At 36.8% G+C, this 72,089-nt stretch overlaps 4 protein-coding genes and 3 long non-coding RNA genes across 17 annotated transcripts in view; 2 read left to right on the top strand and 5 right to left on the bottom strand.

Annotated features, from left to right (window-relative positions):
- The window catches only part of LOC113361873, a 1,766-nt gene extending 1,107 nt beyond the window's left edge, over positions 1–659 (top strand). For 2 of the 5 annotated variants that reach the window (XR_003365390.1, XR_003365391.1), the window contains exon 2: positions 1–342. This exon is cut by the window's left edge. This is a non-coding gene — a long non-coding RNA (uncharacterized LOC113361873). Of the gene's footprint in view, positions 343–531 lie in introns of those variants that run through there. The other 3 variants (XR_003365394.1, XR_003365392.1, XR_003365393.1) reach the window with 3 other exon arrangements.
- Positions 660–5,237: 4,578 nt separating this feature from the next.
- On the bottom strand, positions 5,238–5,869 carry LOC113360311 (glutathione transferase GST 23-like). The gene is made up of 2 exons (XM_026603832.1): positions 5,551–5,869; positions 5,238–5,461 (listed from the first exon to the last, which is right to left on the bottom strand). Exons 1-2 carry the CDS (start codon positions 5,867–5,869, stop codon positions 5,238–5,240), a joined length of 543 nt encoding a protein of 180 aa, XP_026459617.1.
- An 11,203-nt stretch (positions 5,870–17,072) lies between these two features.
- LOC113361872 lies at positions 17,073–19,462 on the bottom strand. 2 transcript variants are annotated; one of them, XM_026604965.1, is made up of 5 exons: positions 19,328–19,430; positions 18,814–18,947; positions 18,678–18,728; positions 18,234–18,293; positions 17,073–18,054 (listed from the first exon to the last, which is right to left on the bottom strand). In XM_026604965.1, exon 5 carries the CDS (start codon positions 18,045–18,047, stop codon positions 17,394–17,396), a length of 654 nt encoding a protein of 217 aa, XP_026460750.1. In that variant the 5' UTR covers positions 18,048–18,054; positions 18,234–18,293; positions 18,678–18,728; positions 18,814–18,947; positions 19,328–19,430; the 3' UTR covers positions 17,073–17,393. The 2 variants fall into 2 exon arrangements, with proteins under 2 accessions (XP_026460750.1, XP_026460749.1); XM_026604964.1 differs by lacking the exon at positions 18,814–18,947 and having other exon boundaries at positions 19,328–19,462.
- Positions 19,463–21,421: 1,959 nt separating this feature from the next.
- Positions 21,422–23,739, bottom strand: LOC113361871. Of its 2 annotated transcripts, none has more exons than XM_026604962.1 (5): positions 23,511–23,737; positions 23,251–23,388; positions 23,087–23,160; positions 22,847–22,990; positions 21,422–21,714 (listed from the first exon to the last, which is right to left on the bottom strand). In XM_026604962.1, exons 1-4 carry the CDS (start codon positions 23,550–23,552, stop codon positions 22,861–22,863), a joined length of 384 nt encoding a protein of 127 aa, XP_026460747.1. In that variant the 5' UTR covers positions 23,553–23,737; the 3' UTR covers positions 21,422–21,714; positions 22,847–22,860. The 2 variants fall into 2 exon arrangements, with proteins under 2 accessions (XP_026460747.1, XP_026460748.1); XM_026604963.1 differs by having other exon boundaries at positions 21,428–21,714; positions 22,844–22,990; positions 23,511–23,739.
- Positions 23,740–42,216: 18,477 nt separating this feature from the next.
- On the bottom strand, positions 42,217–43,009 carry LOC113361870. Its single transcript, XR_003365389.1, has 2 exons — positions 42,714–43,009; positions 42,217–42,615 (listed from the first exon to the last, which is right to left on the bottom strand). It is a non-coding gene; the product is annotated as an uncharacterized LOC113361870 (long non-coding RNA).
- A 2,892-nt stretch (positions 43,010–45,901) lies between these two features.
- On the top strand, positions 45,902–51,815 carry LOC113357958. 5 transcript variants are annotated; one of them, XR_003364032.1, is made up of 6 exons: positions 45,902–46,209; positions 46,671–47,034; positions 47,628–47,708; positions 49,040–49,266; positions 49,852–50,430; positions 50,524–51,815. It is a non-coding gene; the product is annotated as an uncharacterized LOC113357958 (long non-coding RNA). The 5 variants fall into 5 exon arrangements; XR_003364035.1 differs by having other exon boundaries at positions 49,852–50,946; positions 51,025–51,815; XR_003364034.1 differs by having other exon boundaries at positions 45,904–46,209; positions 49,852–49,931; positions 50,308–51,815.
- Positions 51,816–52,262: 447 nt separating this feature from the next.
- Positions 52,263–53,060, bottom strand: LOC113357957 (histone H3.2). Its single transcript, XM_026601446.1, has one exon. The coding sequence runs from the start codon at positions 52,803–52,805 to the stop codon at positions 52,395–52,397; it is 411 nt and encodes a 136-aa protein (XP_026457231.1). The 5' UTR covers positions 52,806–53,060; the 3' UTR covers positions 52,263–52,394.
- Positions 53,061–72,089: the final 19,029 nt, after the last annotated feature.

Below are 72,089 nucleotides of genomic sequence, written 5' to 3'. Positions count from 1 at the left end.
AAACTAAGTTCCTTTTGCTTAGAAGTTTTTTGAAATAAACACACAATGCCATGCTATTACTCCCATTTGTTAAATTATGTGGAATAAAATTTGCATAGTTCAATAATTTGTTGGTTGGTGCTATTTATGTTTAACTCGATACTCATTGTGTTTGTGATTATGCAGAGACGAATCAATTAGTAAGAAGAAGATGGTTAGTTTGGACGGACACAATAAATAAAAACGTAATAAGCGCTTCCATTATATCATTTTTTTTGTTCAAGTACTTTTTAGGCAATTTGTGTACTTGGTTGTATTATGCAACTTTGCCAATATATTGACTGTTGTCTCTCTTTGGATCTCTATTAGGTCTTCTTCATTTTGAACCTCACCTGCCTATAAGATTTTGATTTTTCCCTTTTCTGCATATCTGAAATCTAAACCTTTGTTGGTTGACGTTCAACTGAACATTGATCTATATTAGTTTTTGAAGGCTGGGTACAGTACACTACTTTTACCCCATTTTACGATGTTCTCCGTTTTCCTTTCCAGCATAAAAGGGCTATTGCAGGAGCAGCTTCCCATCAAAAGGGAAACGTCGAACAACATATGTAATACAAACATCGTGTCTGCCATGAAACTATTCACTCCCTTCCGGTAGAACGGAGTCATTGACAATCACAAACAATTGTAATTTGTTCAACTTTTTTTTTAAATAAATGTGAATTGAATACGTAAATTTGGTTCAAATGCTTCAAAAAGAAAAGTAAATTTGGGGCATGGAATCATCAAAATTCAAATTACACTTCACTTTGTAAGTGTTTTAATGTCGGAGGAGTATGCAACAATAACACATCATGGAATCATCAAAATTCTATATTATAGAATTAGGACGTGTTGAACCTTATAATCTACAGCATCGAAGGCGCACGAGAAATTGAGCCCAGGCCGAAGGCCTGGGTGATACCCTAGTACCATTATTGGTTACTAAATTTTCCATGTGAAAATGACAAACAAATACATAGTGTGAAAAATATTGGTTCTTATCTCCAGAACTCCCCAAAAAGCATTAAAACTATCTTTAACACATGTCGAGAAATCACCGAGGACCATGTAAATCTCTGATAAAATCATAGACCCCAAATCATACGTTGGTGCTTGCTCTAAATCTTCTAATGCTTCGAGAAACCAATTAACACCACTGAGCTAGCATTTGGAAATAGACATTGGCCTAGTGTCCACGATACAAACAGACGTTCGAGCTCCTCATAATGATCCGGGATCAAATGTTGATTACCAACTTCCCTGTTTTCATCCATTTTCCTAGCATAACGCTAAAAAAAACTTTTCAACCCAGCCATCTTTAACCCATGCGCTTTTATTTGTCTATATGTAGGATTTCCTTCTAATTCATTTGAGTATAAAGGAAGTATTTGTTTCCATCTATCTTCTGATAACCAATTTAGTTTGTTAAATGGAAGTAAGTTTCCAGGACATAGAATTCCCGTTAACATGTACAAACCTATCGGTGTAACTCCTATTAATAATAATCATTCATAATTAGAATTTGTTGATTTTTATAAAACAAAACACATAATCTAAAAATTAAATTATTAGAAAAAACTGACTTACCGCATTCAAAGTCCTTGAAAAAGAACGTGTTTGTAGTCTTTCACCGTCGTTCTAATATAACTTGAACTCCTTGAGTCACATGGTTTCTAGGTTGTATTTGATATAGATGTCGCCAAGGATATCTTCTAACTCTCTCTTGAACAACAGGGGAAAGTAATTGAAAAATCGTACGTAACTCAGTCCATCCACCTCTTAGAGTTACCGAACTAGCTCGCTCATCATGGTCAGATATGTGATTAGATAACATACCTTCACCGGCTACTTGTCTGGCATTACCAAACTCATAATTTTTATCCACGGTAAAACTTATTCCACTAGCTGGGGTACTAGTACATCCTTTGACTTTTCTATTTCTTTTTCTTCTCTCCATATTTGTTTAAGAAAATCAAAAGATAATTGTTTAAGTTTAGAACATAAGTTTAAGAAAATCAAAAGATTTTAGAAGAAGAATTGAGTTGAGAAGAGAAGAGAAGTTTAAGGTGCGGTATTTATAGGCATCAGAAACTCGAACGTTGGCGAAATTGATTATAACGCTATCGATGGAGTCAATATCGCTCGCTAGAAACTCGGTCGTTGTGGTTTTCCCATAGTAGCACAAATGGTTTGCCATGCCACCTGGTATGCCAAACAGATTTTTTTTTTCCATACCCATAGGAATAGGCCTAACCGTACTTAGTTTAGTAAATCTCATCATTAATAATAATTAATTAAAAATATTCTAGCCATTAACAAAATTAATAGGTTAAGCGGTCTGTTGATTGTTATTTTATGACTCAACTTTGTCATTTTGTGAGCGCTCGAAACCAAAATTTTGGATCCCTATAATATTTCTCTAGTTAAAAGGATTTATTCCTAAACTTGTCAAAAATCAATAGAGATATCACTGGGACCGAACGAAGTAACACCCAGCTGTGCATGGGGATGGGCCGTTGGGTATGTCAGCCACTTAAAATGGACGATAGACTGCCATCATGGTTGATTCTTTTTGAACATTAAAGGAGTGGTGCAATGGTTCAAGGTTAGTCTATCCAGGAAGTTGTAGGTCATAATTGAATCTCACACACATTATACTTTCGTTTGGTATTACTATTACCTCTTTTCTTATGATGCAACAAGTCATTATAGTTTGTGTCGGGAAAATTGGCACCCCGAGCGCTGCGGAACACGGGATCACAAAGGGCAATTGGTGATTTGAACCAAACATGGGAAAAATAATAAAAGGGACGGAAGATAAAGAAGCACACACAACCATAAACACAAGATATACGTGGTTCACCTTTACAGGATACATCCACGGTCAACACCACCAGAAAAACTTCCATTAAAACAAAGACCATTATATGCTCTTTCCGCAACCCAAGGTAATACCCAAAGAGTTAACAAGACGTACCCGAGTACACCATTGAAGAAACCATAGAAAAACCAACTCTCTAACCATTCGTCAAACCAGCCTTGTGTGTTCTCTTTTTCATAGCTGCTGGTAACAGAGGAGAAACATGGAAACACTAGAAACTAGGTTTAGGGAAAATCCCAAACTAGATCACCAATATTGACCTTCACGGTAGCACACGACCCTACCTAACAAAGAGACCAAAATCCTAGGCACAAGGATTTACCACTCTTCTACGTTAGATTATCTCTACACCTCTAATTATATTCCTTTATATAGAGAAACAAACTTGGCCCTTAAGAAAACTTTACTTTGAAAACAAGTTTTCCTAACTTGGCCCTTAAGTTCCTTAACTTTAGGAACAAGTTTGTATCAATAAGTTTTTTTGACCAAAAGTCAAACCTATATCCACCGACATAATCCCACAGTTCTCCACCTCGGATCATACTATCAAGCATGAGACGATCACAGGAAATCACCTTTGTCTTCCACCAGGGTTATTCACCATCTCTGTATACCCATAGAATTTCTTTTGAAGCTCAGATCCGAACTTCCATCTTCATAGAACCATTTCTTCGACCAAAACACCATGACATTGATAAAAGTCTTCAAACCATCTTCTTCATGAAGAACACTTATGAAACTGGCCACGCTTCACAAACACCATGAAAAACTTCAATCACTATCAATGAATCCTTGCACAGACTCCACCATTGATCACCAAGAGAACCATCCAGAAGAATCACCGCTAGCTCCACCTAACTAGTAAGCTAACAACATATTGAATTCTAACCCAAAAGGGAAGAATTAGCTTTAATATCATACTCCATCACATGTCATGATTACCGTGTATCTGAAACAAACCATCAGATATCTCCACTGTAATTAATAGGTTTAATCCTTAAAGCGATTCTGAAATCCATCACCAATACGACATACTCTTTACCACCAACACACCCAACATACTCGCTCAGAATATATACCGGGTGAATACGCATATTATCGTGGTACATGATTCCGAGATCGGGCACATTCTTGATACTACGTGCAAACCATCAAAAATACTTTAACATGGACTTAAGAACATAAATCTATAACATCTCGTGCATAACTTCGAAGAGTTGCTGGATCTGCTTGTACATGAGACCTCGTAGCCCCATCAGTTCTTCAAATTTTGTAACTCATTCTTTATAGTGTACGATTACTAACACTCTTCAAGAAGTAAATATGTGTTCCACCTCATTCAGACTTATTATGCATCACATACTACATCATAAAACTAAATGAAGAACATACACTCCTACCAAGTTGAACCTCCGATTTGTAAATCACATCACAAATCCATCTTTGTGTAAACATCGGTTGAAACATTACCTTCAAAACAATTTCTCCACCCGAACAATAAACCATCGTTCAATTCCAGGTTCAATCACACCAGCCCGTCCAATGTCTCTGATACTAATTGTCGGAAAAATTGGCACCCCGAGCACAACGGAACACATGATCACAAAGGGCAATTGGCGATTTGAACCAAACGTGGGAAAAATAATAAGAAAGACACAGAAGATAAAGAAGCACACACAACCATAACACAAGATATACGTGGTTCACCTTTACAGGCTACATCCACGGCCAACACCACCAGAAAAACTTCCATTAAAACAAAGACCATTGCATGCCCTTTCCGCAACCCAAGATAAGATCCAAAGAGTTAACAAGACATACCTGAGTACACCATTGAAGAAACCATAAAAAAAAAACTCTCTAACCATTCGTCAAACCAGCCTCGTTTCTTCTCTTTTTCACAGCTGCTAGTAAAAGAGGAGAAACATAGAAACACTAGAACCTAGGTTTAGGGCAAAGCCCAAAACCTTAAACACTAGAACACCAAAATCCTCTCTTTACAAGTTTTTATCTCACACCGATATTGACCTTCACGGTAGCACATGACCCTCCCTAACAAAGAGACCAAAATCCTAGGCACAAGGATTTACCACTCTTCTAGATTAGATTATCTCTACACCTCTAATTATATTCCTTTATATAGAGAAACAAACTTAGCTCTTAAGGAAACTTTACTTTGAAAACAAGTTTTCCTAATTTGTATCAATAAGCTTTGACCAAAAGTCAAACCTATATCTACCGACATAATCCCACAGTTTGGGAGGTTGTCTTTGATTACATCAACTTGTTTAATGCTTTCAGTCCATTCATGAAATTTAGGAAACTTTGTGCTTCAAAGATTTTCACTCATATTACTTCGTCTATTGCTCCTAACCAGTAAGATATATATAGGTGCAATTGCCAAATCCACCGATCCGATGGCATCACCTCCGAAAAACTTATTCTCGTCGAGACCACCTTTTTCTTCGATAGTTTTTAGCATTTCTGAAATTTCATTTTGGGCCTTTTCTTGTTCTGCTCCTGTTGCTGAGAAAAATATTCTAACACTTGGACCCTATGTATAATGAGGCACAAACACAAAAATGATAACTAAATTTATAAAAAGAATAATACATTTAACTTAGCAAGATGAGGTTTAATATACCTTATCCTCCGTGAATTTAATCCAAACCTAGCAACAAATTTCTCATAAGGATCCTTGGGTAGTAGTGGGCTATTCTCCTGCCACGCTTCGTCGATGTATTCACGGATAACCATGGATTCTGAAATGGGTTTTCCTCCATGGACTAGAAATGGTGTCTTTTTATAAACTGGGTTGTATTTTAACAACATTTCACTCTTGTTTTTGAGATCTTCATTTTTGTATTCATATTTGATACCTTTCAACTCTAAGGCCCAAATTGCTCTGTAAGTGAAAGGACTAGGCCAAGCCCCAATCAGTTTCACTGATGACTCGTCTCTCATTCCGTAAATGTTGTTGTTAATGACTAGACCAGTGGTTTCGCGAAATAGCCTAAATTTATAATATAACTAGGGTTCAACCCGTGCCATAATGACACGGGTGTTATATAAATTAATATAATTATGTCAGATTATTTATTTAAAATAGGTTTTCATTGTTATAAACGGGAGTTTATTAGGTAGATGCCCATTTTAGTGGCGCCCTATTACTTGGGCACCAAGTATGTAAACTTTATAAATAGAGTCTCAAACCTTTGTAAACATATATAGATTATGACTGTCAATGGGTACCCATTACCCGGGTCCGGAACCGGAATCGACGTATTCGGGTCCGGTTCCGGGTCCTTAAATTGGACCCATTAACCATTTTGGACCCGGCGGGTAATTACCCATATATACCCGTTTATGAACGGGTCCATCCGGATCCTACCCGTCGGGTACCCGCGGGTATTCGGGTATTTCATAAAGGTTAATTTTGTAAAATCCCCAGCGAAATTAGGTCATATATAAGGAAAGGATGAGAAGCTCGCCCCCATTCCGATCTACTTTCTTCTCCTGCCTCTGCCTGCAGAAGTAGTTACAGCTTTCACCACCCGTTCCGATGAATCCGATCTACTGTTAATGTTGGCGTTAATCACTTAATCCATCAAAGATTCAAAGTGTGTTATACTGTTATTACTAAGCTCAGACTTGATAAGGATAGGAAGTCGCTCTTGGATCGTAACTCGTAAGGCCAAAGGTAGAGCTACTGCTGATAAAGATAAGGGTACCAAGTTTACTACTGATGATGTTATGCAGAACGTTGATTAATTGATTGGTGGTTCATCGATCCTCTCTTCAGGTTATTATTATATTGTTTTTAGGGTTTCTTTGTTATGAGTTATGTTTTCGTTTTAGGGTTTCATGAATTTGGGGATTTTGAAAACATGGATTATTATGATGATGATTATGGTAACATTTTGTCTATGAAATTGGATATTTTAGGTTTTAATTTGTTTGTTTATGTTATTATTGAATCTGTGAATGGTGAATGGATGTTTTGAATTTACCCCTTTCGTTTCTTCTTACTCAAGAGGAAAGAATTTTTTTAATTTGCAGTATTGGGTGTTACTTTAGTGATTTTGAATTACTGGTGAATGGGCAATTTTTTATGATTCTGAAAATTTGTTATGGATTACTTTATGACACCTGATAGGCTGATACAGATGTTTGTTGGGTTTTCCTTGCAGAGGCAACATGAAAAGTCAAACAGGAAGTAGTGTTGGTGATCATTGTGTTCCTGTAAAGAAGACTAAAGTTACCGTTTCGAAATCCCCGTGTATGCCGCCTCCTAAAGCTGCTGTTTCGAAGGCTGCAAAGAAGAGTAAAGTTGTAAACTCAGCAGAGCCGAAAGAAGTAGAAACTGTAGCCAGTGAGTCAAGTGATACTGGTGATTCTGATTCTGATCATATAGAAGCGGCAACAACAGATGTGGTTCCGTCACCTACATGTAAACGCAAAAGAACCTCAAAGTATTGGGCTGAATTTCAAGAGGTATTGATAAAAGGGAAAACACACGGAGAATGCAAGCACTGCAAGAGGAATATTGGTGCGGAGAGCAAAAATGGGATAAGCAGTTTGAGGAAACATCTAAATAGTTGTATGGCGTACAAAGGAGCACAACAGCAAATTAACCAAATGTTCTTGAAAGCTAGTGAAACACAAGATGGGTCAGTAGCTGCTTACAACTTTAAGTTTAACCAAGAAGTAACTCGTGATTGTATTGCAAGAATGATTATCTTGCATGAACTCCCTTTCTCATTTGTAGAGTACATTGGTTTTAGAAGGGTGCTGACTTCATTACAACCCAATATTAAACTTGTGAAGCGGAACACTACGAAGTCAGACTGCATAAAGATTTATCAAATGGAAAAGAAGCATTTGTACGATATTTTTAGTAAGGTACAGAGTCGCATAAGCCTTACTACTGATATGTGGACTTGTACCACTCAGAATAGAGGTTATATGGCTTTGACAGCTCACTATGTTGATGAAGAATGGAAGATTCAGAAGAGAATTTTATCTTTTAACGCTGTGGATGTGCAACACACAGGAGTTAACATTGCAAAGGTACTGATGGAGCAGTTGTACAAGTGGAATATAGATAGGAAGATAGCTTCAATTACGCTGGATAATGCTTCAACTAACAAAGTCGTGGTAAGTGAACTTCTTGCTCAGCTAAAACCAGATAATGGATTACTTTTGGATGGGGAATTATTCCATGTTCGATGTTCTGCTCATGTAGTTGCCATTATTGTTGATCATGGGATGCTGCAAATTAAAGAAGAAATACAGAAAATTAGAAATTCAGTGAAATTTATTAGAGGTTCACCACAAAGACAACAAAAATTTAAAGAAGTTTGCTTGCAAGTCAATGCTCCTGATAAAAAGTTGATTCAAGACGTTGATACAAGGTGGAATTCTACCTATCTGATGCTTGAAACAGCACTTCTATTTCGGGAAGCATTTAACCGGTTCGGGAAGATTGAACCTGATTTTCTTAATGTTGCTCCAACGAGTGAAGACTGGAATAATGCAAGTAGTCTTTCAATATGCTTGAAGGTCTTTTATGAAGTCACCATTCTCTTTTCAGGTACGTCATACGTGACAGTTAATCGTTATTTTGATACTGCTTGTTCTTTGTATTTAGAACTTCGTGAGTGGTGTGATTCCGATGATGCATTAATCTCAAAAATGGCAGTGAATATGATGAAAAAGTTTGAAAGATATTGGCAACTTACTAGTAAAACATTTGCAATAGCTTCCATTTTAGATCCTCGGTTTAAAATGAAATTATTGGATTACTATTTCCCATTAATATATCCTGGTAACAGCGAGGAGAAGAAGTTAGAAGTTATGGAAGTCTTGAAAAGATTGTATAATGAATATGCAACAATTATGCTTCTTCAGCTCATGTATACTCAGCAAACATTTCGACAAATCAAGTGAACATGGAAGATTCAGTTGGTAGTAGTGGTAGTACTTTATCTTCTCAAAGTTCTTTTACTTCTAGAAGGAAAGGTTTGACGGCATTTCTGGAAGAAAGTTCACAACATGACGTTGTTCGCACAGATCTAGAGCAATACCTATCAGCTGATGTTCACCCTATTAGAAAAGGAAGTGGTATTGATCTGAATGATTCTAGTTTTGATGTTTTGGGGTGGTGGAAATTTCATGGACCAATGTATCCAATTGTAGCAGTGATAGCTCGTGATATATTAGCAATTCCTGCGTCATCGGTGGCTTCTGAATCTGTTTTCAGCACCAGTGGTAGAGTTGTAGATAAATTTCGTTCTTCAATGCTTCCAGAAACAATTGAAGCTCTGATATGCACACAAGATTGGATAAGAAGTGCGCTGAAGAGTAAGTAACATATTCAATTCATGTTTGCTATTATATCAATTTTAGTTAGTGATTCATTTACTATGGTTCTTGTACGTCAACTAACTATTTTATTGTGTTAGATGAGGGATATGGGTTAGGTAGTACTTCACTTCAGACTCTTTTGGAGGCAATGGAGGAGCTCGAGTCAGACGATGATGATGCAACATCGCACATTGTCTAACTGACTGACTATCAATTTAAGGTAAAATAACCAGCTAACCTTGGAATATGCACCCTGTACCCAGGTCTCCAATTAGATGAGATAAAGTAAATAAAGGTAGAAAAACAAAACAAGATAAAGTGCATGAAAAGAGTAGAAACAAGAAACTTGTTACTGTGTATATATGTATATTCATTTTCAATCATCCTCTTACATATTTTGCTACAATGACCCTCTGAATTACTTCAGCATTTCATAGTTTTCTTGTACGTATGATCAGATAACCCTAATAAATAATACTAATAAAGAAGATTTATGGAGCAAATTACTAAATCACAGGCAAGGTCTTTGATTGTGATATGGTTGCTTCTGTTTGGTCAATTGGGAATATGATCAACTGTTTTTGTTTCTCTTGCAGGAACAATTGGAAATATGATGGTTGGAACTTCTTTTTGGTATATATATATTATATAGGCATAGCCAAAGAACATGCGAAGTGCGCGAACTACATCCTTCTTTTTTGTATATGTACTTGTGAAGGAAAAACGCATTTATCTTTTGGGGCTTCTACAGTTTATAGAATGATATGTCTGTCAACTTTTGTGGTTATAATACGACAGACTATAGCCATTAAGGCAGGTACTGAATCTACTGATGGAGCAGTTATCGGCTAAAAACATGTCTGCCAACTTTTGTATTTAATATTTATCATATATAATGGCAGATTCTTACTTATAGCTAGGAAAGTAACTTTGATTTTCCTAATCTAAGGATTCTAAGCTCAAGTTTACTCTACTTTTGTATGTATGTTAAAGATGGTCACTTGGGAAGTCATATAACTGATAATCTGATATAAGTTTGTGTTTTTACCCGATGGGTACCCGGACCCGGTAATTACCCGTGACCTTTACCGGGTCCGGTTCTGGGCCAACACATTATGGAACCGGCCCCGGAACCGCTAGGACCCGGAACCGACGCTGATATGTCGGGTCCGGTTCTGGGCCATGTACTACCCGGGAGGACCCGGACCCGTTGACAGCCCTAATACAGATTAATAGAATTTCTTTCTCTCTTCTTCCCCTATACTTTGTGTCTCCTTATCTATTTTATCCATTCACAAGATGTTACCATGCACGTTGCTCTACCAATATACAAGCAAAAGAAGATTAACTATGATCTATAAACTCTTTCTTTTTGATTTTTTTTTCTACCTTATCAATTTCTAACTAAACTTTTATTGCCTTATTCTAGGTATACGTCGTGAACTAATTATCTCGACAAAAGGGTTGCAGTATCCTAACTGGATCACATGAATTAAAGTAATAACGATGAGTTAATGACGTTTGTGTTATCTAAAGAAGCCTATTATTGAGCGTCACATTCCATTAGAGGGGCATCACCTAATAGGACAAAAACATGTTACCTGTAAGTAATATCAAAAACCCATTATCTCAAATAATTTTGTAATGACCAAACAACCCTTATTTAGTTAATTTTAATTTAATTAGATAATAATTAAATTAGTGAATTTTGTTATATACTTGGTGAATTCTGGGACAAAGTTATATACGGTTGGGTTTGCACAATTCCAAACCGTAACTCAGTTTACGGCTGGGTTTGATTTTTTATGTTCCAACCGTGAATGTTCCTGTGATTTAAATTTTTTTCTTACGGTTGGAAAAAAAAACTTACGGCTGGGAATTCTACCTACGGTTGGGTTCGTGGCTCTTAAAACCCAACTGTAAGTGTAGTTTTACGGTTTGAATTCAACTAAACCTAACCGTAAGTTCTTCATAATCAAATTTCACGTTTAGAAACTAATACCGAACCTAGACGTAACACTAGCAGAAACGTAACTGAAACCCTAATTTTACTTCGATTTCATTCAATCTAACATATTTTAAGCATAAAAACGAGTAAACAAAGATGGGTTTGTTCAATTATTACCTAACATACACCATGAAGTTGAATTGAAGTTGAAGTTACTGTGGAGGAGAGGAAGAGAAGTAAGATGAGAAGAGGAGCAGTTGTTTTCTTGAGTTAGAATAGAAAAGATTTGGTTTTTAAGTTTTTATTTGTAGGAATTACTAGCTAGTCCAGTTCTAGCAGACCCAGTTAATGGCTAGTCCACCCGTGGAAAAGATTCACTCTCTAGTCCAAAAACATGTTTTTGGTCTAGATTATTTACTTTCCAGTACAAAAACTTTGTGGAGACTATAAAGTGTATTTTATAAATTCCTAAAACACCCTTCCAGATCTAATTAGTATCAACACATGTAAATGTTACTAGTAGTATGTTACTACATACTAGTAGTATCAATAGGGTGATACTACATATTAATATGTATTGTACTAGTAGTAACAAAAATATCTTATTGTTACTAGTAAATTATGTAACTACTTTACTATACTAAACTAGTACACTAGTATACTAGTATAGTATAGTATACTAGTACACTAGTAAACTAGTAGTAACTAGTACTAGTAGTAAAATATGTAGTATCAATACATAACAATTTTTTTTGATATGTAGTATCAATACATAACATACTACATATCAATATGTAGTATCAATATATAACATACTACATATCAAACATACTACATATCAATACATAACATACTACACGTCAATATGTAGTATCAATACATAACATATTACTAGCATACTAGTTACTACTAGTATACTACATACTACATATGTTATTACTACATACTACATACTAGTTACTACTAGTATATTACATACTACATATGTTATTACTACACACTACATACTAGTTACTACTAATTACTACTAGTATACTAGTAGTAACTAGTATACTACATATGTAATATGTAGTAATGTATTATTATACGTAATGTTATATACTAGGGTTAGTAGAGTAATTTTATCCTTTTCAAAAAAAATTTGGACTAGGGAGTAAATACTTTTTGGCGCTGGACTAGCCAGTAACCCGGATCGGGTTTTCTGGACTAAACAGTAAATCCCTCTTTTTATTTTAGTTAAAGGGTAATCTAGACATTTTATATTTGTTGGACTTCCATAGAAACATGTAGTCTGGCCGTAATTTTTTTTTTCTTTTTCTTGGAAACCTGTTTTGAGGTATACTGAATTTTTTTGAGGCATACTTATTTATTATCCCATCTAGGGTGATTTTATAAGGGGTGTCTAAAGGTAGTGCAATTACCTAAGTATCCTTAAACAATCTAATTACTAGAGTGTCCTTATCCTCAAAAACCTAAAATCAAAAATCAAAATAACCTTTAAACTTAAACATCTTGGACTCCAATTCAATCAAGCAATCAATCAATCAAAGGAAACACGAATCGAAGTGAGCGATGTTGGAGAGCGAAATCCAAATCTCAATTTCTCCTAGATGTATTTTAGAATCCATTTGTAACAAACCCATCTTGTTTTTGATTGATTTTATTTTGTTTGATAGATAAAATATGATTTCAAAGATGAAATTAGGGTTTTCAGAAGATCAGTTCGGCTGATCTTGGAATATCAATTTTGAGCCGAACCTAGTATATGATGTATAGAAACAATATGTTCGGCTAATGCGATTTTGCTAGATTTGTTTGAATCGACCGAACCTAAATTCGTCAGTTACAAAGTGAAGTTCGGCTGATAACTTGTCAGCCGAACCTCTATTTTTTGAAAATACACCTGGGTTCGGCTAACAACGATTTTGTTCGAATCATCCGAACCTAAATTCTTAAGTTACATAGTAAAGTTAGTTATCAGCCGAACCTCTGTGTTTAGAAAATATACCTAGGTTCGGCTGACAAGTTGCTAGACGAACCTAGGTATATTTTCGAAACACGGAGGTTCGGCTGACAAGTCATCAGCCGAACTGTTCATCTGGTCAGTAGATCTGGGTTTTAAAAATTCAATTTTTTGATAGATTCAACTTATGAAAAGGACATTAAACCTCGTATAGAAGTCTAGCTCTGATTGACACACATTTTGATCATTTCTAATTACTAAAATCTCAAAACCCAAGTTTTTTTTTCACTTCTTCTACTTCCTCTCAAAAATTCCAACTGTCTCACATAAATTTGGTTTATCTACTAATTTAACACTAATATAATTTTTAATCAATCCTTAAATTCCTAATTAATCAAATCATAATCATAATCATTAACACTAATTATGTAAGGGTAGTTATGCCATTATAAAAAAGGATGGATAAGGGGTGGTGATGTTTTTTATTTAGTGACCCTGTTTTGGCATTATTTAGTATGTCTCAAAAAAATCCAGTATGCCTCAACTTTTTTTGTACTCTGATCGGCGGTACACAATACAGTATCATATATATAGGGAGGGAAAAAAAGTTTTGGGGGGCCTCTTCAATCCGGGGGCCCTAGGCGGCTGCCTATCCCACCTAAACATTAGGTACGGGCCTGACCACCATAAAACCACCCATCCCCACTATTTTTTCCACCACCACTAATAGTATTGCCTCCACCACTCACGAACACCCGCTCTACCAGCCACTACTTCTTCCACTACCACCATTAATTTCTATCAATATAATTTTTACTAAGATTATTTATTGTTGAAATATATATTCATTAAATTAATTAAGAGGGCATTTGTAATGAAAATCTAATAAATTATTCATTATGAGCAATTAATGAGACGGTAATTAATAAAACACCCATAATGGTTTTAAGTTGAACAAACCAAGGCCGTTGAGTTATCTTCTCCCTAGAAAAATCTGGACCTCTCTTTATCTTGCCTAACTTGTCCAAACCTTGTTTTGTATTCTAGATACCTTGTTCTCCGGGAGCTTAAGCTTGGGACATAAGTTTTTGCTTTGAAATAATCGCCATAGGGAGTTCTGATGTCATCCCTGAGGTAACTCGGCAAGGGCCCCTCTGGAAGCTGTCATACGGGTAAAAACGAAAATGCTTTATACCCCGCTTTTTTGCCCCAAACTTTGTCCCCGCGACATGTCATCGCATTAGTGGCGCATCCAACACCAATGGATCCCCTGCTTGCTCCAGCACCAATAAAGAAAATGCCACATCGCGGGGGAGAATGGTGGGGGTACGAGTGGGGGTACGTAGCAGTGTCGGGGTAAAAAATAGCAAATTGCTATTGCACTCTGAGTTATGGGTTCTTGAGTAGAAACTTAACGTCAGTCCTACTTTACAATATAGAAATTGCTTTTGTTTTCTTCTCATTTCACCAAATAATGAAAAAAGTAACAATTATCTTAGTCCCACCAGAGTCCCAGACCCTAAACCTTTAGGATTAAATTAGGAGATAGTTCAGATTTGATGTCAAATTTTGTAGACAATTAGTTTGATCCATTTATGCAATTTGCAGTAGTTAGAATTCTCATTTTTTTGTTAGTTGACCATTTATTCCTTCCTTTCAAGGTCTAGAATTGAAGTAGTCAAGGTCTACTATCGCCCATATGCCATATATCTCTTGGTAGAGGGTTAGAAGACTGTCATTCCGGAATTGAAAGCCCCTTCCCTTTTTCGATTTGTAATCCGGGCTGTGCATTTAAGAGGGGCAACGAAAATTTTAAAGAGACTGTACCTGAGTAGTTGAAGGTGGCACTACCATATGAGATTTATAAACGTGTATGAATACAGGTGATGTGCATAAGCTGAAGTCTTTCTAGTCCATAGTGGTTGGCCCTCGAGAGATTAAAAAGAAAACTACCAAGCAGACATTTTCAAAAGAAGTAGGTTTTGATTTTGGTCTTATTAATAATAGAAAAGAGAAAGTGCTCCAAAAGATATAGTACTGTCACCCAGTATCAAGTAAGCAGCAGTTTCATAGAACTTTGCTCAACCACTGCATCCCCTTCCCAACTACTATAACTAGCTCAGCAAACATCCCATGTACACCAAGGGAATAATAGAGAGAGACAGAAAAGAAACTTGAGTTACTTTGCAATGGTGAAAACTTCACTTACTTGCATCCTGCTGGTCATTGTTCTCACAGTCTCTTTTGTTCATTCAATTTCTACAATGGAGGTTTCTGGTAGTCTTGAAATGGGTTTCGGTTGGAAATCGACTTCGACTTGTGATGGATCCATAGGTGAGTGTCAACTAGAAAATGAATTCGAAATGGATTCGGAAATCAGTAGGCGAGTTTTAGCAACAACCAAGTATGTTAGCTACGAGTCACTGAAGAAAAATACTACTCCATGTTCCAAGAGAGGTGCATCTTACTATAATTGCAAAGATGGGGCTCAAGCCAATTCGTATAGCCGTGGTTGCAGCAAGCTTTCTAAATGCAAGAGTTGATATGTTGTTCCCTTCCTTTTTCTATTTTTCCTATGGTTTATGGTAATATGGGTATGTAATATTTGCTTTTATATTTTTTTCGTTGGTAATGTTAATTATCCATTTCAAACTCCCTTGTGGAAGAAACAAACTGCAAAACTATTCCTCGTGGCCTTGGTTGCGAAATTGCTATTGTGCTCTGAGTTACGGCCCTTACGGGGTTCTTGAGTAGAAACTTAATTGTAATCCTGCTTTACAATATGAAATTGCTTTTGTTTTCTTCTCATTTCACCAAATCCTGAAAAAAAAAGTAACAATTATCTCAGACTTTTTAGGATTAATAATGAAAATTAACTTGTTATTGGAGTGACTTTCTAGTGACTGGACAGTTTTTCTCTACTTAACACGCATTAGTCCTTTACTTATTGGACCTTTATAAAAAGGTTTTCGGATTCAAAACACTTAGCAGTGGAATTGTGACAAAATTTCTTTCATTTAACAACTGTGAATAGCCACCATAAAAGTGATAATCCCCTAGCTGCAAATGGTAGTGGTTTCGTACGTCAAAATAATCATACTAAACAGGCATACAGTAGCTTGAGTCAAATTTTTCAACTCCCTGGATCCATCTCAGCTGTCTGAAATGCATCTTTTGGCTTACATTTGCTCTTCAATATTAATTTATAGAGGGAAGGAAATTCAGTGGCAGATTTACACCATGTTTGTTTACTCCTGACTCATCTGAGTCGTCTGGATCTGAATCATCTGGATCTGAGTGAAATCATCTGACTCGTCTGGATCTGAGTCGATATGTTTGTTTTGAGTCAGATCTGACTCATCTGACTCAGAAATAAGTGAGTCAGTGGTTTGGTCCCATGAGTCAGGGGTATTTTGTTACCTGACTCAAATGAGTCCGAGTCAGAGGTTATGTCTGAGTCAGAGGTCGAGTCAGATCTGACTCAAAATGGAAAACAAACGGTCTGACTGCTGACTCGGTGCGAGTCAGGGGTTGACTCAGATTCAGACGCCGAGTCAGCTGCAAACAAACAAGTTCTTACTTGCCAAATGGGGTGCAGACAATTCTGAGCGCGCTCCTTGATGTCGCATCTCCCTATTATCCTTTCCTAGTTATATCACGCAGGCAGCAATTGACACAAGGGGATTTCGGTCAATGGCAGTTCAGACGCAATATATATGTCTGCCGGGGATTCCCAGGGATATCTCCATCTCTATAACTTACACAATTCCAATTATACATTTAGGTAAAGTAGCCTTGTGCTACCACTTCCCTCTTAGATATCCGCAGTATGTTCCAAAGTTTTAATGCTTCAAAAAAAAAAAAGACTCCAAAAGAAGCCAAATAAATATTTTTCTCATTTTCTTCATTTTTCAAAATTTCCAGTTATCATCGAAATTTAGTCACAAGATAAGCATTATCTAGTTCTTTTCATGACAAGAGGAAAACATACCATTTTTATATCCGTACAAGTCAAATTAGCATGCAGAAACAGAATCCGGCCTCTGAAAAGAAGAAGAAGAATTGATTAACTGGATACAGTCTTTGATGGCGGATAAAACTCAAAGACTACTTCCTAATAAATGAGTGCTCTTCGCCATTGTTGCTGATGGTATCACCACTTCATCACTTTCCTCTTCGCTTTCGTACCGGGAGGATATTCAAACCCCTCCTTATCCAACTCCATTCTTTCCGCAGACAGGTTCTTGGAAATCCTTAGGAAGGTCTCCAATGTTGATAAACGTCTTGTCCCTGTCCAACCCCATTTTGGCCAATGTGGTCCTGTCTTTGTTCAATGCCATTTGGGACAATATCTGTGCGACTCCGTTAACCTCACTCTTGATTTGTCTAACAATGCAGGTGCCATACAGTTCCTTTACTTTCTTGACCAACTCCCTTAATTTGAACGCCTTATTTTCAAGGTCTGATGTAAAATTAAAATTTCCATTGATGCTTTCCACGACTGCTACGTTGTCACTCTCAATTATAACCCCCTCAACTCTATCAATTGAATCACATTTTTTATCCCCGAGTTTCTTTCGTAACGGACTATTAATGTTTTTCAGCTCAATGAACTTTCTAAGAGAATTTGCCATACCAGTCATTTCACTTGCTGTGCTATTAGTCTTGCTAGGATTTGGGTTAAATTCAGCGACTACCCACTCGGAATCATGGTCCCTAATTAAATAGGCAGAAGTACCAACCTGGTTCTTCACTGAACCACTTGAATTAGATTTCAAGAAGTCTCTTGGAGGTGCCAGCCACTTATAATTTTCAGCTGACATTGTGAGCATACTCCTGGCCTTAATAAGCATCGACGACCTCATTTTTTCACTACATTAAAAAAAGATGGTGACAATTTAGAAGTTTCCCTACAGACAAACAACATCTTAACATGCTAAGAAAACTATAGCACTGCAATGTATATGCTTGAAAGACACCAGTTCACGAACTAAACCAAATAACTTGCTATGGAACCAAAACAAACATTAAAAACCAAAAGCTGAAATTACCTCTTACAATAAAATTTTTGTTTCAGATGAGTTGATAGACCAGAAAATTTATTCTTCAACCTATCAAGTGAAGATATCAAAGATTAGTACGGAGAAACACTTTTAAAAATCTTCAAAAAATCTCATATAATACAGAGAAATTTTAAAATTAGTACATTGAAACTTAACTAAGATGAAAACTCAAAGTAATGTTAAATACTCATAGATTTAAAAGGTTCCTAGAATCAGTTTTTTAGGTCTCATTCGGATAGTATTCAGGGTTCACAGCATTCAGGGTCTCATTCAAATGGTTAGATAGAAAAATAATTGACTTCCAAGAATCCATAGGACCATAGATACTTCCATCACAAATAAAGCATTTTATCATGGTATATGTTATTTAGATTACCATTTGCAACAAATGAAACTTAAAACAGTGAAGAGACATGGTTATGGTGAAATTACCTTAAAATTTCTGTGTCAAATGAGTTGATTACGTCCGATATCTTATCAAACCTACAAGTAAAGATTCCAAAGATTAGATCACCTGAAAGTCTCGTACAATACCTTAAAAAAAAATTAGCACTCCAACCAAATTTACCATTAGAACCTAACTAAAACTACACAACCCAGATTCAGCACAAGCAGCTAATATGCTAATCAAAGTAGCATCATCTGGTCGCAACCCAGCTCTCTCCATGCAATCATACAAACTAAAAGCCTCTTTAGCGCATCCTATGTGAGCATACACAAATATAATTATAGTCCATGGAACAAAATTCTTAACAGGCATTGAATCAAATACTTTCTTAACAGAAACAATTCCAAGTTTAGCAATTGGAGAGTTGGGTACAAAAATATCAGAACAAGAACCAAATTTCTCAATATGGGTATGAATCATTTGAACTTGACGGAAAAGAAGACAATGAGGACCAGCCAGAACAAGCTTTCGATAGAACGGAGTATGTATAGTTATCAGGGAACAGAAGATTCTTGTAATTCAAAGAAAGCAGAGAAAGCTTGTGAATATTGGGAGTTATGAGCAAAAGCTCTCATAAGAGTACTGTAAAGATGAACATTGGGTTTTTGAAATTAAACCCAATTTCGGTACATACCTTTCCTCGTGAAAATGGATTAAACAACATCCACGAGGTTTCACTATGATCCGGAGGAGATTACAAGTGCAAATGGAACAATTCTCAACAACAACAGCAGTTAGGGTTTCCAAATATTTAGAAACCTAATTAAAACCCTTAAAACAGATTAAAAGTTTCATTTGTATAGCCTACGATGGATAATGCCCGGAAGTAACGTAAATTCGGGCAGGCCGGGCCACCGACCCAAAAACTAAGACAGGCCGGGCAGGCCAGGCTTAATAATTGTGAGCCCGTAAACAAATTCAGGCTGGACAGGTCGGGCACAAGTAGATAATTTGCTACCTAAAGACCGCCCAAAACCCGTTTTTTATACGGGCAGGCCAGATCGGGCCGCACAGGCCACTATTTTGATTTTTTTTTTTTTTTGAAGTTTAAATTTTCAAATGAACGGTATTAAATACAAATTCCTTTCCTTTCCAACATCGCATATCATAAGTGATAGTATTATTTTATATTTAAATTATACTGATAAATATTTAATTTTAGCTTATAATAAATAATTAATTAGAGTACAATAAACTTTCTAATAAGAAAATATATTACCATTAATGTTTTGAAAAGGTTAATTATAAGTAAAAAAGCAATTATACATTTTATTTTTCTTGACACAAAATTGACAATTATAAAATTGTAACTTTTAAGTCTTTTAAAAGTATATTAAATGATTAATGGCACATAGAAGGCTTTCAGGCCGGGCACCAGGCCGGGTATCAGGCCGGACATCATAATTAATCGCAAAGCCCGAGACCGCCCAATAAATTAATCCAGGCCAGGCCGGGTGGTCCATGACGGGCCATAACAGGCTTTGGGCTACTTCGGGTACAGACGGGCTCGGGTGGATACAGGCAGGCCGAGTATTTTCGAGTATTATTTACACCCCTACCGCAAACATACTGCCGCTGAAAATCTCCCCAAGTCAGGCTTGGACCGCTTGGTTATACTAATATCTAGAGGGGCAGCGGATGGTATTTTCGCAGATGCTAATTGCAGCCATAAATAACAACACGAAACACTTATAGCGTAATTAGCATGGTGTGGTAGGGGCATAATTACGACTTGTTTTGTAAACTTCCAAACTTTAGTTGGTTGGCATTTGGGTTCGGGTATGGTTTAGTTGGTTGGTGATTCTTTCTGTGTTTCTGTGTTCCATTTTGGAGTATTTTGGCTTTTCCTTGCGGGTTCAAGTAGTGGAAATGACTCGAGTGAAGTAGTACATATTAACTACTGTTGCTTCTTTCTCTATTAAAGTGGCGATCAGCTGGACTGCACAGATACCAGTATGGGTGTCTGATATCAATACGCTTCCCAGAGAGATCAATACAGCAATTTGAAAAAACCTTTACCTTTTATCTACAAGTAAGTATGGTGTCGTTGCCGTCCGTACCCGGTATAATGTCTTAACACAGGACATGCAACACAAGTATTGGTGTAACCCAGGCGATCTGGATCAGGAAAGAATAAATAAATGACCAAGATACTTAAAGAGAAAGCAAGTTGGTTCTGCTCTCCCATCGGTTATCAGAATTGAGAAAACTGTTGTTGTGATATGGGCCTAGTAGTTTTTATCCCTCCCTTTCCTTTTGTATGCTAAGCCCGTCCATGTTTGGGTGACAGATGCAAATTCACCAGCTCAAGGATAAGCCTGATCTGTGTTTGAGTCAGAGAAAAGAGAATTCACCAGCTCGAGATAGGAGATGCTCGAGGTCAAGACCAGGTGTGAGAAGATGTGACTTGACCATGCAATCTCCAATAAACATCTGATTCAATTGAATTTTCAAATGGACTGAAAATAGAATATGAGTTCAGATAAAGAGGTCTATTTTATGGAACCTTGAACAAAGCCAACTCCTCAGTCTAGGAATGAAATGGCTTTACCACGGCCTCTTATAAACATATGGTCCTTGAGTCTATGAGTTAGGACTGGTAAAGAGCACGCCAGAACATCTGGGGCAACAAGACCCTCCTGCACTGTTTTGTATCCATTGCAATTCTGCAGAACTTGAACTAATTGGGAGCATATTAATCTATTTTTTGACCACTGCAACGAACTGTACAGCATCCAATATGTGACCATGTTATTGAAATATTACTTAATACTGAGTAAATGATTGACTTACAGATCCTTCAGAAACAATACAAATAATTTCGATGTAAATGAGCAACTTACACAGCTGATTAAGGTTCAATATGTGCAAACTAGGATTGTTTGTTTGGTGTTAATACTAATGTACCTTATCATGGATCAATTCAAACCTGAACATTTTGAAACAGAGAGAGTGAAACACACCCAGTAACCTCAATTCCTTTTTTCGCCCCGCCATTTCTCAATCTAGTCTTTGTCAATTCTGCGTGAAGAAGGAAAGGAAACAAAATTGGATTCTTAAAATGAACTTTCAAATTTTAAATCATCAAAAGTTTCTCTTGAGTTTTCAAGATTCAGAACTACAGGGACATCTTGCTTATCCAAAAGTATCCAAAGCCTTTACATACATGAACATTCCAATTAAGTATATATGATAGCAATTGAACAAATAAGAGTAAACGGCAGACAGTTGATTGACCCTCTAGCCGATTCGGACCTACTAAATTAGCATGTCTTATGTGCACAGGAAAAGAAGCACAACTACTCATATAAGTTGTTACCTCAATCCAACAACCTATAAGGAACAAATGAAATTCATAATCATCAGGAATTGAGTAAAGTTTATAGATACACCCTACTTCACTTGGCCATACGGAATAGAACCAATACATAACGACTAACGAGTTCCCATACCGACAAACCCACTACATAAGGACTTCCCATACCGACAGTCTTTATTATTATGGGCAGGGACTAAGTCACTGCCAATCCAATTACATCTATTTTACTCTTGATATTCATTCTATGTAGATTTCCAGGGCAAGTACAGTGCCAAGTACTTGCTGGATTAAGTTAAACAAGTGATCCTGACTTATATGGGCTACTTGTTATGTTCAGTCGAACAAGTAACCCTGGGCTGCTTCAGCCAGTTGCAAAACTCATATACAAATGTCTATCTAGTCTCACAAGCATCTGGCGAAGTTTTCTTGCGCTCCCATATAGACACTGTGTTCCAAATTTTAACACAGTCTGCTAGCAGATATGGTTGGAACTTATTCGAATAACAACCCACTACATAACAGGTTCTCATACTGACAAACAACTACGCAAATGTAATAGGAAAAAATCACTGCATATTACAGATTACTTGGCACCAAAATTCTATGATGCTTCAATGTGAATTCCGTTAACTTAATGTGTTCTATTCTTTATCACAGTGTAACTCTCAAAGATCACATAGTCTCATACTGAGTATAAGCATGGCATGGGCCTAATAATGCTTATCAATTTCAATTAACAGAAGGGATCTACTCACTTAGTTGTTATATCGATAATCAAACGCTAAATTTCCTAATTGAACATTGCAATCATATGATGTTAACTACTACTACTACCTTATCAAGGTGGGTCAAATCTGAACATTCTGGAACAGTGAACGAGTCATATGAAGACGAGTATTTGCTTCTTCGTTCATAGCATCCAGTGATCTCAGTTCCTTAATCTCGTCCTGCCATTTCTCAATCTGTTCCTTATGAATTCTGTATGGAAAAAAAAAACAAAAAAAAATATTGAACATGGAAGCTCAGAACTCAAAATCAACAAAAAGTTTATTCCTAAATTTTCAATTATCTCACCCAATAATACGTTCTTCAAATTCATTACTGAGATCTTTAAAGAGTGTTTTCCCTGCCTCAAGCATCTCTGAAACCTAGAGATAAGAAATCGAAGAAAATCTGAGCAACAACGTGTTTAGGATACGAATATGCCTATCAGCAACGAAGTTAAGGATTATCATTACCTGTTGAGTGAATCGCTCAATTTTTTCAAGAACTCCGTTAATAAGGTTTTCCATCTCTTCAGATCCGACTGCAACAGTTTCAACATCTTCGTCCATTACTAATCCGATTTCATTTTCCTCATCATCCTCTTCTGCCATCTAAACAGTGAAAAATAAACAAGAAAATAATCAAATTATAGAAATTCTGACAATTCGGAGAAGAGGAAAGTAATAGTTAGGTCAAAAAGAAGAAGAAGGAGAAGGAGAAGCAAATGAAATACTGTTTGTTTAATTCGTTTCTCAGTTGTTTCAATCTCGTCCATAATCAGGTTTGTGATTGCTACGGTTTCACAGAGAAGCTTCCTTTTCTTGGATCTGGAAAATATAAGGCGGGATTATTTGAAATTTGAAAATTGAGAAATGAGATTTTAGGAAATCTTTATGGTTTCAACAACAAATTTGAATTTTGTTGGACCCCTTAAATGATTGTGCTGAAAAAGAGACAGACGATTGTGCTGAAAAAGAGAGAGACTGAAGTATTCCTCGTGTGGGGTCGTGGGCCTCGTGGCAGTGTTTGGAACTGTGGAGCTCTCTCTTTAGCTTTAGAGCAAGTCTGAAGGTGGAACTCATCCTATCATATTCGAAGTGTGGAAAAATTGTGAAATGTCAAGTCTACTGGTTTTCAAATTGGTGTTTTTTTATGAAACATCCAAATAGGGTTCCCAGGTTTCGTGGTACGTTGTGTGAAATCCATCTGAACGCTAATCAGAATAGCGTTTTATGCTATTCAGAATAGTGCAGTAAAAGACAAAAAACGCTATTGTGAATAGCGTAAGTCAAGCGCTATTAAGAATGGCGCAGAGCGCTATTAAGAATGGCGCAGAGCGCTATTAAGAATAGCTCAGGGTGGCGCTACTCTTATTAGCGTTCAGCGCCATTAAGAATAGCTTTTAGCGCTATTGAGAATAGCTTCGTCCAAAATTTATTTTAGTTACACCCTTCTCACGCCGCATGAATGAATTATCAGTTTTTTGATGTTAATGTTTTTTGTTTATAAATTGAGATTTAAAAACTTAAAAAATCCAAAACAAAATCTTCAAAAAAAAAATAGAATTAAATATTTAAAATTAGCTAATTTGAACCAATAAGATTACGTGAACCCAATTTCATTGATTAAAATAACTTAAAACATGGATTGGAATAACTTAAACATGGATTGAAATAACTTAAAATTACATGGATTGAAATAACTTAAACATGGACTGAAATAACTTAAAATTACATGGATTGATATAACTTAAAATAACTTTTCATTTAAAGCTTCATCATCGGTATGATCGCAGGATTTAAGCTCCGGGAAGGTTGTTCTTAAAAAATTGGTAGACATGATCATGTGGGAAATCTATGCCCTTAATTCCGAAATAGAGAGTTTTGGCCTGCGCCTCCTACAAAATAGACAAACATAAGATCAATGATTTAAAATACGTATGTAATTGAAAATAAGAGGTCTTATAGAATAATACTTGCAACTTCTTTGTAGGATCAGAATCCCGCAGTTGCAACACTTCAGCGAAATTATTAACAACATAACACAACAATGTCGGTTTCAGAAACGACGTAATAAACGACATCAGCTAAATCATGAGAAAAATATGATGGACTTGCAAAAATTAGGAAGTGTGCGAGATTAATATTTGTAAGGTTGCGAGAATGTCGCAAACCATATCCGAAAATAAAGGACATATTAGCTGTCATCCACTATGTAATTCCCTATAAATAGTCATTCAGTTGTAAAAAAAGGAGAGAGATCTTTTTAGAGAGAGAGAAAAAACAATTAGGAGAAAGAAAATCAAGAGTGGTTGTTGTTCTTAATCCCATTATCTTTTCTTGTAAGATTGTTCAAAGATTCATCAATAAAATAAAGATCGTTAATCCAAAAATGAGTTAAATGTTAATGAAATCTTGTGAGGGGTGTAGTGTAGGATTTCCTGCAACTACATAATGGCGCTAGAAACAGGGACTGAAGATTGTTCTAGAAAAATTTGAAGATTAATATTGTGATTTATTAGAATTGAAAATAATTGGTGAAAAAATTTACATAATCTCTTACAATTTGTTAGTATTGAAAGAATGGCTAGAAGGAGAAATGTATCGGAACAACCGACAACTGCTAGAAGAAGAAGTAAAAGACTTGCTGGAAGGGAGAGAAGTGAAATGGGAGAATTTACTAGAAGGAGAAATAATGGAGAAAATGAAGTTCAACCGCCAGTTCAGCAAACACCGGTACAAAATGGAACAATAGATTATGATAGAGTGAGTGTACACACTTGGCAATCAAACTCAGCAGAAGAAGTAGAAGAAGAGCAGCAAACTAGGAACCATAGACAGGTAGAGAGAAATCAAGAAGCAGATGAAGGAATAATTCATGGAGATGAGGAAATTTGAGCGTTAGAAACGTTGAGACGAAGAATACATGAAGAAAGAAGAGCTGAGGCAGAAGAACGTGCAAATCTAACAAGGCAAAATCAAGAATTGAGGATGGAAAATATGAGACTACAGAATAGAAGATCGAGAAGTACTACAAGATCATATTCAAGATCGACTAGAAGAGAGATGAGGCGAAACTCACCCACAGTTAATGCTGGAAATAATATTCGAGAAGAAATACCAAATCCTAATGAAGAACATCGCGAAGATAGAGAAAGGACTGATGATCGTTACGTTCCACAAAATGAAACTTTTGATGATAGGCACAATGATAGAAATCAAGAGAATGAACAACGTCAGGGACGAAATAATCAAGATGGCGAAGGGAATCGAGAAGAAGGAAGGAGAATTTTACATGAGAGAGAAGCTCAAAGAAATCAACAAACGATTGAAGAAGAAATTGAAAGACACTATGTTGAACAAGCACGTTTAACCCGCGAACGTGAAAGATTGAGAGCAGAAATGGAAGAACAAGAGCTGCAGGAGGAAATTCTCCAGAATAATCACGACAATCGAGAAAGAAGACGTACACAAAACCGGAATAACGGTAATCTCAATGAAGAGTATGATAGAGTACAGAGGAGGGCTGAAAGACAACGAATGGAATTGATAAGAAATGAACAAAATCATGGAGGGAAAATGAGAGACATCATCAATGCGAATTCAAGATAGATATGAGGAAGAGAATCGCAGGAGAATACGAGATGAGGATAATGAAGAAGAAATGCAAAATTTCGCGAGAGAAGAAAGACATGAACGCATAAGAAGGGAGGCGAAATTAAAAAAAACAATGGATTAAAATTTAGGCGTAAATGAACAAATCTTAAAAGAATTGGAAGAAATGAGAGGAATGCTAAATAATAGAGGGGAAGTAGGCAGAAGAAAATTAGACGAAGCTATAGAAGAAGCTGCGAAAACTCCATTTACAAGAGAAGTACAACTAGGAGGAATACCCCTGAAATGCAATTTTCCTGCGTTAACCAACATCTTTGATGGAACAACTTGTGCAATTCAACACATCAAATCCTATGTGAGATGCATGTTACAGTGGGAAAATCACAATGTCGTATTGTGCAAGTATTTTGCATCCAGTCTAACAGGAGAGGCGTTAAAATGGTTCGAAGGTCTACCAAAAAATACAATAACATCTTTCAATCATTTGCAGACCACATTCTTGGGGGCATATATAAGTAACAATTCTTCGCGACCTGGTATTGAAGATGTGTTTGGATTAAAACAAAGGATTGGCGAAAGTTTAAAGCATCTAACCAAAAGGTGGAGGACTATGTGTAGTGAGATGGCTGGCCGTGTGGATGAGAGATATCTTATCTTGTCATTTATCAATGCTATTTTCGCAACCAATCTATTGTATGTCCAAATTTTCAGAGTCAAGAACACAATCACAATGACCGAACTGCGAGAACTTCAGGAAGAGTATATTGCTCTAGAGGAAAGGCAAAATGAGATGGAATCATACCCAGTTGTGAATACCAGTTCACAAGTAGCGAATGCAAGCTTATTACCCAAACTAATAAACACAGTGGCGAGCACTTCGCAAGGACAACAAGAAAAGGTGACGGACAACAATCAACAGAAACTGGTGGCTATGGGAAGCCGAGATTAAGAGGAGTATGAAAGAGAAAGAAATTTCTACAATCGTGGTGGAAATAACAATGTTCAAAGACTTGATCAGCCGCGAGAAACTTATGGAGGTCAGAGGCAAAACTATCATAGAGGACAGGGAAGCCACAAGATAGTGTGGGAGGAGATCAAGATGCCACCTCTAAATGAAAGCGTGGAGAAAATATGGGAAGCTATAATTTTGATGGAGAATATACCAACACCATGGAACATGGGAACTGAACCACCTCTAAGCAACAGAAGTCATGAGTTCTGTTCTTATCATCATTTCCATGGACATACTACAAATGATTGCAGAAATATAAAGAGAATTATTCTGAGAATGATAAATCAAGGAACGCTAAACCACTTTCTGGTAGGGCGTCCACAATCTCAACCATTGCCGCCACCACCACTAGAGCATCACAGAGTAAACACAGTAAAAGAAAAGGAAACATTCTTCGTAGAAGTTGGTGCAAAAGCAAAGAATCTATTCTGTCACTCTATTGTACATTCATACAAGACAATTGAAGATTTTCATGACAATGTTTTGAGTAGAGTGTTCGCAAGAGACAATGATGGAAGAGAAATTATGAATATTGCGAAAATCTCGCCGCTGGAGGAATGGCAGAAACGGACTATTTCTTTTACCGCAGAAGAAGTCCCTGAAGGTGGAGAAGTACATGACAATCCATTAATGGTAAAATTAGAAATTAATCCAAAACCTAAAGAAGATGAAGATGATGAAGCTGAAGATTCATGGGCAATTAATAGAATTCTGATCGATACTGGAAGCTCTGTGAATATCTTATTCTATCATACTTATAAAACCATGGGAGGGAGAGATGGTGATCTTATACCATGAACATATAAGATATATGGTTTTAATGGTACTGCCAACAAGCCTAAAGGGGAAATTACTATGCGAATCCTATTGAAGGGGATATCTTCTGAAATCCCGTTCTGTGTCGTTGACATAGAATCACCCTACAATGCATTAATTGGACGGCCTTGGCTACATGGGATTCTAGGTGTAGATTCAACTTTCCACCAGTGCATCAAGTTCCCTCACCCCAGCGGTGTAGGAATCATAAAGGGAGATTGGGTTGAAGGAAAGAAATGTTAAGAAACTGAGGTAGAATCCTGCGAAGGATGAGAGACACAAAGAAGTGAGAGGTTGATGGTGGATGCCATCGAACAAAAATAAAAATAAATGTTGTGAGGATGATGCTAGTTCATAGTAAGAAATTGTGAACAGTTTATCTATCGATGAAGCAATAGCAGAGAATAACAAAGAGGCAAAGAATGGTGAAAGTAATAAAAATAAGAAGTGTATGAATGATTGATTTGTTACGACACTCTCGCAACAAATAAAATTCTCAAAAATACATTTTATTGAATGACAAAATTGAGATTGCGAAATGCAAATACAATATGATAACATACGAGAACTTTGTAGAGATAATAAATTCTACAAAAGACAATCAGAGAACAATGACAAAAGAGAAAGGGGCGAACCTTTATGGCGTACACCCTAGTTCGTGAATAAAATTTCGCAAGAGGAAAATGTAAGACCTAAAGTACGTCATATAAGGGGGTACCTGTTGCATGGCTCAGGGAAAGGCTACACCGCCACCGGAACTTGAGTCATGGAGATTTGGGGTCAATAAAGCCCATCCGGGAGAGGCACCTTGGATTCTCAGATTAAGCATATGACTTAGGTTGGGTGACTAATGTAATAAGGACTCTCCCAAGGAGTGCAGAATCTGACCAAGGCGTCGAGGTACACGGTTGAGTCAAGAGTGCCAGGGGCGTCTGGAGCGTACCTTTCCATTCTTGACAAGTTTTGTCTTATACTGCACTCGGCCCGAAGAAAACCCCACTTAGGGTGCAGTCTCGTAACCATAAACCCTATAGGTAAAAGGGATAAGAGGCTGCGAAAACAACTGGTTGTTGTTAAGACCGGATGGGAGGATCCAACCTTGTATGGTAGAGGTACGCCTCCTTGAAGGGGCAACCAGGGGGGAGATAAGGGCGGCACCCTCCATTAGGGAGCTGATAAGTGTCTTAAGACGTAAATGTCATGAGGCTTTTTACTCGCAAGGGTATTAAGGCTTTTCATATTTGTGCGACAATCCTGAAGAGGCAATAATACTAAAGAGAAAGATAAGACGAGATCAATGGGTTTTCGCATGAAAGTGCGAAGACGTCCTGCGATTTCGTCGCAAGACGACAATGTCATGGGGCTTTATTTTCACAAGAATATTTAGGCATGTCATATTTTCGCAACAATCCTGAAGAGGTAATAATACAAAATAAAAAGTTAAGACAAGATCAATGGGTTTTTGCATGAAAATGCATGGACGTCCTGCGATTTTGTCGCAATGACAAGAGGTGGCATAATAAGACCTTTAACTAGGAAGGCAAAATAAGACCACACAAGAATGAAATTTTGAAAAGAATCAAAATTCACTTCGCATATGATTGCGAAATTATACAAAAACAACTGCGAAGCTGAGGCACAAAATAAGAGAAATCTGCAAAATCTCTCATTTGAATACAAATAACAGAGGAAAGTATGGGAATGAATGAAATCAAAAAATGTTATTTGTCTCCACATGATAAATTTACGCAGAAAGTTAAAAATTAATGATTATATTGATTAACTATATTGGAAGGAAGAATTGTTTTAATGAATGCAGGTTAAAATAAAAGAAACTTATATATTAAGGAATATGGGGAACCAAGAGAATTCGCAAGTATACGAAAAGAAGGAATAAATGTACAAGTGTTACAGAAGATCAAAGAAAGAAACAAAAACTACTTCTTAGTTGATTCTTCATCATCTTCATCAGAACCTTTACCTCCATCAGAATCTTCATCACCATCAGATTCTTCATCATCCGCTTCACTATCAGAGATGATCAGACTAGGGGTGTTCTTTGGGATCTCCTCTGAGAGACAAGGATAATCAGAGTGAGGAGTACTATGGTCATTGCAAACCATTTGAATAGTTTGATTGCGAAAATGCAGAGCGTCATTCTTAAAGTTCGCAACAGTGATCTTGAATTGATTCTTCAATCTAGAATATTTATCGTTGCGAGAAAAAAGACTCTTTGCGAGTTCCCCTTTCTCAGCTTCAAGTTCTTCAATTCTGTGGTCATATCTACTCTTAGAACCTGCGAACAAAAGACAATCAATTAATAATTTAGTGAAAACTCAAAAGAGACAAAAGACTAGTAAAAAAGAACAGTTGGTGACCTTCTCTGTCAGAAATCATATCTTTAATCAAGGATGTATGATCAGCTTGGAGACAAATATTTACGCCTAAATCCTTTCTGGCATCATCTAAGATTTTCGCAGCCCAAGCGAACTCATCATCATTATTTATAAGAAGACGAGAGCGAACTTGGTTTTCTCTATCGCTAAGCACAACATTTTGACGATTGGCTTCATCTCTTTCAAGTTGAACCTCAAGAAGGGTCTCTTAGAATTTCGCCAAAGCCTTAACACCTTGATCAGAGATACGGTCTTTATCATCTATAAGTTTGCTAATCTTGGTTCTTAATTTATTGATCTTCTCTTTAGAATTGAGATAAAAACGTTTAAATTGGTTGGATAAACCTAAACTAGATCTATGATCAATCTCTAAGAGGCGAAATTTGGATTTAAGTTCATTCAAAGACAGAGATGAAATTTTATCATTAGAGAAACTATTCAAAGATTTATTAAGATGTTCAAGAAGAGTGTCATTATCTAGGGCATCGAGAAATAAACGAAGAAGAGTGGCTTCATCAGAAAGACCATAAATGTCTGCAAAAAGGATTAATCAAATAAGATAAGACAATAGGATGAATGAATGAATGAATGAATGAAAGGAAAGGAGAAAAATTGCATACCATAGAGCTGATCATTAGCTTTTTGAAGAGTAGAAATTTTGTTCCTTTGCGAAGAAGTGTCGGTTTCTAGTTGTTTGTTCTTCTCTCGAAGACCTTTAACTTCAGCTTCTAATTGTTTGTTCTTCTCACGAAGACCCTTAGCTTCAGTTTCCAGTTCTTCATTCTTTGTACGAAATTAAAGATTCTTCTTTTCAAGAATTTCACGTCTCCTCTCCAAATCTGAGACAACAGCGAAAGAAGCTTTTCCAGCCTGCGAAGAAAATACAAAGAATAATTAAAATAAAAAGAAATTTTGAGTCACAATAATGAAGAAGTAAAAAGACGAAGGCATACCAAACTATTGAGAGAATTTAGGAAGCTAGGAGTCACTGATCTGGAGACCCCACGAAGAGAACTATCACCATCCAACAAAGGAGTATCGCAAATAATTGCGAGAGATTTGCATGTACTGGCGAGGCAATTATCTCCCATCCCTTGCCAAGAATCAGAGAAGATACCAGATAACTGTGCCATAGAGGATTCGGCTGGAGAATCTTTATTCGCAGTAGAGTCGTCATCATCATCTTTGTTGTCTTCATCATCTTCAGAACCATCAGGGAAATGAACGTCTGAAGGAGGAGGAGAATTCCCTCTCTTTCTTTTCTTTGAAGAGGATGCAGATGATTTTCCTTTCAGAAAAATATCTTTACCCTAATCACCAGCCGTCGCAGCTTTGGTGGGTTCTTCTACTTCAGCAATAACCTTCACACAAAAATGAAGATAAGAAATAGAGGCAACGATATATTTTTTAAAAACATAAAAGAATATTTCTTACCTCATCTGTGTATGAGCGAAGAGCTAGAAAGGTATTGGCTTTCCCAGTCCTGCGGTAGCTATCTTTCAGTTTCTGGATCTGTAGAATGTCGCAAGAATCAGCGAACAAAAGAGTAAAGATAAATAAAGAAACATAAAGTGGGCGAAATTGGAAGAAATATACCTCTTTCACTTTATCAGGCCAAGAGAATACCCAGGGTCGATAAGCGGTGAGATTCGCTGGAATGACATTAGAACCAGCAATATAGGGTCCTTTCAGCATCAAGGAGAAGACGCATCATTCATCATCTTTGGATTGGAGAGGGGTTTTATTTATTCCAGAGTGCCAATCAATGTCATGCATGAGCATTTTATCTTCAGCAATAACATCCTTCCTTTTCAAGCGAACACCCCAGCGAGTATTCTCCTTCTTCATAGACATTGTTAGATCATAGCTCGGTTGAACCCACCAAGCGTTGGTATGTTAAGTTTGGTTGTCATATTTTAGTGTGTCAAAACTCATTTAAATATTCGTTTGATTATGTACTAAAGTCAACTTCATATAGGTTAGCTTGAAAGTATTAGGATATGAGACATTACAAGTATTACGAAGACTTGAAGAAGTGAAGAAGTAAGGAGCTACAGCGAAAACATCATCCTTCCACTTGAGGTTAGTGATATTTGACTTGAACTGTTTCATTCCCTAACGTATCTTTCAAGTCGTGCATATTGAAAACATAACTGCGAAGCATGAATGATTATACTCTAGTTAGACATAGTATTAAGGAATACAATACGAGGTTTATTGCTTAACCGTTAAACTTTGTATATAAGACATCGACATAATCGTTTGAATGCTATTGTGATTATGTATGGGTATGAGGTGAAGATTTCATCCTAGGAAACAATGTTTTACATTCGTTTAAAGGAAGTAAATTCATAAACTCGTTTTGTCAATCGAAAGGGAAATCGCTAGGCTTATTGGTATTGTTATTCATTGCATATCTTTTGAATTACCAATATGTGTGATTACTATAACCGCTCATGAATTGTTTATGTTCTTGGTAGAACTATTCACAAGGCCTGACTTTTGTATTGGTATGACTTTTATTTGTGAAACCGATCTTAAGTAATCACCTGAGATGGTATGATCGATTTGTTGTAATTGGTATGACCAACTTTAGGTAAAGGGGGAGCGATCCTAGTAAGAGGTGCAACCGATCACAAAGGAGAATCGATCCTTGTAAGCGGTGCAGCAAGTTTCTATATATTGAGAACCGATCCTATGAACATGTGCAATACGTTTTTAGACATTGGGAACCGATCCTATGGACATGTGCAACAAATACAAGTCAGATACCATATATATGTGGGAACCGATCCTAGTACCTAGTCAGCCGAATTTTTGGAAAGCTAGTGTGACTAAATCTAGTACCCACATGGAGGTAGAACCGAAACTGGTTTTGGTAGAACCGTGAAACCCATGATTTGTGATTGAGTGTTCTTAATCAATCACATAGTTCTTGGAAGTCAGATGAACCAATTATAAACTTGTTTGGAAGTGTGGCAAATCGATTTCAAGATTGTAAGTATGAAAGAGGACTTACAAAATTAAGATGTCGACATACTTTGAACATGTGCACTAACGCTTATCTTTTATTGTTCAAAGATATTCCTTATTATCTAAAGGACAAAATTCCAGATCGAAAAATAAATTGAGAATCATTTAATTAAGGTTTTTAATTTTATTTTTGGAAAATGAAAAATCAGTAATGTGCATTTACTAGTTGGATATTTTCTAAGAGATTTTCGGTCAATGTTTGGACAAAGCATTTCAAGGAATTATATAAACCGAATTTGGAAATATATTGCATATCTTGAGAATATTTTAGGTTTTGGAAATTCTTTGGTGTCCAAACTTCCTTGGTCTATAGATATCAAAGTTTGCATTTCGAGCAAACTAATCCTCAGAGCCATGGTGGAGCCGCCTATTCGGAGAGGAAAGTAACCTAATTAGGCGAACTCTCTTACGGACGCTCGGTTTAAAGACTTCTTTGGGATTGAGAAGCTCTATTAGTACCATTGGTGGGAAACTAGATAATTACGGTTTATTATTAGTTTTCGATTGATTTGATTGACTAACGGTTGTTGAACTTTGATTGCACCTAGTTTGTTTATGCTTGAGAATCTTCTCTTTTGATATAAGATTCACTCAAACTAAATCGAAATTTCGACAGGTATCTTTACACTGTTTGTAGATCTAAAGACGTCTTGTGATAATCCGTTGTTAAAAGACTCCGTTCTGTGCGTGATTGATCACAAGAGATTCAAGTTGATTGTGTGCAGGTGCTTATTGAAGATCTAAGAAGATTTGAAGACGAAGAAGATTTCTGATTTGGGTTCATAATCTTTGGTGTGCACAATACTTGTTTCGGTTAAAGAGGATGCAACTATAATCGGTTTATCCTTATGGTAGATTGGACTGATTAGTTGAGTAGATCGGCATTAATAAAATTCTTTGTGATTCAAAGTATTGATTGCAAAATCTTGACAATTACTTTGGTAGTTGTTATTAGATAGATCTAAGAACCTGACAAAGGAGTTTATTGGGATAAACGGAAGAGACTTTTGTCGAACTCACATCACTTGGTTGAAAAGAGTTGTTACCAAACAGATTTATTGTTCCTTTATTGTTTGGAATACGAACCAAAGGAATTGTTCCAAGTACGTGACTTATTACAAGTTGGAGGCGTGGGAATACAGACGGAACTAGGTGAACTATGGGTTTAGTTGCTTGGTCTCAACTACACGAAGTTGGTTTGATTTTGTATAGAGGCTTAATCCTGAGAGTATTCAATTCTGGACAAGGTCCCGGGGTTTTTCCGCCTTTGCGGTTTCCTCGTTAACAAAATCTTGTTGTGTCTTTTATTTTTCTATTTCTGTAATTATAATTATTTTTATTATAATTAGAAGTAAAATACACAAACGTTAATTCCTATTTACTTGATAGTAATCCTATTGTGTTTGGTTAAGTCCGAACCATTTATCAAGTAAACATCCTTCGTTGTTGTATTGTCTCGATCTTGTATCCATAGACGATCACACGAAGTGTGAGCCGATTAGTTGTATTGTCTCGACTCAGTCCATAGACAATCACTTTCATAGAAGGACTTATAGGTGGAAAAGTTTTAGATTAAGGTATATTTGGGTACCCTCGTCTTTTCAGACACATGTCAATATTCCATGTTATTTACGAATGGTAATTCTTGAATCATGATTTTGATTGCAAACAATAAATTATTCTTAACTGAAATTCATCAAGTATGAACTGTTCATTAAGCTTAGTCATATATTTTGAGAGCTAATTACAAGATAAACTTGACTCGAAATTCTTGATATGATTACGAAATTCTTGATATGCTTATGATAGTCTAATTAGTTATGCGACAATATCTTATAGATAGAAAAGTGAATATAATTTGAGAAATAGGTGGTTCAGTCTTCACTTACCTTTTGTTGAATAAGTTCTCCAAAAGCTTTGGTTGATCTTCACCTTCAAACGATAGAACTCATTGATGATTGTCGTTATTTCCCTTTCTCAATTACACTTCTATCCTAATCCAAGACTTAACTAATTGTAGACTAGAAATCAAGATATATTTTTGACAACTAAATTTGACAATAAGCTTGAGATAGCAACACTTGTGAGTTCGACCAAGCAATGCTCTAACAACATATCTCTTATATGTAATGTATCCAAGAGCTATATAATATTGCTATTGAGGGAAACAAATCAGTGTCGATTTCCAACTCATTTTCGATGATAAAGTAGATTTTACCGGAAACTCAGTTTTCATAAAGTAACATCTTGGGCCAATCAGTAGGGTTGTCAATCCCTCACTGAAATTTGACAGTTGTTATCGATATTTTACGACATAGCAGTTATCTGATGTCGGTAACGTAATTTTATCGGTATATATTGTGTAAGTGAAACGATAGCGCCTGAGGCACTTACCGTTTGGTTAACTGCCGATATCGATAGTATATAAGGGTAAAGGATTTAGATATAAAGCCCTATCTATACTGAACATCACACACAACATCTTGATCGGTTGGGTTCCGACTTAGATCACTAACCTCAAGTCTTGGATTAGGATTACAGTAAAGTAGTTGAGTATCAAACATCACTGAGTAACCCTCCAAGATTGAAGACTGAAGAACAAAGGAAGAACTACTAAAAATACATTAAATTTAGGTTTTGGGTTACATCCACTCATTTTGACATTTAATCTTTAATTTCTTATTCTTTATTTTTTTCAGTAATCATGGATTTTGCATAAAACTACATGGATCTTCGTCACATCGAAACAAAACATTATTGACGATATTATTAAATATGTTCGTGTAAGTGAACAAACCGTCATGAGTCCCTCAAAATATATCGTAAAAACATATAATATAAGTGATCATATGGAAATAAAAAACCATTTAACTATATAAAGAAAAATGAGTTACTTAAAGTTCTGCATAATGAGGGCGGATACATTGACATGCCCTATTTTGATAATATCCAACAAGGCCGGTATTGTGGCCATTAGAGCTCGCAAAATAGACATCCCTGATCTTTTAGAAGAACATAACTATCAGATGAATATTTCGGGTCTCTCATTACCCGTTTAGATACTATATCTATTTTTTACTTTGATTGCGGCGATTCAATACCTCCTTCAAGATTTTTCTGTATGTAATTTCATATTTCTCTCGTGTTGAGATTTATATGGACGATGAATAGAGAATTAATTTAACTCAAAATAAAACTTTCTTCTTCTTTTTTTTTCCAAATCTTAACTTATTGATCAACAGAGATAATGATGAAATTTGTAGCTAATCTTTCTAATATTTGTTCAGAATGTATTGAGATATATATATATATATATATATATATATATACTCTGATCCAGTTTTAGAGATTCATGCTGTAAATACTTGTATGTCTTTTTGTTAGATTTGGTGTCATAATTTGTCTTTTTGTTAAATTTGATGCTAGATCAATTTAAAGAGGAGCTAGCTGATGAAGTTTGAGGGAACAAAATTGAAAATTTTAGGCTTTCCAAAGAGAATAAGAGGATGCATGGTTTAAAGGTAAATTGAGAATAAAATTTAATTAAGAGCGACGAGATATCTTTCAATTGAGCATAGATTTCATCTTGATTTAAATTCTTTGGGTGGATACATAATACGGTTCTCCAAATTTCGGATGTGAGGATAAGACAAATTATTTTACGTAAAATCAATTAGATAAGGGTTGTTTGATGAAATGAGTTAAGACTTGGAGAAAGGAATTTCTGAAATTTAATTTGTACTCAATATTCAATAATCATGGAAAAGACGTCAATTTCATCAAGATCAGAGGAAAACAAAAGTTATCGAAGGAAGTTTATGTCACTAAATAAAGGAAACAAATTTAATAAATAAAATCGGGTCATAGGTTGCCCGAAATTTCAATATGATAGTTATGTTTATCTAAAAGATCAGGGATGTCTAGTTTGGAGATCTGACGGCCATAATACCTTGTTATATTTTGTCACAATAGGGCATGTCAACGGATCCTCCATCTTGTGTAATATAATTAAAGATTATTAAAATTATAAATCGGAATACTAACCAATCATTTTTTTGAATGATTCATGGAAGATATAGACCGTAAGTGGTTGAATCAAAGAAGAATAATTTATGCTTTGTAAAGATGTCGAGAAAAATATGAAGATGGTTTCAAAGGAATTAAATGGAAGAAACATCTGCTCGATAAAACAGATCTCACTACATTGAATAGAAATAATTCAAATAGGAAGTCATTTTTTTTAGAGGAGTGTTTCTATAGTTTTTTTCCAACCACTTTGATATGTTCCTCAACTTTTGGTTTTCCTATACAAAGGAGTAACACGCGTATAATATGATAATCATCGGCATAACCGATAGTCATAGATCTTGTATTGGACTGCCACAATCTACATAATACCGGAATAAATCATCCTCAGCATGTACATGAATGTATCATCCTAGCAAACAACAAAAAAGACTAATATTATTCGTAATGAGAATAATTGATCGGTCATATTTACAACATTAAAAGGAAAAAACATAAAATTTATGTGAAACAAGTATAAATTTTAGGTATAGCATAAAGTCAAAAAATTGAAGGAAAATAGAGAAAAACAAAGGTAGTTACTTTAAATTTGTTGGAAATTTTTGTTTCTCCGTGCCTTTTGCTTGCTTCTATGAGAAAATTGTCTTTTAAATATGTAATGAATTGTGCTAGTCTTACACATATAAATGAGTTAAAATCTACTTATCGGTAGATTACATGCCATATTGATACAAGATAAAAGAGAGAAAAACACTCATCTTAACTATTTGTTCATTAGTAATAATAACGATCAAACATAAATGAAATCAAGTACAAGAAAATAAAAAAAGTAATTCAAACAAAAGAGAACCATAAATAAATAAAGTAAGTCATATTGAGACCAACTAGTAATAGTGTATAAATACTATTATTTATGGAAGAAATAATAAATGAGCCTAGTTTTTCCTTGCTTTTTTGTTGTTCTTGGTATTATAATTCGGAATATGGACGAAATAAGAAGTTTTGCATATATGACATCTAAGATTATCCTTTGCTAACAAAACATACAAGAGTCATTTGGGGCACCCTACCAAGACCATATTAGACAACACAATCGTTGTTTCTTCAGCGTTGCTACTATTATCGTTTCCCTGACGTTTATTTTCCAGCGAAACGTATGAATTTGATGATGTTGATGAATGTGTTGTAGTTGTTATATTTAGTTATTCAACCACTAATAAATTTAGTTTCAAATCAAGTTTTGTTGACGTACAATCAATACCTCTTTTTTCGTTTCTTTCACTCATTTTTTTGTTTCTATTATTTTTTACCCACCTTTTTACGAGAGATTTCACCTGGTCATACAAAAATCAATACAAAATTGGGTTAACAATGTTTTTAAGACAAGATTAGAATATTATTAATCATAAAACTTGAACTAATTTACGAATACGTACCTTTATATCAAGAAATCTTTTGCAATCAAATGAGTGAGGACTATTATATTATTCTAGGTTAACAAGAGGAGATCCTAGTGTAGTTTTTACTACGACGAGTAGTAGCATATGAACAACCAAAACTAACACCAATGTAAAGGAAGCACCATACCACTACTCAAATAGAGTTTTTGTTGTTGGTGTTGATCCTTTGATCCCATTTTATGATAAAGGAATAGAGAAAGAGGTTAGAGAATAGACTTAAATACGCTCTATTTTTAGTCTGAAGCCATAAATTCAAGGGAGAAAAGAAAATGTATTAAATGAAGGAAGAAGAAATAATGTATATATGTAAATTACAAATGTTGATCTCCTCGTGTATAACTATTGTGTTCATTGCTATATTAACTAATCAAACTTGTGGCAAAAGCAAATAAAGAACGTTTTTGGGCCAAAAACCATAGGGACCGCCAATAAAATATTGGATTTGAACCACAACTAATTTTATTAAAAGACCTAAAAAGATATACTATATTGAATAATATTGTGTTTTGTTAGAACCATAAACTAAATTCAATGTTTGTGTTAGAAAGTTATGCATAAATCTGGCTCTTTCTATAAACAAGACAAACTTTAGAATTTTTTATCACTTAACATCGTAAAAAGTTGTAACTTTTTTTGTCAGTTGCCTAATATGACCCTAGCGCTCTTCGACGGCATACTAATATTTTTTTAAAGAGACCATTAAAAAAAAAGAATTCTTAAATTTAGGGGCTGCATCTTCAACTCTCCTTTAACGCCACTGAAAATTCAAGACTAGTCCCCTAATTGTAGTCACATTGGCAGGATTCATATCTAGAGTAATCAAGAGAACACTAAAACAACTATTAATGTGAAAATCAATACCAACGCAACGGAAAAAACGAAGTTCAATTAATGCCCGTTAATTTACAGAAAAAGATAAAACATAATTCATTTTTAAAAAATTGTCATCATGATGTGGTTAATTACGCCTAAATGATGTGCAAGTGGCAATATATGTCATGTAAGTGAAACAAAAACCGAAAGAGAACTAACTACTCATTATTAGCGACCAGTCGTTTTTGACTTGGCGAGTCCTAACCCTTCAATTCATGACATTCGATTAAAAGAGCAATTCATCTCAAAGATTTAAGGCATTAGACGAAGATTTGTCACCATCTATTTGAGACTTACATAACTGAAAACAAACTAAAGTTCATATTTACTTTATTTGCTTAACCTTCTTAAGAAACCGTATTCCACACCAAGGCAAAGTAAATTCCATTAAATATCCGTAGTATTAATTTAATATAAATGATTGATGGGTCACCGTCCATACCAAACTTATAAGTACGGTTAGAAAAAAAAACTGAAGTAAAATGGGTATTTACTAATTTGATTTTTTTTAAATAAATTAAAGACTTGTTATTAATTGCAAATTAAAAATTACATCGCAAGCAAGCGGGCAACAAACTGCGCTGCAAGCCCTTTTTGAATTGTGAAACCTATCCTTTTAAAAACAAACTCTCTCGAACCGGGAGTCATGACATTACTATGCATGACTTTCTGAACTCTCGTAAGAATTTCAACCACCTCTGGAGCCAAGTACCCAAAAGTATCAAAAGCAAAAGGGATAAAAGCATGTCCATTATCGGCACACGCTTTCTCATGCTTTGCTATCTTACCTGATGCTGCCTTGAAAGATGCTTCCCCCACCGTGAAGGAACCATGGCCAATGCCTACTAACGGTGAAACCCCAGTAAGGTCAACACATGCGTGTTTTTCATTAGCCCATCCAAAAATAAGAACATCTTCCGGCCTAAGTGTTGATCTCCACATGCATATTTACTTGATTTCCTGAAAATTTTCAAGAAACTTGATTGCACAGGTGTTTCTCACCGAGGGCGGAGTATTTTCTTTATATGTCCCATTTAATGTCCATATGAACCATACATATCTTGATTAATGCATGTTTATTTGTATATAATATATAAATTGTATAGATATAATCCCATGAATCATTCATATATTTAAACTAACCATTGATGTATATTTTCAAACGGTTTAAAAATATCTGGTTCTTGGTAATGACTTGAGTTGGGGGTGATAATTCAATCACCCGCACATGCGGTAGACTTTGTATCCACGTGACACGACATAATTATGCTTTCTAACATAATTATACGATAAGAAAGTACCTGACTTTCTTGTACAATTGTTTTCCAATGGTCTATGCTTGTAATGTCGTTTGTTTATATATCACTTACTTATCATTTAACAACTTTGTACTATATTTTAGACGATATATAATGTCTATTTAGTTGATGATATCAACTTATAAGTTTCTTGAAGAGTCGTTACAAACACTAAATTCCACGTTTTAACAGTGTAACTGTAAACCATTATCTTTCTTGATCTGCGGTTAAGAATGCTAGCGTAGAATTTTTCAACAGAATATATTATATATTACGTTTGGATGCTTATTGTCTATTCCACGTTTTAACAGTGTAAACCATTATCTTTCTTGATCTGCGGTTAAGAATGCTAGCGTAAAACTTTTCAACAGAATATAACGTTTGGATGCTTATTGTCTGAGCTCATGTAGTTTATTTAACATCCATAAAGATGTCAAAAGTTGTACTTTTTTTTTTCTTCGTTTCATGTTTTTATCATATGTGGTTTTCTGATAGGTGCCAAATATTGCATAATTCTCTAACATTTTAGTGGCATTTATCCCATCCCATGTGCTCTAATTCTCCATTCAATGCCAAATTACGTATTTTCATTGTTTTCGAGTGTAATTACTTTTACTAATTTATTTTTGTGATTTTAGGTCGTAAATAAAGCTTGGGGCTATGGAGAGGCAAAAAGATCGGGAAATTGGTGGTCAAACGCAGAAAGCTAGGGATGTGCTAAAGGATTACGAGAATTATAGAAGAAATATGGCACAAAAACGCTACCAGAATCCACTTGCGCTCGCTCTTGTTGCAAGTGAAAACTATTACCACACTCATTTCTCAAATTTTTTACACTCAGAAACCCACGCTCAGAAAAAGTCAGGCGCACCCATTTTTCCGAGAAAAATATCAGCAGACCCATATTTCTTAAAATTAAGTTTATATTGATATTTCTACGATACAAAGATTATCAGTCACATATTCATCGAAATTTCAATCCAAACCCTCGAATTACATCGATTTATACATCAATTACACAAATCAAAATTTCACAATTCTGTCAATTTCATCATATTGAGTAAATCAGAACTCAAAGTGAGCAAATCATAGCCATTTTCACTTCAGTTTGATACAATTAAATCAAACCCATGTTTCGAATAGAAGAATTAGTAGATCTAATTCGATCATTGCAGTAGCAGAGATGAAAACACGCAAAAAAAAAAATCGGTGGCAACATAGGTTTCCTATGAAGAAGATGCATCAAATTCGAAATTTCAAAAAACTTCAACTCTTTTTTAGTGAAGGGGTACTTACCTGAAGTGAAAATACTGCAAATATTATGTAAAGGAGGTAAATTTGTGAGTTCAAATCTGCCATTAACAAAAATAAATAAATAAAGCTCTTCAAATCATGGAGGCCGACTAACCGTAACCAGTTATCTCTTCACTTCATACTTTTTTGAATCCATCGATAAGTTAGCATCAAAAAAGAATTTTTCGTCTGTATTTTAAACTAAATAGAGAAGATGGAGCCATGGATCGTGAGCTGCGGAGAAAACGAGAGATTATACATTAGAAGAAACAGATAGGTACTACTGACCGACAAAATTACGAGTACATCCTTTGATTCCTTTCCACTTTACATGTTTGGATGGCATGTAAGGGGTGGGCATGCACGTGGGCACCATCTACGGATGTCAAGCTTCTACATTTTGATGCATCATTGGACCCACTATGTGAAGTTATGAACTATGAAGTATGAACTCCTGGGATGAGGGCGTATCCAAGATTTACGTAAGTCTATGAAATTTTATGTAGATTAAAATAGTTATGCAGAAAACTGAAATGGTGCATAAAAATTTATACAGATTAAATTAGATGCATAAATTGTTATGTGAAAAGATGCATCAATTTTTTTGTTACTATCGAAAAAGGTAAAAATAAAGGCTGCATAATTTATCATGCACTTACAATAATATCTGCATAGCATGTAATGCAGTCGCAAAGATAGATGCATAACCTGTTATGTATCCGAAAATACGGCTGCATAATGCATTATGCATCGAGAAAATTGTTGCACAATCTTTTTATGCATCGAGAAAATAAATGGATAATGCATTATGCATCTATTTTTTATGTATGCACTAATACAATGGCTACATAACTTGTTATAGATGCATAATTTGTTATGCAGTGGAGAAAATGGTTGCATAATTCGTTATGCGTCTGCAGAATGTGTTATGCGTCAAGTTTTCGAAAATTTTACCTAAAATGATGATCACCTCCGAATTTTTCGTGAAAAACAAAAATTTGATATTCTTGTTTGTACTCGTTGCGTAGCTCTCTTAAAAGGATTTCCAACGATATAAAATTTGTAAAATTCCAAGGCGCGGATTTTTGGATATGTTATATCCAAGTTGCGTTGCCAATTATATCCCTGATGCATAACCCGTCATGCAGACATTTTTAATAATTTCATATAATTATGGGTGTCATGGAAATAATTATGGGTGTCACAGTACCTAAAATTAATTGTGGGTCTAACAATGAGAATTTTTTTTTTGACATGCGCCTTAGTTTCCCTTGTTGCAATCCGTTTGCATGTTTATACCTACTAGTGGGCTTTAAAGAAGACATGGGTTTAACATAGAACGATTTTTTGGGGACCATGGTTTTTTTTGGGGGATGGTTTTATTTTGGGTAAAGACATTAGAAGTAAATCTAGGTCACCCCTTATCCAGATATTTATATTAATACCTAAATTACCCTCCTGACTAATTTTGGGTGATGATTAGTTAGTGTTAATAATAGTTAGTGAGATGATTAAGTTAAAGATAATTAGTGAGATTAAAAAATCAGATGTTTTTTTTTTAAAGAAGTAGAATTATTGAGAGAGTAAAGTTAGAGAAGATGAAGAAGGAAAACATGAAAAACGATAGATTTTACCAACCACAACCGAAGGAAGGGTATTTGGGTACCCATGATAGTGAGTCGAGTGGTTTTGAAAAGAGTGGCGACGATTTCGCCAGTAATAATATCCATATTGACAGCAATATGGATATTAAAATAAAGGTACTTGTTTATTTTAAATGAAAAGAGTGGCGACGATTTCGCGACGGCGACTTGTTTTAAAGGATAAAGAAAATGTCGAGTGGATACGGCGGCGACGGAATTGGAAGAATTAGAAGATGTGTTAGGGTTCATGGTACTGGGAAGGGATTTTCCAAGGGGTTCTTTTTGGGCTGGGTTTTCTAAGTGGCCTTTTTAAGTGGGTCTGAGGGTAGGCTTCAAACTTAGATAATGTTGGTTGAATTTCTCCAAGCTTTTAGAAAAAATGAAATTTTTTATGTAGATTTGGGCCAGTTCGGTTATCATATGTCAAGAACATGTAACCGGACACACCTGAAAGTGTAGTTCGGTTACGTTTTCCAAACACGCAGGTTACCGAACTCGCTCGTTAATGGAGGTTTTGGTCGTACAGTGTAATGTTCGGTTACCTAGGATAAAATGGTAGGTAACCTAACTTTGAACTTAACAATTTATTTGGGTACATCTTGTGTGTTCGGTTAGTTCGCAAACTTCAACGCAACCAAATTCCCAACCGAACTGCAGGTTAAAAGTAAGCTAGTGTTAGAAGTTAGGTTGGTTCGCAAACTTCAATACATTTTGCGAATCAACCGAACTGGGCTTATATATGCATATATGCAATTAGGAAAACGTTCGGTTACTACGAAATTTATTTCTTGGCGAATTAGGTAGAGTTCAGTTAGGAAGTTTCAAAGGTAGAGTTCGGGGTTACAAAGAAAACTTAACATTTTTGCGAACGAACCGAACTTGTGGACTTCTCATTATTTTCGTAAACTAAAGTTCGGTGATATCCTTATTTTATGAAGGACCCGAACTTATGGACTTGTGTTGTTTTAATATAAGGAGTTCGGTTAAAAGTATTTTTTGCGAATCAAACGAACTCTGAGTTCGGTTAAGAAAAAATTAATTCTTGATAACCGAACTTTTCTCTGAAAAAAAACCTTCATTAAACCTCTCTGCAACTTCCATTTTCAACTCATTTTAATGATTACTTCTCATTTATTCAACCAAAAACGAATGACAAGTAATGGGTTTGTGAGAATATCTTTGTTAATGTTTTAAATTAAGCTATATATATATATATATAGTGGTGGTGGTAATCGGAGGTGGTGGTGGTGATAGTCGGAGGTGGTGGTGGTGGTAATCGGCGGTGGTGGGCGGTGGTAGTGGTGGTAATCGATGGTTGGTGGTGGTGACAATCGGAGGTGGTGGTGGTGGTGGGAGGAGGTGGTGGTTATATATATATATAGGTGGTTATTGGGTTGGTTTTAAATTAAATTAGATTAAGGATAGATTAGTCATTTCAATGTTTTAGGACATCCCTTATAACTATAGGATAGGTGGCCTAATAGGACCATGGTCCCCAAAAAAACCATGGTCCCAAAAAATCGTTCTTAACATAGTCAAGAGATCCAAACCCACTTCCATCTCCAAACATCAAACCTGATGCTTTTGCCTAACACGCAGCAACATATCCACCCGGATATCAAAGCCAATACAACTGCTCCACACCCTATTTATCTCTTTTTCTTCTGTTATCGACCAGAAACCCAATTTCATTCTCATCCCTCTCCAACTCCAGAAAACATCAATACCTTCATTTTCCTTCGTTACTCCATCTTCCCCACCTCTTTGTGCTTAACCACCATCATCATAATCACCCTCATTTCATCATTAACTCTCTCTCTCCTAATCTTATCTTATCTTTAACAGTAAACCTAGAAGCTAGGTTTGGGAGAGCTGGGGTTAGAGTTATCTATAAACAGCTGGAGGAACACTAAATTAATGAATTGCAGAGAAGAATTGAAGAAGGGAAGCGTCAGAAAAGTGGTTTTGGTGAGTGGGTTTTCATTAATTGATAAATTGAAGCCGAATTGGGTGAAATTGGTATATAAATGGCTTGTTGTTTTGTAACTGAGACATCCAATCCAAATTAGCAGGATCATCTGGTTTTGTAATATCATCTTTTTTTTATCATTTTCTAAGTTTATTTGCTAAGGTTGAAATGAAGCCCTAGCTTACTGCTGGGTTACTTATGTTAATTGTGATAATCTTGTTGTGATCAACTATTTTAGAATATATTTAATCCTAGAGGTTCAACATTTTACTCTCACTTTGTTTGTCGCATGCAACCTATGTAGTTAGAACAATACTATGTTGATTGTATTGCAACTCATGCTTAACAGATTGTTATTGTTGTAGAAGGTATTCATTCATGTTAAAAAAATTCTTTCAGTTTCTCTTTTAGCTTATGCAAGGTATACATTCATGTTGAAATTCAGCTATTTATTCTGCAGTGAGTAGAAACCAGCACTGCTTTCCGTCGAAGAAGACACCAGAAGAGTGGATTCCTACCCTAAAGTTTAACTTACAAGCCAGGCCCAAAAAATGTAGTGGTATAAAGGGCAAATCTGATGTATGGAAGCTGGACCTGCATGGTTTGGCATGTTTCTGGAGCTGTTAACGCCTTAAAGGAGCATCTTTGAAGGATGGAGACTTAAATCTCACTACATCATTCTATATTTCCAAATGGATTGGTTGACCCAAAACCTGGATTTTCGATTGATTCTGTTAGTCGCTTCAGCATGAAGGGAAAGACTGACTGAGCAGGAAATAACTTAGAAAAGCGCAGGAAGTATTACATGTTATAATTTATAACAGGTATGCAACTTTTATTTTTGCAAAGAAAATGTTGAAATGGAGATGTCCTGAGACTGATTTCTTATATCATTTAGGCCGATTTGACCATTTAAATAGAGAGATCACATCACTTTGAAACATCTAATTTCATTTAAGATTACTGATTTGTATTAAAGCCTTTTTGATCCTGAGAGAACTGCTTTAGTATTATGTTTGTCCTGCAGAGGACTGTACGTGAAAAGTAACTACTGGCCCTTCATTTTTGTTTTCTCTTGGTTTGTATCATTTGTTGGTTGCGATGCCGGTGAATGAAAGATTTACAACCATCTAAAGTGAAAAAGAGGCAGGATTCAGGATTCTTTGTTAAAGAGTACTATGTCTTGTGTAAATATTTGGCATCTTAGTCTACTGCGCAACACAAAAGAATCCAAAAATAGATGACGTTCTAAGAGCCTTATGTCTCAGGGATGTTTATCATTGTTGCAGAAATAGCAGTTTTGACATTCCCAAATCCTAATAATATCTACTTTTCTCTTTGTATATGTAAAATCAGATTAATTAGCAAACCCACACTCAAAATGAAGTTTCTGTTTGTTTCTTTCTTTCTTTTATAGGGAAGTGGGTGCTGTACAGTTTGCAGACATTATCTGGGCCTGAGTTTCTTCCGTGCATTTAGCAGTCCCTCAAAGCTGTAGGTGAGATCTTTGACTTTGATTACCCATGTTATCGGATTTATGCTGTTTTTTATGCTCTATTAATCAATAATTAAAACTCGAACTGCCCAGACATTAATATGGCTCAGAAGTGTTATTTTAAACCCCAAGAAAGTCTAAAAGGAGAAACGTTAAATACTCACAGATACTTTCTATTAGTTCTCCAACCCATTTTCTTTATACGATAAAAGAATGCAACTCTACTAGCGCTTACAAGTAGCGGTTTTTTTTAATAAATGAGAACTTGCGCTGTAGATCACCATCGTCAATTGTAAGATGCTCCAGCATTTAAGAATAAATAATGAATTCAAGTATCCATGAGTTTCTGTCTTAGATAACTCATATGCACCTTAAGTTGTCCCAGACAGTGCTTCAAAAAACGTTTTGAAGCGCATATTGATGCGTGCTTTTTGGCGCTTCAATAAAAAATCGCTTCAATATGGGCGCTTTAGTACTAGGTCAATATATTTTAGAAACAAAAAAAAAAGGGTTTAAAGCCTAAAAAATAGGTCTAGATAAGTCTCCCTTCTATGTTTTAGTAGAAAAAATCCCCTAAAACTAGCATAAAATCTCAACAAGCCGACTATTTAGAGACTTCAAACGTTTCATATTTTATTCTACAACTTCTTCTTCCTTTTCTTCTACTGCTATTCTACACTTCTATTCTTCTGATCTGCAATGGGTAGCCAGCCTACCAAAGCTAACAAATCCACAAAGAAATACCCAGCTTGGAAATATGGTACTGAAATTGAAGGTCCAATTATTCGAGGAAGACGGGTGTTTCCTATGTGCAGCGCGAGTTCTGTGATAAAAAAATTTCAGGAGGGGTTAGTAGGTTCAAAAGTCACCTAGGGCAGCCGCACAAGGGAGTTTTTGGTTTATTATGTTGGTTTTTGGTTTTATGTTAGGAAGTTTCACATATATATCTGTAAGTAAGTATTTATATATATATATATTTTTTTTTTGAAGCTACGCTTCAACAACGTTTTGAAGCTGCGCTTTAAGCTTTACTAGGATAGCATATCGCTTCACTAAAACGTTTTTTGAAACACTGGTCCCAGAAATCTATCTTGTTACCAGTTCTTCCTGTATGTTCTTCCAAATGCTATGTTTAAAGCTTGGCTGATGGATATGAGAATGCTCAAATATATATGCTTCATTTCTGCTTCCCTAGAGTGTACAAGCTACAACTTCTCCCTCTTGTTATTGCTAGTGACTGTTTGAAAGCATATTTGATTCATGCATTGCCTATACTGAACTTGGAAAACGTCGTGACGAATTGTCTGTCCACTTTCCGTGTTCTAATTTCACAGATACTTCTCAGTGTCCAACGGATGGTTTCTCGAGTACGCAAATCGCATTGACCCCAGGGTGTTTTTCATGATTCTCCACAATAGAAGCTCCAGAATGTAACTACCAGCTCATATTCTGCACCCTGGGCTCCTTTTCCATTTAGTCCCTTCAGCATGAAGGGAAAGACTGGCTGAGCAGAAAATAACTTAGAAAAGCGCAGAAGTATTACATGTTATAATTTATAAAGGTATTTATTTTTGCAAAGAAAATGTTGAAATGGAGATGTCCTGAGACTGATTTCTTATATCGTTTAGGCCAATTTGACCATTTAAATAGAGAGATCACATCACTTTGAAACATCTAATTTCATTTAAGATTATTGATTTGTATTAAAGCCTTTTGATCCTGAGAGAACTGCTTTAGTATTATGTATGTCCTGCAGAGGACTGTACGTGAGAAGTAACTACTGGCTCTTCATTTTTGTTTTCTCTTGGTTTGAATCATTTGCTGGCTGCGAGGCCGGTGAATGAAAGATTTACAACCATCTAAAGTGAAAAAGGGACAGGATTCAGGATTGTTTGTTAAATAATACTATGTCTTGTGTAAATATTTGGCATCTTAGTCTACTGCGCAACACAAAAGAATCCAAAAATAGATGACGTTCTAAGAGCCTTATTTCTCAGGGATGTTTATCATTGTTGCAGAAATAGCAGTTTTGACATTCGCAAATCCTAATAATATCTACTTTTCTCTTTGTTTATGTAACATCAGATTAATTAGCAAACCCACACTCAAAATGAAGTTTCTGTTTGTTTCTTTCTTTCTTTTATAGGGAAGTGGGTGCTGTACAGTTTGCAGACATTATCTGGGCCGAGTTTCTTCCGTGCATTTAGCAGTCCCTCAAAGCTGCAGGTGAGATCTTTGATTACCCATGTTATCGGATTTATGCTGTTTTTTATGCTCTATTAATCTATAATTAAAACTCAAACTGCCCAGACCTTAATATGGCTCAGAAGTGTTATTTTAAACCCCAAGAAATTCTAAAAGGAGAAACGTTAAATCCTCAAGGATACTTTCTATTGGTTCTCCAACCCATTTTCTCTAAAAGATAAAATAATGCAACTCTACTAGCGCTTACAAGTAGCGGTTTTTTTAATATATGAGAACTTGTGCTGTAGATCACCATCGCCAATTGTAAGATGCTCCAGCATTTAAGAATAAATAATGAATTCAAGCATCCATGAGTTTCTGTCTTAGACAACTCGTATGTTCTTCCTGTATGTTCCAGAAATTTATCTTGTTACCAGTTCTTCCTGTATGTTCTTCCAAATGCTATGTTTAAAGCTTGGCTGATAGACATGAGAATGCTCAAATATATTTGCTTCATTTTTGCTTCCTTAGAGTGTACAAGGTACAACTTTTCCCTCTTGTTATTGCTAGTGACTGTTTGAAAGCATATTTGATTCATGCATTGCCTATACTGACTCCCTCTTGTTATTGCTAGTGACTGTTTGAAAGCATATTTGATTCATGCATTGCCTAAACTGAACTTGGAAAACGTCGTGACGAATCGTCTGTCCACTTTCCGTGTTCTAATTTCACATACTTCTCATTGTCCAACGGATGGTTTCTCGAGTTCACAAATCGCATCGAGCCCCAGGGTGTTTTTCATGATTCTCCACAATAGAATCTCCAGAATGGTACTACCAGCTCATATTCTGCACCCTAGGCTCCTTTTCCATTTAGTCGCTGTCTGCTTCATCTGTCCATCCTTCTGTGAAGCAAATGATCATAGTGACCTTCAGATATCAATTGCTCTCAAGGACTCTCTAGTCGTAAAAATAGATCTCCTTCCGAGCTGGTGCAACACAGAAGTTCACCATGTAATTGGTCTGGTATAAGATGCGTCGGTTCCAAATTTCACGAGGTACAGTTTCCATTTCCAAGCCACCTTGGGGACTTAGAGCACTGAAGCGTCTTTACGTCAGCTATTGTTCTCTCGCAGGCACTCTTCCTGCAAATATATGGAATTTGAAGAATTTAGAGTCTCTAAGACTTGGGTGGTAACAGTTTGTTTGGGACTTTACCTCTGTCTTTGTCCAGCCTTAAAATGCTCACGGAACTAATACCTGATAAGAATAGGTTTACTGGCAGCTTACCTTCCACGGTTGGAGAACTTGGAAACCTCATTGAACTGTTGGTACATGGCAACTCATTTTCTGGGAATCTTCCTCCGGGGCTTAAGAATCTTCAGAATCTGGTGTCAGTAGACCTGATCATGAACCTCGTCTCTGGGAATCTGCCTCCAAGCATCGGAAATCTTAAAAGGCTTATATACTTGGATGCTAGTCGTAACAAATTCATTGGAATAATACCTCAAGAGCTTTGAAATTTGGTACAACTCAGGTAACTCGACCTTTGGTGGAACTCACTGGAAGGACTTATACCTTTGGAAGTAGGAAAAAATGTCTGTCCTACAATCTCTGATACTGGGAACAATCTGATACTAGGAACAATAATATCCTTTGAGAAGTAACAGCCATAGGAAATTGGGAAACTGCAAGAAGCATAAGATTCTCAATGTCTTTCAACTCTCTTTCTGGTCCTTTACCAGAGGGACTCATGGGGCTTGAAGAATCGTAGAAATAGAAATATCATTAGATGAAAACACCTCAGTAGTTGTATGTATTATTGAAGATTAAAAAAAAAATGTAGTAGTGATTTCTCAGCACATTGTTTTCTTTTTGAAGCATTCAACACATCGTTTGGTATATACATTTATCATGGCTTCTTTTATGGCGTTTTCATGTTCCCACTTGCAGAGTTTGTTCTCTGACCAAAAACGTGACTTTCTGCACCTTACAATTAGGCGCTATAAACTGCAAATGACTTTCTGCAGAGGTAGGTCACCGCCTTAGATGTCGATGATACTGTTTCTTATCTACTTGCTCAAGTATTCATCAAAAGAACATCTCAATTAAGGCACGACTGTAATAGATCACTCAAGAAAGAGGTAGAAATTGCTTAGTAACACCACCAGTGGCTGAATTACCATTGACAAAAATGAACAACTTCTATAATCGGGTATCTAAAAATGGAATCGAATTTATTAGGTTATCATGCCAAATCCCTCAGCACCCAACACTCAAACAGATATCAAGCAGAAATGGTCATGATTTTGGATTGAATTCAACCGAAATTAGAGTTTCAGAGCAGAAATCTAATCAGCCCATTTAAACAACATATTCAGAAACTGTGAAATTCCATTTCATTAGATTGTCAAAATCAGTGCACTGACAGTTCTACATACCAAAAGAAGAAGAAAAAAAGACAGATCCCTAATCTAGATTTACAAAGAAATTAAACCCCTCTTTTTCAAGCACGTTCACCTCTGATTCTCCTTGCAAGTTGAATGTCTTTAGGCATAATAGTAACCCTTTTAGCATGAATCGCACATAGATTAGTATCTTCGAACAAACCAACAAGATAAGCTTCAGCTGCTTCTTGTAATGCCGCAACTGCTGAACTCTGGAACCTTAAATCAGTCTTGAAATCTTGAGCGATTTCACGAACTAAACGCTGAAATGGAAGTTTGCGAATCAACAGTTCAGTACTCTTTTGGTATTTTCTGATTTCACGAAGAGCAACGGTTCCTGGCCTGAATCTGTGAGGCTTCTTTACTCCTCCGGTCGCTGGTGCAGATTTACGAGCTGCTTTTGTTGCTAATTGCTTCCTTGGGGCTTTTCCTCCGGTGGATTTCCTTGCTGTTTGCTTTGTACGAGCCATTGCTGAAGATGATGAGTTGCAGAGATCTCGGGTTTGGGTTTGGGTTTGGGTTTGGGTTTGGGTTTGGGTTTGGGTTTGGGTTTGGAGAGAGAGGTTTTGCTTTGTGAGGTGTTCGGATATGGGAATGGGGATTTATAGAGGATAGAAGAGGCTAGATGTTTAGGTTCTTATCAACGGTTTATAATGAATTAAAAGGTTTCATACGGATCTTAGTTGTTTGCGGTTTAAAAGGTATCATACGGATGGGAAAAAAATAATTAAAGTCTTTGTTGTTATCAACGGTTGATATTGAGTTAAGAAGGTTGCATACGGATTGTGGTTTTTCCGTTGTTTGCTGTTTTGTTGGTTTTAAAGGTGTCATACGGATGGGAAAACAAATTAGAGTCTTTGTTGTTATCAACGGCTGATATTGATTTAAGAAGCTTTCATACGGATAGAGGATAGGATGTGTAGAAATTAAACATTACTGAGAATTTGGGATGAATAAATTTAACAAATAGTATTTGTTAAAACAGCTTTAATACTTAAATTTTACGGGCCGCGTGTTATAACCCCAAAAATGTCATTATCCATATACAAAAACTCCAACAAAACAAATTGTTCACAAAAACCCCATTTAACATAAATTGTCTATATTAGCCTTCTAGTTTAAATCACCCCAACAAAAATAAAAAACAACCCCACCTTTAATTTTAAATCATCCCAACAAAAATAAAAATCAACCCCATCATTAATTTCTATTATATTATCACCACCACAAAACACCACCACAAAATAACACCACCAGCAGAACCACCACTGTGCCGCCACCACTGACCATCGCCGCCAACCACCACCGCGCCACCACCGCCACCACCACCAACCACCACTGCGCCACCGCCGCCTCCAACCACCACTGCACCACCGTCGTCGCCAACCACCACCGCGCCACTGCCTCCACCACCGCCGCCGCCAACCACCGCCGCCGCCAACCACCGCTGCCGACCACTACCACCTCGCCACCACCACCGACCACCGCCGCCGCCAACGACCACCACCGCTCCGCCACCGACCACCACCGCTCCGCCGCCGCCACCGATACTGCGCAATTGCACCACCACTGCCAGCCACCCTACCATCCAGCACCACCATTGTCGACCACCACCGCCACCACCTCCGACCACCACCACCACCACCACCGATACTACGTAATTGCACCACCAATACCAGCCACCCTACCATCCAGCACCACCACTGTCGACCACCGCCGACCAAAACCAGCACCACGACCGCCCACCACCACCACCTCCCAAAAATACGATGAAACCAATTTTGGTTTCATCATAAATACGATGAAACCGATTTTGGTTTCATCTTGGTTTCGTGAGAAATCACCTGCAAGAAATTTTTAAGAGAGGTATATACATCTTCATGGATGAAATACATTGTTGAAATACGATGAAACCGATTTGGTTTCATCATAAATAAGATGAAACCATAATTGGTTTCTGCGCTTCAACAGCAATACCACCAGTTTATGTCTCAAGACCCATTACTCAGCTTCACCTGGTATAGTTTCCATCTAGGTTACAGGCAATTCCTCATTGTTATTGCAGCACTTCATTGCACCTGCAACTACAAATTCACTTCAATCCCATACCACTGCTTACTGCCTTGCATTCAGTTCAAGCCTACCTGAACACCACAAATGCTCCATCTCAGGCTCAGTTTGATCTTCAACTGACCTGCAATATCCATCATATAATTCAACCAGAGAGCAAAACCAGTTCCTCCATGGATTCTGATTATCACCAGCTGCAGTTCATAATCACCACCAACATAGGCATCTCAGTTCTTCTCTACACTCTCAACCTGCAACTATACTTAAAAACCATTCTCAAGCATCAGCTCAAACCATTCTTCATAGAGAACCAACTCAAAGCCAACACCAGTACCACCTTCTCTATAATATCAACTTCAGCTGCAACCGGAGCTTACTAGCAGCATCAAATGAAACTCGTCACAAGACCCTGTCACTGCAATAACCATATCAAACCCATCACTGCAATAACCATATCAACAATACCAGCATCTACACTTGCACACTGCCAATCTGAAAGCAGCGGCAGCAGCAACATCTCCTAGCTGACTACTCAGCTCCATAATCCAATTCACCACCTGCAATTGCTTCCCTCTCTGTGATGAACAGGTTTCGTGCACGATACGTCGATACCTAAGTAATAAGCATCCAACAATAAGACATTATGAAGGTGAACATACAATCTTACAAAATTATTGATAACTATGGCAGCTGAGAAAAAGCTGAACAGGTTACCCGACCTTTCAAGTCCTTAGAACAACAATTTTACTCTACGAAACCTGCACCAAAACAGAAATGATACTTTAGAATTTGCCATCCGACAACAACATAGACAACAATGATGAGCAGAAATAGTGAGTTACTTTCTCACTAAGGAATCTGTTTTCTACTCCAAGGAACCAACTTGAAATTACTCACTCGTGCCAGACGTAGTACTCTCCTTCCCTTGTTTCGTTCTCAGCTGTAATAGATTCACCTAGCACCAAAAAAGGACATCGGCATGAGTACAACCCAGGGGGAATCTACATATCAACGTCTATCAGTTACAGATGATAGCTAAAATAAGGAAACGATAAATATGATATCACCTCAAAAAAATTTCAGGAAAGCAAAGTATGAATGGTATAAAAGCGACGTATAATATTCATATGGGATTGTTAAATGTGACCCCATAACCTAAGAGGCATTATGAAATATGATGACTAAGAGGAAACATCTTGTTTAATACAGAAAATGCGCTCATACCAACAAGGAAAACAAACAATCCAGGGAGGAGTTGTCAAAAATGTGCACAATCTTACTTCACATGCTTAGTGAATCATAACGATAACATGTGATGCACAGGACATGCCCCTTCAAATCCTCCCATTTCAGGACACACACCAAGAATCTGGTGCTGTCGCTCACATAAAATTTGTCGCAATCACAATTTAGAGAATAATCGATAATAATTCCTAAGTACAAGTAACAAGATCAAGAAACTAGAGATTTCATCCCAAAATAATTCCATGCAGAACACATAATGCATATGACCTATGAAAAAAGTTCAAACCTAATGAAGTCCCATCTATCCACTATGGATAACTGCATAACAAAGAAACGTGTTCAGTTTACATCAACTATATGATTCAGAAAGCAGAGATCAAGAGAAGGTTCAAAGCAAAACTTCAATATATTCCATGAGATGAAAGCTTTACAAAAAGAAACCTTATAGTTGAACCAGGTGCTATCAAGGATGGCATTATTAGATCATGGTATACTAACCCATAAATTTATCAACGAAATTCAGTTAAATTGTACTAATGAAGCATCAAAAATTAAGCAGGAACAGTTCATTCAGAACATGGATTTGAGGCTTTTTGGATGACAAATTCATACATGAAAGCTTTCACATCTTGGATCTCTGAACCATAAAACTATGAGATAAGATAAATCAAACTGATCAACTTCGACTAACAACAGTAACAAATTAAATCAAGCAAGTGACTTTAAAATCATGCAGCAAGAGATTGATATATAAAAAAAAAATTAACCCTAAAAATAGCTCACAAATCAGAAAGCTAAACACACCCATGCCTTGAAATTCTACGTAATACAAAAAAAAAGAAAAAAGAAAAAAAACAGCGGAAGAGTAGAATCTAACTTCAAATCACCAAAATTTGTACATGCAATTAACTTCACAGGGTCAACAATATCAAAATTAAACAACAGTACTAAATAATGGTTTATACCTGATGATAATCAAAGATGAATTGATTTCAGATTTCAGTAACAAAACTGATTTTGCATTCTAGGTTTAAATTTTTTTTAAGGTTCTGATGATCAAGATTTCTAGGTTTTGAGAATAGATCGAGATTTCTATGTTGTGATTACTGAAATTTAGGTTTCAATTTGTGTTTTCATTGTGAGATTTCTAGGTTTTGATTCTGGAAATTTGTCTAAGGATTTGTTTCTGAGAGAGAGAGTGTTGGGTTCTCTCCAAGAGAGCAGTCGATGAAACCTAGAAAAAGGTCGAAGGGTATGTTTGGCTTTTTTAAAAGTAACAAAAACTAAATTTACACATTATTATTTGGCTTGGGGTTTTTGTCCCAGTTTTATTTAAAACGGTTTTTATTTGGTAGAAATAGTATGACCGGTTTTTTCTTATCACTAGTTTGTTCACCTAGGGGTTTTGTCACTAGTTCTGTAAATTTTATTATATTATTGGATGGATATTATTATATGAAACTAGTTGGCCTAACAAGTTAAGCTCCAACGACATATTATTACATTAATTGATGTGCTTTAATACTACCTTAAAAAAAAAACTTTAATATTTGTTAAAAAAAATTAAACCTTTAGTACCTCGTTTAATTCATGATTTATATGGGTTGATCCCTATATTACTAGGGGCTTGGGAAGCACTGACGCGAACACGGGACACTGATACGACACGGCATGGATACAGGTAGGGCTGCACAAAAACGAACCAGAACCGAAAACCGAAACCGAAGATTTTAAACCGAACCGAAATCATATTGCTATGGTTTATTAATGGTTGTCAGTTTCAGATAACCAAAAGCATTGGTTTCGGTTTAGGTTTTATCTCAAAACCGAACCAAAAACCAATTGGTTAACCGATTAATAGTGACCATAGCAGAATGAATCTTTTCACACTGATGAATTGTATTAATGAATGGTTAGGACTCGTAGGAGGATTATTCGATTTAAAGCCTTTTGCTGACATTTTAGTTGCTCGTCATTTATGCCTCTGTTATGTTGCCAGTAAACTTTTCTGCCGCTTGTAGTATTGGGTGTACTATTTGTGTAAACTATAAAGCACTGGCACATTATTGTTTATAAATCATTCGGTTAACCAAAAACCGTATGGTTTTTAACAAAACCGAGTAGAAACCGAAACCAATGAAACCGAATATGCTATATGGTTTCATTGGTTTTCATTATTGGAAAACCGAGTACTTTGATTTCGGTTTAGGTTTTGCCAAAAACCGATAAAAACCGAACCATGTGAAGCCCTAGATACAGGGACCGGCAATTTAAAATCATCAGGACAAGAACACGTTTATATATATTAATTAACTAATTTTTATATGCCAAGATCACATTGTTATAGTATATCAAATACATTAATCACGCAAATACATAGAAAAAACTCAATTTTATGCCGTCGGGTTAGCCCACTTATAGAACAATAAACCATTATACTAATTTCCATGACACACTAGATTTCCTAACTAGTAAAATGGAGTATAGATTTCTACACTACGTCGTGTCGGTGTCCCATGCACATTTTGTGTCCGACGCGCGTCTGACACGGATACAACACCAATATTGACGTGTCGGTGTTTCACAGCTAGGGGATGATACCATTTAACCGATTCAACGGTCGGGATTATTTAGAATGTTATTGTCCTATATGAAGTGATATCATTCCCTAGTACTACTGGCATCAGCCCAATATAAATTGTGGTTTACTTGGGGGCCTCGAAATAGAATTTGGGGCGTTCCTGAATTTATACCCACACCAAAAACGGTAGGGAAATGCCAATTTTTGGTGATATTACTTTTGTACCCTTCACTAATAATAAAAACTAATAAACCCTAAACCCCCAATTCATTTTTATTCATTAAACAAAAAAAAAACAGAAAACTCTCTCGATTCTCTTCTCCTCTTCTCATAATGACTTCATTCAAAAAACAAAACAAAAAACCACCTGATTTCATCGTCGTAATCGTCAATTCGAAAATTTTAATCGACGATTAACTTCTTCTACAAACATGCCTCTTACTAAGAAGCATCAAAGAGATGTACCAAACCCTAATATCGTTTAAAAATTCAAAGGAAAGGTTTACACGAGAATTCGGCACAAATCAAATCCATACGGATTGGAAGAAGTTATGGCCACAATTATAAGGTATCTGAACTAAAATACCCTAATCTACTTGTTGTTTGCGTTTAATTTGATGTGTTGATTACAAAATTAGGTTTTTCAACCGAAAAAATGTAGTTACAAAAGAAGGGTCATCAACCTCGATAATATATATTCCCTAACGACTTTTCATATGCATGTAGAAACTATGAAAAATTGTTAAGGTATATGGTAAAGCAGATAACGACCCTCCTTCTGTTATTTCAATTTTTTTGCCCTAGATTAGAGTCGTTACTCTATTATTGAAACAGATGACGATCCTCTTTTGACGTCCTTTTCTTAAACAATAATGGCTCTGGATAATACAACAACCACCTCTGTATCAAAATTGAAAGGGTCGTCAACTTAATTCTCAATCGGCATTGCTTGTTTGAGAATCGTTACCTGGATAAAGTTGAGTCGTCAACCGTATATTAGGGTCGTTACGGGTTACGAATTCTCGATGACGACCCTTATTTTGAGAACATAAAAAAATATCTTATTTGTTGTTTTTGTGTATGTATTATTGTAGCAAGAAGAATCAGGATAAGCAAGGAAAAGAACACTTGCCCACTCCTCCTTCCAGACCTCCCTGGAACGAAAAATTCTTGGCGGCGGGTGCATTTCGCGGAATGCGTCTGAGTGAGGTATCCTTTTTTATCCACGAACCCAGAGACAAAGATAATGAGTCGTTGAATTACCGGCTTCTTCCTCTCCCATTGTATCCACTTCTCTAAGCGATGACGAAGAAGGTATTGAAGAAGAAGAAAAACCTCCGGTACAAGGTGAATAAAAAGAAGATAGTGATGGTGCTGGTGGTTCGGGTGCTAGTGGTGGTGGAGATGATGATGATGGTAATGATGATTGAAAAGGCGAGGGTACCCAAATATACCTCAAGCTACAAAATTTCCTACCTATAAGTCCTTTCTCCGAAAGTGATTGTCTATGGACTGAGTCGAGACAATGCAACTAATTGGTTCACACTTCGTGTGATCGTCTATGGATACGAGATCGAGACAATATAACAACGAAGTATGTTTACTTGATAAAAGGTTCGGACTTAACCAAACAAAATAGGATTTCTTATCAAGTAAATAGGAATTAACGTTTGTATAATTTACTTTAATTATAATAAAACAATTATAATGCGGAAAATAAAAGTAAATGACGCAGCAAGATTTTGTTAACGAGAAAACCGCAAATGCAGAAAAACCCCGGGACCTTGTCCAGAATTGAATACTCTCAGGATTAAGCTGCTACACAAAATTAAACCAACTTCGTATAGTTGAGACCAAGCAACTAAACCTATAGTTCACCTAGTTCCGTCTGTATTCCCACGCCTCCAACTTATAAATAAGTCACGTACTTGGAACAATTCCTTTGATTCGTATTCTAAACAGTAAAGGAACAACAAATCTGTTTGGTAGTGATGAGTGCCAAATATTGTATATATTTATCCCTTTTTGTTGGCATTTTAACTCATCTTTTATACATTAATTCTACATTTTATCCCATATTCTGTATTTTCATTGTTTTCAAGAATAAATATTTTTATTAATTAATTTTGCATTTTTAGGTAATAAATAAAGTTCGGATGAGTCGCGGAGCGAAAAGAGCAGAAAAGTAGTGAAAAGCCGGGAGAAATTACGCAAGGAAGCCGCGAAGAATGGTGCGCACAACCTCATTTTCTACACACAAAAACGCCTCCGTTCTCAGCCGTCAGATCAGTTCCCAGAAGCATCCGACGGTCGCTCCTTCATAGAGCATCAAAATCTGAAGTCTCTGCCAAGCACCACAGCGCTGAAATTCCAAGCCTTCAGATTAGATGGTAGTTGAATCCGACGATCGCTCCCTTGCTGTGCATCGAAGTTTGATATCTCCGCCTTACACTACAGCACCTAACTCCATCTTGAGCCGTCAGTTTCGTTGTATTTTTGCATCCAACGGTCGCTCACGATCTGTCTCAATTTCTCCGTTAGATCCGTTTCAGAAGTTATCATCCTACGCCTTTCATCACCAAACATCAAGGTTCGATGATCCCGCTCAACACTCAAACACCTAAGTCTATATCCCACAAACCAAACAACCCCTAGCCAGAACCTAATCGAGCTCACCCCGTCTGCAACCACCATACCCTGCCGCACCACCATCACCACCACCTTCTTCCCTGTCGTCACCACCCCTCCTGCAACAGCCACCAAACCACCAACTCTCCACAACAACCACAACCCATCACTACTATCATCACCCCCCATCACCTATTAATCTATTTCAACAACTCCACCATCCTCATCACTGTTAGGATTGGATTTGGTGAACTAGGTTGATAGATGAAGCAATTGGCGCGTGGGAATGGAGCAGGAGCGTCAGAGGAAGAATGGGTCGACGCACATGGGAGGAATTGTGCCATAAAATTAGGTAATTTGAAAAACCTAATTTCACTGATTTTGGGGGAAAATTGGGGAAAACCCTAATTGGGTGATTGAGTATAAATTGATGTTGTGTGAAGTGTGTAAAAGACACTGTATACCTCTCTGGACTAGCCAGTAGAGAATTTGCTACAATTTTTATGAACTTCAAATTTTAGTTGCTTATCAGTGACAGTTGAAAATTGCTTCTGTTTGTAGTTATCTGATATGTTGCAATTTGTGTTTAATTTATATCATATGATGAATGTGAATGTTTTACTCATGGTTAGCATGAGCTAATCAGCTTCAGGCCAAGGCTCAGTGAAGCCTTGTGCACTGTCAAGTGTGAATGAGCTAGGATAGTTACTTCCTGTTGCTGTGTTTGATTGTGCAAATGAGAGATGCCAATGTTCATAGAGCCTGTGATTGGCTGTACTGTCAAAAGACAGCCAATGCTAGGGGTAGACTAGTGAGCAAGTTGGTGTTCTTTCATTTCTAGTTGTATGCTTAGGAATGAACATAACCTAGAAACATGTCACTTGATTAGGACACAAGGTGGATCATAAGCCTTGGCTTACCCACCAATCCCCTTTCAGTCACTTTTATTTTTCAGTCCTGTATGCTTGTATTTCAGTTACTTTTCTTGCCTTTCATTTTCTTGCACTTTGTAGCTACTGTGCACTGAAGTCAGTGCACTGAACTCACCCTGCCCTTGGCTTCCAAGCCTTGGTTATTTGCTGCTTCTTTTAGCTGTTTCTTTGCTGCTTTACTTTCCAAGCCTTGGTTCATATCATTTACATGTTTTGCTCACTGCCTTAGTGCATTGCCACTCTTATTAGCCTAGGAAAACTTCTTATATGCTCCTCTCCCTGTGGACAAACCCCTACTCACCCTTTTATTACAAATCTTGACCTTGTATACTTGCAAGTGTTTTGTGTGCATTTGATAATCACACCAAGTCTTTGGCGCCGCTGCCGGGGAGCTGGCTGCCATCTTTTTGAAGTTTTCAATGTGCTGCTGCAAGTGTTGCTGAAGCTGCTGCAAGTGCAAGTGTTGCTGAAGCTGCTGCTGCTGCTGGTGTGGAGCTGCTGCTGCCAAGCTGCTGTTGCTGTTGCTTCTGCCAACTTGCTGCCAACTGCTGCCAACTGAAACTGCCTAGCTGCTGCTGCAAGTGCTGCTACTGGTGCTGTTGCTGTGCAGCTGCTGCTGTTGCTGCTGCTGCCAAAGCCAAAGCCAAAGCCTGCTTTCTCTGCTGCTGGGCTTGTGCCAACTCTCTGCTACTGGGCTTGCAACCTCTGAACTGGGCTTGAACCAACTGAGCTGGGCTCAGTAACCTCAACTTCTTCTGGGCTTGCAACTTCTTCTGCTGGGCTTGCAATTTCTGTTCTTGGGCTTCGCTGCACCTGCTGCTGCTGGGCTTGGACGTGAGCTGCTAGGACGATCCTAAAGCCCAACTGGGCTGTGCAACTAAAAGGGGACTAAAAGCCTATTTTTGGGCTTCCCTCCAAAAAACAAGTAAGCCTAACCCATGAGTTAACCCACTTGGGCCTCATTTAAATTCAAATTTGGGCTTGTAATAATTTATTTAATTATTTATTTTGGGATTGTAATAATTTTTATTTTTATTTGGGATTGTAATAATTTTTTATTTTCTTTTTTGTTTTTCTTTATTTTTCTTTTATTTTTCTTTTTTCTTTTATGGGTTTGTTTTAATTATTATTATTGTTTTTATTTTCTTTTATGAGTTGTGATAATTTATGCTAGGTTTAGTTCAAAAATTTTCAAAACCCAAAATTTTTAAACCAAAAACAAAACCCTTCTTTAAACCAAAACCCATTCAAAAACCAAATCTTCATAACCCTTGGGCCAAATTGTTTCCGATTGCTCTGTCTGACCAACATGTTAGTTAAGGTACCTACTAGGACATGATTGTGACCTACAGAGACCAGACAAACAGACTTGTTAGAATTAACCCAGACGAACCTATCGAAATTCTAAGTTCTGAGGGAGACAGTCCAGATCAACCAGAAACAATGGGAGAACCACGTACCCTCAAGGATTATATGTACCCAACTAGAGCCAGTCAACCTTCTGTATTTTGCTGCCCGAGGCTAATGGCCATTATGAGCTGAAATCTAGCACAATACAGATGCTTCCTATTTTTAGAGGTGTTGAGAATGAAAACCCTACCACCACGTGAGAGAATTCGAGGAAATTTGTGGAACTCTGCGTTTCACTCAAATGACCGACGAAACCCTGAAGTTAAGGCTTTTTCCTTTTCCCTGAAAGATAAGGCAAAGGCCTGGCTCTATGCTTTACAGCCTCAATCCATCATGACATGGGATGACCTCACAAAGGAGTTTTTCAAAAAGTTTTTCCCGAACCACAAGACTGCGACAATTCGTCAAAGTCTGAATAGCTTTGTGCAATTAGAAGGTGAGACCTTAGCTAGATACCTGGAGAGATTCAATGAATTATTGCTCCAATGTCCCCATCATGGTTTTGAAAAATGGAGACTTGTGCAAATTTTGTATGAAGGTCTAGATGTGTCCACCCGAACAACGGTTGAGTCGATGTGTAATGGTCTATTCGTAGATAAAACTGCTGACGCGTCTTGGGACTTCTTGATTGAAGTAGCTGAAAAGACGCAACAGTGGGAATCCATCCGTGAAACCAGAAAGACTACATCCGAAGCAAAGGCTTTTAGGATTGAAGCGGATTTTGAGGGAAGAGCAAACATGGCATCAATAGTTAGGAGATTAGAAGAGTTAGAACTACATAAAAATTCAAAACCTTCCACCACTACTCTCCGAGAACATGTCGCTTCATCTGTTTGTGCTGCTTGTAACGACCCCAACCATCAATTCCAAAATTGTCCAGATTTGCTTGCAGTCCAGGAGTCTAGGCTTGAACAGGCACATGCCATGTTTCAGAAACCAGAGCATAACCCTTATTCACAGACCTACAATCCAGGATGGAGAAACCACCCTAACTTTTCATGGTCAAAAGGACCCACTCAAGGAGGACCATCTCAACCCAATCAGAGCTATCAAACAATCAGGGATATCAGAACAATCAAGGTTATCAACACCCGAGAAACCCTCAACAACAATCAAACTCTCAACAACAATCATATCCTCACACAATACAGACAAGAGATTATCCACCTTAGAGGAAATGTTCCAGAGTTTGATGCAAAGTCAGAAAAATCTAGATCAAAAGATGGATCAAATATGTGAGAGAGAAAAGGGTAAACTTCCGAGCCAACCCCAACAAAATCCAAAGAGGATATTTCAAACAGGCACAACATCCTGCACTGAAACCTCACCTGATCAAATCCATGCCATTACCACCCTCCGAAGTGGTAAAGTCATCGAGAACAACGTAGGCGAACCTAATGAGTCTGATACAAATTCACACGTCTCCACAACCCCAGAAAACCAAAGAATCTGAGCAAGTTGGAAAATCTGACAATTCTACTGCTGTGAATGTCCCTTTGCCAACTCATCTTCCTGTTGCTCCATTTCCTCAAAGATTGATCTATCAACAGAAAAGTACCCATTACAATGAGATGTTAGATCTGTTCAAGAGAGTCAACATCAACATTCCTTTTCTTGAAGCAATCAAGCAAATCCCTGCTTATGCCAAATTCCTCAAAGACTTGTGTACTCAAAAGCGCAAGCTCAATGTGCAAAAACGTGCTTTCTTAGCTGAGCAGGTGAGTTCCATCATTCTGAACAAAACTCCACCCAAGTTTAGGGATCCAGGATGTCCAACAATTTCTTGCACTATAGGAGAACACACGGTCAATAAAGCGTTATTAGACCTAGGTGCAAGTGTTAACCTACTGCCATATTCTGTTTATGAGCAGTTAGGTCTTGGGGAGTTGAAACCAACATCTATCACTCTACAACTGGCAGACCGATCTGTCAAGATTCCTCGTGGAGTGGTGGAAGATGTTTTGATCAAGGTTGACAAATTCTATTTTCCCGTAGACTTCATTGTCTTAGACACTCAACCTGTACAAAACCCAGACTGTCACATTCCTGTCATCTTAGGACGTCCTTTCTTGGCTACGTCCAACGCGATCATCAACTGTCGGAATGGAGTGTTAAAACTGTCTTTTGGTAACATGACGGTAGAATTGAATGTGTTCGATATTAGTCAACAACCTGTGAATCTTGATGATGATGATGTGCATGAAGTTAATATGATTGAAGGATTAATGCAAGATTCGTTGACTAACATTCTATCCGTGACCCCTTTCAAGCATGTATGGAGAACTTTAACCCTGATTTCTATGATGATGCATACTGTAGTGACGTCCTATCTCTGCTCGAATCTGTACCTCAAATGGACGTCACTGAAAGGAAATATGAAGTGGAACACCCCTATTCTCTGATTCCAAGCTTATTCCATCCATTGTTGAGCCACCCAAGCTTGAATTGAAACCATTGCCTAGTACGTTGAAGTACGCATTCCTAGGTTCTTCTGATACTTTACCTGTCATTATTTCATCATGTTTAGACACGGAACAGGAAAGTAAGCTTTTAGAAGTACTTAAGGAACACAAAGAGGCCTTAGGATGGACCATCTCAGATCTCAAAGGAATTAGTCCCACCATTTGCATGCACCACATTAACCTTGAAGAGAATGCCAAACCATCGAGGGAAATGCAAAGGAGACTTAATCCTAACATGAGAGATGTAGTCAAAGGAGAGATCCTGAAACTACTGATGCGGGTATCATATACCCAATTCCCGATAGCAAATGGGTTAGTCCCATTCAAGTTGTGCCTAAGAAGTCAGGCATTACTGTTGTTCAGAACGACAAGAATGAATTAGTCCCTACTCGTACAACCACAGGATGGCGAGTATGCATCGACTACAGGAAGTTGAACACAGTAACAAGGAAGGATCACTTCCCGCTCCCTTTCATTGACCAAATGCTAGAACGTGTGTCTGGACACAGTCACTACTGTTTTCTAGATGGCTTTTCCGGTTATAACCAAATTCACATTGCTCCGGAAGATCAGGAAAAAACTACATTCACGTGTCCATTTGGGACGTTTGCTTATAGACGTATGCCCTTCGGGTTGTGTAATGCACCTGCTACTTTTCAGCGTTGCATGATGAGCATTTTTTCTGACATGATAGATAGTTTTCTCGAGATCTTTATGGATGATTTCTCTGTTTTTGGTTCCTCGTTTGACGATGTTTGAAGCATCTTGCCCTCGTGATATCCAGATGTAAAGAAAAGAACCTTGTTCTAAATTGGGAAAAATGCCATTTTATGGTGAATTCAGGAATAGTTCTAGGACACATCATCTCAGAGAAAGGAATTGAAGTGGATAAAGCTAAAGTTGACCTCATTCAACATCTACCACAACCTTGCTCTGTGAAGGAGATCAGATCATTTCTAGGTCATGCTGGTTTTTACCGGCGATTCATCAAAGATTTCAGCAAGTTGTACATCCTAGTCGCAGTTGATTACGTTTCTAAGTGGGTAGAAGCCATAGCAACCAGAACAAATGACCACAAGGTGGTACTTTCATTTCTAAAGGAAACATATTTGCACGTTTTGGTACCCCTAGAGCTATCATCAGTGACGGCGGTTCACATTTTCGTAACAAGTACTTTGAGTCTTTAGTACGCATATGGCATAACTCACAAGGTTGCTACTCCATACCACCCTCAGACTAGTGGACAAGTGGAATGTCTAATAGGGAAATTAAGCACATTCTGGAGAAGACGGTCAACCCGTCCAGGAAAGATTGGTCATTGAGATTGAATGATGCTTTGTGGGCCTATAGAACAGCTTATAAGACACCAATTGGCATGTCCCCCTATCGTCTAGTGTATGGAAAGCCGTGCCATCTACCTGTGGAATTAGAACATCGTGCCTACTGGGCAATCAAAGAGCTGAACTTCTCTCTGGACGAAGCTGGAATTCAACGGAAACTTCAACTCAACGAGTTGGAAGAATTGAGAAATGAGGCTTATGACAGTGCCAAGCTGTACAAGCAAAAGATGAAGATATTTCATGACAAGCGCATTCTGCGCAAATCCTTCACTCCTGGTCAGAAAGTCTTGCTGTATGACTCCCGATTACATCTTTTTCCAGGAAAACTGCGTTCCAGATGGAAGGGTCCGTACCAAGTACGCACAGTTTATCCTCATGGAGCTGTAGAGCTGGAGGATGTCTCCAACAAGAACGTTTTCAAAGTCAACGGGCAGAGATTAAAGCCATTCCTTGAGCCATTTCCACCCGACATTGAAACAACCGACCTGGAGGACCCAGTCTATGTGGACTAAACTGGTCCACTCTTTCCCTAAATAACCAAACAGTTTTCCAAATGTTTCCCTAAAAACCAAAATTTTTCGTTTTCCCATCAAAACCAAATATTTCCCAACAAAACCAAAATTTTCCAAAAAGTCCAATCCCATTAAAAACCAAATTTTCTTGTAGATAATGTGTTAGTTAAATTTCCTTTTGTATATATTTTGTGCTCATCCATTGTGACTACTAATATGATGGATTTTTGCCTTGAAATAACGGAGTTTTAATCGAGCTTTCGCCGTACAATCGGGTATTCTCTCTCCTTTTACTCTACTCAGCATGTTCCTCTTCATATATTGTTTTATAATTCTTTCCATGTTTTGAAACATTGAGGACAATGTTTAGTTTAGGTTTGGGGGTATAGAGTAGATACCATGATAATTTGCCATAATTGAAAACAAAACTCCTTCTTCTTTTTGAAAAAATTGAAAAATAAATAAAAAAAAAAAAAATTGAAAAATCAAAATTCAAAAAAAAAAAAAAAAAAAAAAAATTAAAAAATTAAAAAAATCATAAAAAATGGAGCTCATTTACCTTGAAATGTTGACTCTTGTGCAAATATGTATTTTTATTAGGAGTCTTAGTCTAGATATTTAGGCACCCTGATTCTAGCACAATTCACATCGTGATAAGAAATTTGCACGCGCACGATCTACCAATACATGTATGGCCTCGATCTTCAAGGTGTTGGATAGGAAGTTACGATTGCCAATCACTTTAGAACACTGAACGAAACTGGACTAGCTTGTTCTTTGGTTGGTTGGGATAGAAGGTGGAGGTTACATTAAGAAAGACAACCATCGAATTTAACTGGGTGCATCAAAAGGGCTACCTCTTGCAAAGTGTCATGTAATTTTTTATTTCCTTTTGTATATGTATCAAAGTGTTTCTTGTTCAAAAAAAAAAAAAAAAAAAAAAAAAAGCGATGTGTATATTTCAGAAAAAAATATCAAAAAATACAAAAAAATCAAGTGTATTCCATCATCTCTTGTCCAAAAATAAAAGAGAATAGTCATGTAAATAAGAGTCATGTAATTAGTCATCTTTTGTTGTTTCGTTGTAATAAGCAAGGAGGGTGTATGCCATTGATGGACAACGCGAGAAATTGTGAAATACCTCCAACTCATTCACAATTCTCGTAAAGTCCGGACAGCTAGCTAGATTCGACCTCAGTTCTTAGCCTGAGAAACTATCTCTGGTGATTAGTAGTCATGACTTCAGATCTTTCTTTACACATGTGTAGATACACTTTACACTCTTATCACATGTCTTTTTTTGTTATCAGTGCTAGGATTGTGCCTTCGATAGCTAGATTGACATCTCCATTTTGCTGTGAGCTTAACTGTTTTGCACATGTCACGTTTGATGGAATATGAGCTTATATTTTGTCCTTAGGTTTTGTAGGCACACCTCTGGTAAACCTTCACGAGACTTCAACTCGTCCACTAGGGACACTTAGTGGTTTAAAAGGCTTAGTGCATACGCTAAATGCATTCGAGAGACCAGCGACAGTGGTATAGTTAGGATTTCCTTAGTTTTGTTTTACTTGAGGACAAGTAAAATTCAGGTTTGGGGGTATTTGATGAGTGCCAAATATTGTATATATTTATCCCTTTTTGTTGGCATTTTAACTCATCTTTTATACATTAATTCTACATTTTATCCCATATTCTGTATTTTCATTGTTTTCAAGAATAAATATTTTTATTAATTAATTTTGCATTTTTAGGTAATAAATAAAGTTCGGATGAGTCGCGGAGCGAAAAGAGCAGAAAAGTAGTGAAAAGCCGGGAGAAATTACGCAAGGAAGCCACGAAGAATGGTGCGCACAACCTCATTTTCTACACACAAAAACGCCTCCGTTCTCAGCCGTCAGATCAGTTCCCAGAAGAATCCGACGGTCGCTCCTTCATAGAGCATCAAAATCTGAAGTCTCTGCCAAGCACCACAGCGCTGAAATTCCAAGCCTTCAGATTAGATGGTAGTTGAATCCGACGATCGCTCCCTTGCTGTGCATCGAAGTTTGATATCTCCGCCTTACACTACAGCACCTAACTCCATCTTGAGCCGTCAGTTTCGTTGTATTTTTGCATCCAACGGTCGCTCACGATCTGTCTCAATTTCTCCGTTAGATCCGTTTCAGAAGTTATCATCCTACGCCTTTCATCACCAAACATCAAGGTTCGATGATCCCGCTCAACACTCAAACACCTAAGTCTATATCCCACAAACCAAACAACCCCTAGCCAGAACCTAATCGAGCTCACCCCGTCTGCAACCACCATACCCTGCCGCACCACCATCACCACCACCTTCTTCCCTGTCGTCACCACCCCTCCTGCAACAGCCACCAAACCACCAACTCTCCACAACAACCACAACCCATCACTACTATCATCACCCCCCATCACCTATTAATCTATTTCAACAACTCCACCATCCTCATCACTGTTAGGATTGGATTTGGTGAACTAGGTTGATAGATGAAGCAATTGGCGCGTGGGAATGGAGCAGGAGCGTCAGAGGAAGAATGGGTCGACGCACATGGGAGGAATTGTGCCATAAAATTAGGTAATTTGAAAAACCTAATTTCACTGATTTTGGGGGAAAATTGGGGAAAACCCTAATTGGGTGATTGAGTATAAATTGATGTTGTGTGAAGTGTGTAAAAGACACTGTATACCTCTCTGGACTAGCCAGTAGAGAATTTGCTACAATTTTTATGAACTTCAAATTTTAGTTGCTTATCAGTGACAGTTGAAAATTGCTTCTGTTTGTAGTTATCTGATATGTTGCAATTTGTGTTTAATTTATATCATATGATGAATGTGAATGTTTTACTCATGGTTAGCATGAGCTAATCAGCTTCAGGCCAAGGCTCAGTGAAGCCTTGTGCACTGTCAAGTGTGAATGAGCTAGGATAGTTACTTCCTGTTGCTGTGTTTTGATTGTGCAAATGAGAGATGCCAATGTTCATAGAGCCTGTGATTGGCTGTACTGTCAAAAGACAGCCAATGCTAGGGGTAGACTAGTGAGCAAGTTGGTGTTCTTTCATTTCTAGTTGTATGCTTAGGAATGAACATAACCTAGAAACATGTCACTTGATTAGGACACAAGGTGGATCATAAGCCTTGGCTTACCCACCAATCCCCTTTCAGTCACTTTTATTTTTCAGTCCTGTATGCTTGTATTTCAGTTACTTTTCTTGCCTTTCATTTTCTTGCACTTTGTAGCTACTGTGCACTGAAGTCAGTGCACTGAACTCACCCTGCCCTTGGCTTCCAAGCCTTGGTTATTTGCTGCTTCTTTTAGCTGTTTCTTTGCTGCTTTACTTTCCAAGCCTTGGTTCATATCATTTACATGTTTTGCTCACTGCCTTAGTGCATTGCCACTCTTATTAGCCTAGGAAAACTTCTTATATGCTCCTCTCCCTGTGGACAAACTCCTACTCACCCTTTTATTACAAATCTTGACCTTGTATACTTGCAAGTGTTTTGTGTGCATTTGATAATCACACCAGGTAGCAACTCTCTTCAACCAAGTGATGTGAGTTCGACAAAGGCTCTTCTGTTTATCTCAATAAACTCTTTCGTCAGGTTCTTAGATCCATCTTATTATCAACTACCAAAGGCAATTGTTAAGATTTTGCAATCAATACTTTTAATCGCAAAGAATTGTATTGATGCCGATCTACACAACTAATCAATCCAATCTACCACAAGGATAAACCGATTATAGTTGGATCCTCTTGTACCGAAACAAGTATTGTGCACACCAAAGATTAATTATGAACCCCAAATCAGAAATCTTCAATATCTTATTTGTCTTCAAATCTTCTTAGATCTTCAATAAATACCTGCACACAACAACTTGAATCTCTTGTGATCAATCACGCACAGAACGGAGTCTGTTAACTATGGATTATCACAAGATCGTCTTTAGAACTAAAAAAAGTCTAAAGATCCATGTCGAAACTTCGATCTAGTTTGATTGAATCTTATATCAGAAGAGAAGATTCTCAAGCATAAACAAACTAGGTGCAATCAAAGTTCAACCACCGTTAGTCAATCAAATCAATCGAAAACACAAGATAAACCGCAATTATCTAGTTTCCCACCAACGGTACTAATAGAGCTTCTCAATCCCAAAGAAGACTTTAAACTGAGCGGTCGTAAGAGATTTCGCCTAATTAGGTTACTCTCCTCTCCGAATAGGCGGATACACCAGTAACAACACAATCGAGGAAGTTTGCTGTCACAAAGGATTAGTTTGTTAGAAATGCGAACTTCAAGTATTTATAGACAAGGATGTTTGGACACCAAGGAATTTCCAAAACCGAAAATATTCTCAAGATATGCAACATATTCCAAATTCGGTTTCCATAATTCCTGGAAGTGCTCTGTCCAAAATATTGACCGAAAATCTCTTTGGAAAATCTTCAACTAGCAAATGCACATTACTAATTCTCATTTTCCTAAAATAAAATTAAAAACCTTAAATAAAAGATTCTTAACTTATTTATGTTTCGATCCGGGATTTTCTTCCTTTA

The sequence above is a fragment of the Papaver somniferum genome, chromosome 3 (genome assembly GCF_003573695.1).
Source record: "Papaver somniferum cultivar HN1 chromosome 3, ASM357369v1, whole genome shotgun sequence".
Classification (NCBI taxonomy): domain Eukaryota; kingdom Viridiplantae; phylum Streptophyta; class Magnoliopsida; order Ranunculales; family Papaveraceae; genus Papaver; species Papaver somniferum.
This window is presented reverse-complemented; position numbering and strand designations above follow the sequence as displayed.

Bases quoted from the DNA above. Each gene is read 5' to 3' on its own strand.
- LOC113361872 (XM_026604964.1), bottom strand. From the start codon at position 18,047: ATGAGGTCGTCGATGCTTATTAAGGCCAGGAGTATGCTCACAATGTCA.
- LOC113361871 (XM_026604963.1), bottom strand. From the start codon at position 23,552: ATGGACGAGATTGAAACAACTGAGAAACGAATTAAACAAACA. The intron at 23,161-23,250 runs GTAATGATAATC...TCTTATCTCTAG, and splicing joins TTGAGCGATTCACTCAACAG to GTTTCAGAGATGCTTGAGGC. The intron at 22,991-23,086 runs GTGAGATAATTG...TTTTCCATACAG, and splicing joins TTTGAAGAACGTATTATTGG to AATTCATAAGGAACAGATTG.
- LOC113357957 (XM_026601446.1), bottom strand. From the start codon at position 52,805: ATGGCTCGTACAAAGCAAACAGCAAGGAAATCCACCGGAGGAAAAGCC.
- LOC113360311 (XM_026603832.1), bottom strand. From the start codon at position 5,869: ATGAGAGACGAGTCATCAGTGAAACTGATTGGGGCTTGGCCTAGTCCT. The intron at 5,462-5,550 runs GGTATATTAAAC...CTCATTATACAT, and splicing joins ATTAAATTCACGGAGGATAA to AGGGTCCAAGTGTTAGAATA.